Here is a 72,089-nt window from a genome sequence, read left to right on the forward strand (position 1 = left end):
ATGCCATTTCGTGTTACGTACCATCCTTTGAGTATTGTTACTCCTGTACTCGTGTTATTGTTCTTATACCATCATTTGAGTATTGTTACTTGCATATATCGTTTATTGCTACTAATACCATCTCTAGAGTATTGTTACTCCCAGTGCCTTGCTGGCAAGTTCTATTGTCTCCTAGTCTAAGGAGTCCTCGCCTGTGGTTACAGTTAGTATTTCCCCTTGTCCTCCGTTGGCCTTGACGGGCGCATTGTCACAAGTAAGACCTGGTGGCATCGGGGGTGGAGCCTGACTAACGGGCTCTGTCGAACGCGGCTATTATAGGTGAAGCCTTAGCCCTTGCACGCGTCCGTCAATTCTATCCGGAGGCAACGGAGTTAGGGTTGGCGGGGACTCTACGGATCCTAACATCAATTTTATACTTCAAATCAAGAATCAAATGAACTGTTTGAGTTTTTTATGTACCCTTCCTATGTTATTTAGCAGAGAGTATATATCAATGCAAACCCCTGAAAATGGTGTATCCCGTGCCGGATTAATACAGAGGCGAAAGTATCTGCATTTCCAGGCACCCTAATCAAAATAGAAAAAGGGTTTGTGGAGCGCTCGGGATAATGTTTGATTAATCAATGAATAAAGTACTTAAAAAATAAAAAAATGATGATCAGATGGGTATCACATGAAAACACAAGTTAATTTAATTATACACATATATGATGACACAATTAATAAAATAGTAGATAAAAATGATATTGCAATATTATATGGCCCTTATTGGCAAACAGAAAAAAACACTTAGAAAGGACATTGGATACTTAAGTGAGTCCCGCTTGTTCCAAAGATATGCTCTTCTCCCAAAGAATATTGGTGATCCCCACAATTGGAATGGGACAAATGGGGGTGATCCGGATTAGGCTGGTACTGGGGTGTCCATAATTCCTGCTGGAGGCCTTGATTCTTTGATCCACTGTTGGGCAAAAAGATGGAATAGAATACCTCACTTCTCGGATAGGCTCCAATGATTAAGCAGGTGGTGACCAAATTTGTATATCCAGTCTGGGGGTTCCGGAATGGGTACGGGGTAGTCCGTGGGGGGACAGGGAAAGTAGCTGGTTCAAGGGGATAATGTAGAATAGTCCAGTATCCAAGTGATGCTAAAATTTCTGATGCGTTTCGTTGTGCTGAGACAACTTTGATAAAGTTGTCTCAGCACAACGAAACGCGTCAGTTTAGGCATGTCTACCATCATCCATCATTTTAGGCATGTCTACCACTTAGGCATGTCTACCATCATCGATTGGCACTGGCTACAATATCTCTACAATATATCTCAGCCACACCATAATCTGCCTATTTCAGTTTAAATCTTCTAATTACTCTGTGTAACAGTACATGCAAATAAAGTCATAAACATATATGGATTACATGGGTATGTAGTGATATGACAATGGTCTAGTACAAGTAACAATGCAAACACACATTATTGATTAGGTGCTTCTTTTAATGGAATACAGTTCTAAAAAGCAAAAGTCTTTTGCTGTTATTGCTAGTGGCAGAGGTGTTCATAAGGGTGGGAGCAGCATTAGGGGGTACCTGTGCACCCCTAACACTCAATGTGTGCACACCTTTGTGTGTGACTAACAAATGGCTGTGGCCCATTTAAAGGCATCATCACTAGGAGGTGAAGACTTCTCTACCCCTATTACTGTCTCAGGCCATCTGAAGGGCACAGCTAAAGGGGGTGCTATAGCTATGTGGTGCACCTTCCCTGGAACTTGCTTAAATCACTGATAAAGTTTCAAGTACCTGGCCTTTCAGTGTACATGGAAAGATATTAGAACCCTCCCCCTGCCTGATAACTGTTCCCTTATTCCCAACTGTAGTAATTTTACTGTGGGGATCAGTCTAGGGATTATCCATCTCTCACACCTGTCAATGCTTGTAGAAACACATAGCGTTCCTCCTGTCACTCACAGGAGAATGCTATATTCCTGCCCCAGCCATTGCTGATTGGGAGTCAGTCCCCGTCCCCATGACATGCTTAGCATAAGTGAGAGCTTTAGAAAGGCCGTGGCCTCCTATCTGCTCAAGGCAGCATCTCACTGATGGAGGCTGGGCACAACATCGCATCTTCTCATCCCACTAAATCTGGCCCAGACTGCACAGCACCAACAGGGTTAAGCAGAGATGACCACTGACAGCCGTCTCACAAGACACCAGTCTGGCAGATCCAACCAGCAGAAGCTTGTTGTTCAGGTTGTTCAGAAGGCTGTGTAAAAGCAAGGTGAGGCTACAATACTTTGGTCTAGGCATGCCAGGAATGGCACACCAGAAATTACCCCAGATCAGTGCTCACATCCCATTGTCTGTCCATTCTAAATGCCAGTGCCAACCCACCCCCACACCTTTACTGACCCCTCTATACCAATTTTTCCTACTCTGCCATCCCAGTGTCTCCCCCCTTCCCTTCCCAACAAGCTCACTGCCCCCCTATCTCACTTCACCTTGTTCCCACTCCTATCTCATTTACCCTCCTTCCCACACCTATCTTACTGCCCCTTCCTACCACCCCATCTCACTGCCTAACCACTATCTTACTTCCCATCCAGCCTGTTGTCCCACACCATATCACTGACCACCTATATTATCCATTCTTCACTCTTCCTGACCACCCTCTGCCTCCCCCACCACCCTTTGTCTCACCGACTTCCTCGCCCCATAACTCTCTTCTTATCACCCTCTCTCTCATGACCTGCTTTCCTCTGCCTAATGTCACCCACTGCTTCCCATCACCTCTCTATCGCCCACTGTCTCTCCATGTCTCTCTCTCACTCTCTCTGCTTTTCCTAGATTTCACCCATTGCGACTACTCCCCATGATTGCATCTCTGTCACCCTCTGGCACAAACTATCCATGTCACCCATCTTCTCCCCATCACTCTCTCCCAGGGCATCAACACCTGTCTCTCGCCCACTGTCTCTCCTAGTGCCACCCACATAAGGCCACTTCCAGAAAAATTGCAAGAGTCGCTTTTGATTCCAAAACTGCCCCAACACATGGCACTGTATCAGTAGAGCAATATGATGAATAATATGTTGATTGCCATAGACATAACAAACCATCTCCATAGCTATACATACACACACACATAGTAATGCTAGGAGCCAATTTGGTGACTGTGCCTGATGCCAGTCGAACTTGGATTTTTTTAAAGGTGCAAACACTTGTAAGGCATGGTTTTGTAATTGCTTTCTCCTTTAAAAAAACATCCAAGTTTGGCCTGCATCCTGCACTGCTACCAAACTTAGAGGCTATTATATTTGGCCCCTAGTGATTAATAATGCTGTTACACCATTAGCAAGACTGGGCAGATAAAAACTGATGGCTCAATGATGTTTCCCTTTTTTTGTAAGTTAAAAAACAAATTTGACGGTACTTGTTTCCTAGCACGGCGCCCATTGCATACCATCGCATACCTTAATTAGTGGTATGCGATGGGACCTGATTTTCGGGTGCTAAGAGCCACACTGTACAATTTTAATATCACATCGCATGCCATTACAATGGCATGCGATGCGATTTCTAATTGTACCGGCACCCTGATGGGTGATTACTATGTTAAATGCACCCCCATTATTAACGCCACCCCCACTATCAACGCCAACCCGAAGTGTGGTGAGGGCAGCAAGCCCGCGAGGGGCGGCAGTATGCGTCCTCCGACCTTTTTTATACCCCCCACTATCCACGTCGGCGTGGAGTCTATTTTATATAGTGTGGCGAGCCTGAAGCGTGGCGAGTGGACGCGGAATGCATGTGAAGTTATCCGCGTTCCCTCATGGGGCTTGCTGCTCTCGCCACGCTTCGGGCTTGGTGGCTCGCTGCGTTCGCCACACTATATAAAGTCAACTCCACGCCGATATTGGGGGTATGAAAAGGTCGGAGGACCCGAAAATTTTAATGAAAATGAATCTATGAGGGGGGTGGCAGAATTTTTTTTGGCAGGGGGGGGTACAACATTTCTAATCCCTGCTGTAGGGTCTATGGGCAAAACACCCCTGACTCTATACACCACCCTATGGGCTAGATGCACTAATAATCAAGCAGCTCTTTATTGTTATTTTACAAATCCAGCCTGTAACATGACAGGAGCTGAATGGCTAGTTGTTTATCACTCTCCAAGTAATCACTTTTTGAATCTTGGTGCATCTTTCCCTTTCTGTTACGCAACTCTTACTTTTATTAGGGTGGACACATTGTTTTAATATTTGTTTTAACCCATGATGTCTGCAATAAACAGAACTTTTTTATTCATGAAATCTATCTGTTATCCAATATGTAAATACTGCGACTCCTACTTTGCATGGTGAGAAACTGAGTAGAACTGAGGATTTGCAATTTAAAATGATTAGTAGGATTTCAATTAAAACACTGGAAAGCAAAAAGATAGGATCCTAAAGATGCAAAAAAAAAAAAAAACATCAGTGACTGATTGTTTATTGGCCATTGAGTAGGATCTAAAACTATTCAATTTGCATCTTAACCCTACAGGGGTAATAAAATACCCCAATGAAACTTGAAATGACTGCCTTACAAAATTATTTATGTGTTCTAGGGTTAAGAATCCCTGTTGGAAGTGCTGGACTACACTATTTATATTAACATAAGACAAATATATTAAATATAGTGTTCTAAACATGATCATTATAACTTCAGAATGATACAAATTGGTCAGGAGAGCCTATTTCTTCCAATCAAGTTTTTTTTGTTCAAATTTATCCCATTTTTTTCGATAACCACAGTTCACTTTTCCAGCCTAATGGGTATTTTCAATTCTAGCAGGAGGACCCCATGCTCAGTGGTCCTGATTCTGGTTCACTCACAAAAGCAAACTCTCTATAATGGACAAAACCATGGGCCTTATTCTGGTCGGTGCGTCCGGAGCTGAATATGCGGCCAGGACCGTGCGTCCTAAACCCCGCCTTTCGTACGGATCGCTCACTCCGTCCGAATGCGGTAAGCCGCTGACCGCACGGAGCACAAGTGTATTTCTTACGGAAACACCTCCTCCATCTCTTGGAACCTCCCCCATCATTCGATGGTCGCAGAACATCGAATGCGGGACCGAGTGGTCCACCAGCTCCCGCAACCTCAGACCACACGGGCATTTCTCCGTGCAAAAGCAGGGATCTGGGCGGGCAGCTGACATCCGGCAATGTCATATGTCCGCCCCCTACACGTGCGTCACGGCCGCATTACCATACGTACGCCCAGCGTTTTCATGGGAACGCCCATGAAACGCGGGGCGTATGCATATGGTAATGAGCCCAAACAGCCCTTCACGCCCCTCTCCACCCCCTGTTCGTAGTGTACACATTTCATGCGGAATTTGGCCGTGCGTCCCGTTCGCACATGCGCAGAGACGCCTCTGCACATGCGCAGACACAAAACATTGGCGGCACGAACGCACGCGGACATTACCGCACCAACCAGAAATAAGGGCCCATGTGCATTACGGGGGGGGGGGGGGGCAGAATTAGATTTGGGAGGTGTTTGTACTTCAAACTGATATCTATACTGCAGTGTAAATGCCAGTATTTACTCTGCACAGAAACAATATAACACCCAATTTAACTCTCTTTGTACCTGTTACATCAGAACAACCCCCCCCCCCCCACCACCACCACCACCTACAGTGTCCACCTAGAGAGATAATTTGCTTTTGCAAGTGAACCAGAATCAGGTCCACTGTTCCTCTGTTCCAGTGTCAGCAAGCCCTGGCTGCATCAAATCTATTATTTTTTAGGTATGGCACAGTCCATCCAAATAACAGACAATTAAGTCTTGGGATGAATTTGATTACACAATGTGCGGTAAGAGTCCACCTAGCATTTGTAGTTCTACAAGCCAAACAATTTAATGAATTCTGAAACTAACAACATGGTAAAACAAGGCAAAATCCTAACTCATAAACAGCACAGTGAGATGAAATCATGATGTGCCAGATGTCCCTTCATCTGTGCTTGGCCACATTTATATCAAATAAAAATATGTGTTAGTACAATATTGATTAAACAAATACATTCCTTTCATTATTTTCAGCATGAAGTAAAATGTATTTTAAACAATAGCAGCATATTTGAAAGGAAAAACTCAATAAACTGTTTTTTTCCCAGAAAATAAAACATTTTGCTAAATTGTTTTGTTTATAGATTTATTTTCTCTTTTATAATTCTTAACCTCCGCAAAATATAACTCAGAAACTAGCAAGTAAAACAATGTAAAGGCCAGTACACAGGTGTTCCTTTTTTAAAAGATGATACTGATGATTCTTACAGGAGAAGACAATTGATAACATCAAATGACTATGTGCTATGTCAGGATAAATGTTAAACCTAATTACAATGAAATAATATTTAATCATCACATAGACTACAGTATCATGAAGTTAATATTCTATTAAATGGAAATACACCCTGCAGAGAATAACCTTTGAACTTGTATTACATACAAAACTACATAATACTACAAAATACTGTAGATGTGACTTCTGCATTTGAATCTTTTTTAATGTGCAGTCATGTTGATAACAATATGCAGTATTTAAGCTCTTCAAAATATCAAGTTATTCATTATGCTATTGTGCACAATGTAACTAAATCCAGAACATTACAAAAATTAAAAAAATTATCTATCGTATGCTGATAATTATCTATAATTTCACACAGATTCACACTACAGCACAATACAATCAACAAAATATACGCAGAACAAAATATGAATAGGTAAGGGATAAGGAAAACCGTAACATCCAGAAAATCCAATATGAGACAATAGAAATGGTAACTAAGTAGGATATACAACTTGAACAAAAGAAACCAATTTGAGAGTATGTGGAGACATAAAGAAAGAATAGCTATTGTTTTGGGGTGGAGGGGTGTTTAGCATTGAGATCATAGAAATGAATGGAAATGAAAAGATCAAAAGTTGGGAGTAGTTTTAGGATGACGTGGGGTTAAAAAAAAGATCAAGGGGATGGAGCAGTCTAGAACTAGGCAGCATTGGTAAGTTCAGGTGAGGAAAGATTTTAATGGTCTTTGAAAGATTGGAAATCTGGGAGTGAGCAGAGATTGACAAAGGTGTTACAAAGGTAGGACAAGCACCAAAGTATTAAAGGCAAAATGGTGAGGTACTTACAGGAAAGGGTCATGATCCTGTAATGCTTACTACAGCATTTATGATGGGGTGCATTCCAATAGGTCAGGAATAAAGCTACAGTATTTCAATACCTCCTGCACCTCATTAAGCACTCAAACACTGCAATATTTGGCGGGTACCGGACAGTTTCCCGACAGTCTACATCCTGACAGTCATTACCCCGACATCAAGATCCAGACAGTCAAAACCCTGACACTTGGGGTCCCGACGGCCACCGGCTATTCTCCCTCGTAGGGGTCCACGACTTCAATGGAGGGACAATAGAATAGGTGGCGAGTGTAGCGAACCATCGTGCCTGCAGCGTGGCGAGCACAGCAAGCCCGCAAGGGGATTAGTTGTGATCACCATGCTGTCTGAGTCCGGCCAGTCGGGATACCGATGTCGGGCTAATGACTGTCGGGATCCCGACTGTTGGGACCATATAACACACCCATATTTGGCTATGGCCATAAGATTACTGTGAGATCCTTTAACCCAACTAATATGGAGTAGAATCCAGTATGGTTTGATGGTGGATTCCCTAGTATAGACTTACTTGCCTTCAGCCTTAATTACATTTGTCTTGATACAGCCTGTTACTTTTGTTTAGTTTGTTTAGTCTTTCTTCAATATCTTTTCAGCAGTTCTGCCTTTTTCTGCAATGTTTTCAACCTTCATATATGTACTCCATGTACCCTTTCTTGATTATAGATTTTATATTTGTATTTGGCATGTTTTAGAAAGAACTATTTTCTTAAGCTGTTTATAGTCTAAAAACCTCAAAATTTGTTACAACATATAATAAACCGATAAACTAAAAATAAATAAACGAAACACAAGTTTTAGATCACAGTTGTTACTATTATTGGTACTTGTGTATTATCACAGCGCCCAACATTTCCATTGTACGACATCGTATTAGTTGCATCGCATGCGATGTGATTTGACCCGATTTTTAATTGTACAGGCACCCTGATGGGTGATTACTATGTTAAATGCCCCCATTGTTAACACCACCTCCACTATCAACGCCAACCCGAAGCGTAGCGAGCGCAGCGAGCCTGAGAGGGGCGGCAGTACACGTCCTCCAACCTGCCGACCCTCGTGGGCTTGCTGTGCTCGCCATGCTTTGGGTTGGCATTGATAGTGGGGGTGGCGTTAACAATGGGGGTACATTTAACATAGTAATCCCATATCAGGGTACTTGTACAATTTAAAATCGCATCCCATCGCATCACGTGCCATTTTAATGGCATGCGATGCAATGCAATATTTTATTGTACAGTGAGGGTTTTTGTACCCGAAAATCAGGTCCCATCGCATCCCATCGCAAGCTTTTTCTGATGCCAAGTTTCATTGAACTTATTCTGTCAACAACCCTCTACTGTGTCTATTGCAGTGCCAAAAATAGACTCACAAGGAAAATGTCTCTATCTAATCATGAGCATTAGCATATCAAAAATCCAAAATAAAGCTTCCAATGAAAAAGGATTTTGCCATATGTCATGTTACTGGGGGATGCACAAACAACAAATCATTCAAATAATGTTCGATCCCATTGTGACTTGTGCTTACCTGTACACAACACTGAAGGAACAGTTAAACTTCTTAAAAAGAGCACAGGATACTGAACAAGTCATTAGCAAACTAATCCTGAAAATATTTCCCCTTAAATCCCCAAATATCAGGATGAAAAATTCCAGATCAAATGAAAGTCAAACTCTAGCTACCCATCACTTTCCAGGACCACAACTTTAAAATAAAGGCACTGGATAGGTGGTGGAACCCAGTTCTCTCTATCCCAGCTCCTTCCTCTCCCCTAATATGCAAAGCCAGGTCCAGTGTAGGGGTTTTGTCCCCCCTCCCCCTGCAAACTATTATGTTTTTCTGTTAGAATTACTGTGCAGGGCCACAGTGAAAGAGAAACTAGTTCCACCTCACCATTAGAGGTGGTGGATCTCAGTTTCACCATTTTTCTCCTGCCTCTACTAAAGACAGCACATCATCAAAGGACTGATAAATTACACAGTAACAATGTATTTGTTAACTGAAGTAGCTAGTATCACATTCTGGGATTTCTCCCTGTCACCAACATGCCACACTCTCCCTGAGGTCCTTCAAGGCCTGCTGGTCTGGCTCTCCTTCTACAGCATGGCTTTCAGAATCCCACAGTAGTCCCCACTAGCACCACTGCATTGGTGCTGTTATTTTACTAATATTGGGCCTGATTCTGGTTCACTTGCATATGTAAATTTTCTCTCTAATGGACAAAACCAGGTGCACTGCAGGTGGGACATATGTAAAATGTTCAGAGAGTGTTAGATTGGGTGAGTTATTTTGTTTCTGTGCAGGGTAAATACTGGCTGCTTTATTTTTACACTGCAATATAGATATCAGTTTGATGTACAAACCCCACCCAAATCTAACTCTCTCTGCACACGTTACATCTGCCCCACCTGCAGTGCATATGGTTTTGTCCATTAGAGAGAGAATTTGATTTTGCAAGTGAACCAGAATCAGGCCCATTGTCTGATCGCATCTACTCCAAAAGGAGGCTTGCCTGCCTCAGCTGATCCTGGCTACCATAGGAACACTGGAGACAATACTTATGGCCTTCCAGGACAAGTGCCAATGTAATGTAACTTCTACAGATGCCTCTCTGTCTCAACAGATGCCCTGTGCCTTTCAAGTACTGATTTCCTGTTTGTGGTTTCAGCTGCTTATTGCCTGTTCCAGCTTGGGTATTTGTTCTACCTGTTGAAGTTCCAGCCCAAGTTATTGGTTGCACATAATAGCAGTTCCAGTCTGGCTCCTATAGTACATATATTAGCAGTTAGATCCTCAATCCTCTGCTACACATATTACAAGTCACAGTCGAGGTTTAGCTACAGTATTATGTATATTACTGGTTCCTTTGAAAAAGCTACAACAGGTAGTGAAACATGTTAGATATTATTTCCTCAGACTCCAGGATCAAGTTTGTTCATCACAAGAGCTGCTCTTTGACATCTCAGATGCCTAATTTTGAGTGACCCTCATCAGGAACGCTGTGACCCCCCAATCAACACCCACATCTTGGATATCCTCTGGTGATCCCATCCTCCTCCTGTCACCTTGAAAGAGGACAATTCCATTCCATATCATAGTGCCTGCCTACTCCATCCTGCAGTGGCCATTGGGGGTACCACATTACCATAGAGAATTGTGGGCACCATCTGTTGGGTTGTTTCTATCTGTCTTCATAGAAATTCCTCCATCACCTTGGGACACTGTATAAATAGAGAGGATCTGGAACATCAGCCTGGGACTCATTCCCACCATCTACAGCAGTGAAGCAGGAACCAGCAGCCTCAGAAAAGTTTATTATTTTTGTCCGATTACTGTTTTTTAATTTATTGTACCATATGTTTTATAACCAAGAGGCATATAATAACCACATAAAATCAGTAAAATGTTCTACTTTTTTCCTGTTTTTGTCATTTTCTCATTGTAGTACCAGCACTGCTTCTTTTGTGCATTTTTCTCATTACTTTTTTATAGGGATTGACTACCCCTATACCCCAGCAGCTGCTTTCTGGGAATCAGCTCATATCCCAGAATAAAAATATTTTTTCATATTACTGGTTCCAGTCTGGTTCAGTAATTACACATATTACCAATCATAGCCCATTTCAGATGTTATTCATATTACCATTGCCAGCCTGGTCCCTTGATCTTTTCCATAACTTGATCATGTTGCTTCCAGCTCTCAGTAATTATTAGGCCCTCTCTATTTTGTCTTGGCCAATCCTAAATCATATTGTATCTTTCTTTGTGTTTATTTGCCTCTCATCCTCTGTTAATGTGCAGCCCAGAAACTTGCTGTAGTTCTGTCTATAAATAGACACCTACTGTTTTTAAGCCACCTACTGTAGTTTTATACACACAACCTATAGTCCAGCTTCCACCTCTGATTCCAATCTGAGTATAAAAAGCTTTCCTGCTCTGACACATCAGTGTTAAATTAACTTAAATGTACCATCTTTCTTTGTACAAAACCTAAGGTGTGTTGTATTATTTAAATGAGGATTCTAAAAAGGGAATGATTACCTACCCAAATCAGACCCAACATCTAATTTAGCCTTAACCACATCTTTGTAATTCCTGGTGGAGCAAAAATTAAGCAAGACTAAAGCTGCTTACACACAGATAGATTTGGCAAAAGATTTGGGCGTTCCCAAAGGATTGAATCGACCAATCGTTCAAATTGTTCAGTGTATATGAATGATATATCAGACGATGGGCTTACCCGCCGGTCGTTGGTAGAGGTTGATGATCATCTTGCATGCAGAAATATCAGCGATCAATCATTAGCGATTTGTACCAATCGTTTCATCTGTATGTATGATGAACGATTTGGTAAGGCTAATTGACTGGCTCCCTCCCCCACCACCATCGTTAAAGATCAATCGTTTATGTGTAATCATTTGCTCAATCGTTCATCATTTGCCACCAAATCTTTTTTTCAGGAGTTCAGAAGAAATCATTAAAGACATTGAATCGTTGTCCAAATCTATCCGTGTGTACGTAACTTAAGGCAACCACTGGACCGGTAGCAGGAACTTTAAAACTTTCCACAGAAACTTCATGTAGGATTCTATGTCAGCCCATTATGGGTACCATCGGACTATTCTGGTAGAATTCCCCCCCCCCCCACACACACCTGTCACATTGTGATATACTGTATTATATAGAAAGCATGTGCCTTCTTAAAATGTGCACTAATGTATTCTGCCAGCCCTTGCAGATCTTATAGCTGGAAGAGCATGTGATGCGAACCTTCTCTGCTGCATCACTTTCAGCTATACTTCTATTCAGTGGTTGAGGAGGGGGCATGGGAAATTTTAAGGATTTAGTATTCACCCCAGGGTGTAATATTGTGTATGCTATTGTGTCAAGTCACTGAAAAAGAGGAGTATCCTTAAGCCATCTTCATTTTTCATTAGGGTAGGGGAGCCTGATAGGAGAAAAGAGACACACATGGGCTCAAATATGAGAAAAAATGACACAAATAGGGCCCATAGGGAAAAATCATGCAAAGTGAGAGGAAAAAATATCTCCTTGTGGTGATTAATTGCAGTAGACCTAGAGAAGCCAGCACCAACAGGCACTTAGAAAATTTACCCTGAAGGAGGGAACTCTTAAACTATTGGAGAACAATGTAGGTAAAGTACCATGTTAGTTGGCAAAACCTTGCTTTCTAAATTTAGGAAACTTTAGGAGACGAACAAAAATGGTAAATGCACATTTGATGAACCAGCAGCATGCGTGGTGGGTAGTCAAGATAAAATTGAAAATCCAGGTAAAAAATTGAGAGGAGGCAACTGATCCATTAAAGCCAAAGCACACATAACATCTAATGCAGGAGATGCTGCAGAACATGCTGTAAATTGTAAAGAAAAACTATGAGAAGTGAGTAGGTGTTGGTGAAGAAGCTCTCACCAGCACCCAACACTGTCTGATTATAAGCGTGTACAACCATTCACATGCAAATGCAGGGATTAACTGGGGGGGCACAATGGAAATGTCATTCGATGGTCGCTCAACATCAAATGATTCTTCCCCTGTTTGCAATGAACAGTAAGCCAGGACTTACATTTCATTTGAACACTGTCCTCTTAATTAAGGACGGGCACTGACGTAATTTGACGTCAGCCACCCCCACCCCACGCTGGCATCAACACACCTGCGTCAGCGAACCCATGTTGGTTATTACTGATTAAATTGCAAAAATCACATATCTTGCTGATAATGTTACAGAATTAATCTGGCAAGAATGCTCATTTTAGAAAAAGTGTAACTGTTATCAGACACTCTTTTTGGCAGCATATAAAGTCGATAAAGACAAGTCAATGAAAATGAGCAAAACAAGTATTTGAAATGAAAGTTAAATAAACAATGTTAAATTAAACAATGGGGGTGGGGTGTAATAGGATGAGAGATTCAGAAAGTGAGAGATTTTAATAAGAAATCTCCAGTTTTTTTAAAGCAGCAATCATTTACACTGCAAAACCAGTTTGATTTTGTAGTGTAAATGATTGCGGCTTTAAAAAAACCTGGAGATTTCTTACCAAATCTCTCCCTTTCTGATTCTCTCATCCTATTACATTTCAGCCAATAAATTATAAGAAGCAATTAGCTATTTGCAATGGAAAAAGTGCAGCATAAAATATCTTTCTTTATACTTGATTTAAAGGTTTTGCTTTGAAATGTCTGATAAAGAAATTCATGTACTTAGAGATTTTCAAATGATTTAAACAAGTGTAAAACTCTGCCAAATTTGACTGGATGAAAACATTGTATTTTAAGCCCTGTACACACCAGACAATCAATGCAGGCAAGCGTATTGAGAATGCAAACTGTACAATATCAGTACACTATAATCGCTCAGTGACATCACTGAGACCCGCTGAACATTCTGAGGTACATACATGTTAGTTGGGCGCTGTTTGCTTAGTTTTCCGCCTCCGCTCACCACGCTTCGGGCTCGGTGGCTCGCTGCGCTCGCCACACTATATAAAATTAACTCCATGCTAACATGGATAGTGGGGCTATGAGCTTACTTACTATAGTGGGCACCAAACTAACATATAAGTACCCATTCTGATCCTGGTTCCACTGCTGATCTGCTCCATGCATGTGGCATGCCAGACCTGGCACTTGACTGTTTAGATGAGGGCTGGTTTTATTTATTTCCAATACATTTTTTAGACATTTATCACTTGTCTTCATTTTGAGGTGACTAAGATTTAACTGGTCATTATCCATCTACTGTTACATAGTTTCACAATGCCATAAAATCCATAATCTATTGCAAAAAGAAACATTTGTATATCACATTAGTTAATTACAACACTGACAATGAAGGAAGAAAGTTTTAAATAATAAAGTATATGCATGGAGCCTCCTTTTAGATCAGCCATATAAAACTAGTAATAAAGGACAGATTGTTACTGTTTATTCTTGATATTGCCATATGCACTAAAATGTCAATTCCTGCAAATCGGCACAGTGTGACAGGATATATAAAGTGCCATTTGGGGAAATTGCTCTGACTATGTATGAGAATGTCATTAACATGGAATTAGTATTCAGCACATAGTTTAGAAGGTTTCAGTGGATAAATGGCCCAGCAAATGGTGGCAAATGAGGTAAAAAGAATTCTATATTTGAAAAAGAATTTGTGTCTATTATGCTAAGCGTTATATCTAAGTATATGAGAATGTGTAATGAAAGATCCCATTTAAGCACATTTTAAAAATACAGTTGCATTTACAAGGTGCTTTTGTAATCAACAATGTAGAAATAAAATGCACATAATGCCACTGAACATAAAAACAATAAGCAAAATGTAGACAATATATACAGCAGATTTTTTTTTCCATGTCACTATGGCAAACTTATCCAACCTAAAGTTCATTCATTGGATCTCATGTGACAGAGCTAATTGGAATAGGAAATGCATCTATAGAAGTGACTATGTTTTTATCTCTATGCCTGCTTCTGAACTTGTTGCTGTTATCAAGATCCCCATCCAATCTCCTGTCAGGTAGGAAACCTGTTTGCCAACCTTATGTCAAGCTGTTACTTTTGTGACATTTTTACAATACTTTTTAATTTACAGTACTTCTGCTTGTTTAAATAGAGTAAAAAAAATACACAGATCCTCTGCTGTGGATGTGTCCTCACACATCTTGCTTTAAGGCCCATACACAAGGGGCAATTGCAGGGCTATATCTAATACCCCTATCAAACCGCACAAATAACCCAGGTCCAACCGGAGTTGTTGCCAGGTGGAACTGGATTACTGTGCGGTGTGAAAGGGCCTTTTGAAAAATCTCCCTCAACCATGCAATCTTGGTTGAGGGGGAATTTCTGATGGCAACGCTGGCTACATCCCAGAGCTCTGCATATCTGGTACAAGCAATTTACAGTCATCATGCACAGATGGTCCTGTATCCATAATCCATCCCAGCAATCCTGTCTCACTGATACTGCTCAGTGGCTTAAGTATCGCTCCGCAGCCCAAGTGGTGGCGGGGGGAGCAGGCACCACTGGGGCGCAGGGTCACGGTTCCGGTGGCAAGATTCCAGTGCGACTGAGCTGCAGCAGCCTTCTCTGCCTCTGACGCTATGACAGGGAAATTAAGTGTCCTCACACAGACAACCAGAGAGCTCCCCATTCCACGCCCTGCTGTCTCTTCTGGGCTCCCTGTAGCCTGCAGGGCTGTGGCTTTATAGGCTGTTTGAGTGGCACTGCCTGCTAAACGCTGGCAGGCAGTGCTCAAAGTGGCCTCACGACCTTCCACCAAGGGCTCAGTGGCAAGCTGGCCAGGGGAGCAGGGTGCTAAGTTCCCCACTGGCCACTCTATCAACAAGTGTCACGGGCTGCTATTTATAGAGCAAAATGTCCCTGGGGGTCTGAACTGCTGAAGCAACTGCACTCCAATTTTGACTGTCGGTTTGACTCACCGCCACACGCATAGGCGGCCGTATTATTGTGGGAACTGGAAGTGAACTGCAGGGTGGCTTATTTCTGGCTTATGTGTGGCTATGTGTGGAAGGGCAAGATGCAGATGCCTTCTTCCCGGCATCAGAAAAAAGTTCTATGCTGTGACCCAGATCAGTGTGGTCATCTCTGCAAGCATCTTCACCATTTGCTTTGATGCACAGCAGCACTATGATGTAAGTCCCATTGTGTTTTTATTTTTCTTAATTATCATTATAATAAAATTATGATTTTATTTAATATTTATATTTCCCCTAATCCACCCTCTTGACTCCTGCACCCACACTAATGAATCTTTTTTGTGTGGTTGTATAAATGGATTTCTCAACCTTATTAGGAGGCTCCCATAATAATTTATTTTTAAATAATTAAGTGGTACTCCAGCTGTGGGACTACACTTGCCAGCATGCTCTGCCACAAAATTTCTATCAGGGCATGCTGAACATATGTTGTATGAATTTTTTGGTAAAGTAACGTGGCACTTATCAGATAGGGATCAGCCTGGTCTATTCTATAAGAATATCCCCAAATACCCAAAAAGAGCAATGGTATGAGGTTGTTTTTAGTGTAGATAGCTGGGCGCTCCCTTTTATTCGAAACAAGAGGAAAAAAATGAAAATTAACTTTCCTTTTCTTCTTGCTTTATTTCTTCCTTTTTGGGTATTTTTTCTTCCGTCTTAATCGTGGCTCAGAGAATAAAAAAAATGGAGAAAAAATGTGAAGGACAGCCTTATAAAGAATATATTATTCCAATCAAGTTTGCTTCTATATGGGAGTAGATTGGCGTACCAAACTCACACAATATCATGTATGTTAACACACATCAAGGTATCTTTGTATGTATAAACACGATGGTATACCGTTACTCACGATCAAATGTAGATATAAACGCTCATCAAGGTTTCTTTTCCTTCATAAAATTTATTCACTGTACAAACAAGTAAAAAAATGTGTAAAAGGCGGTCCAGAAAGGTGTTTAGGATGACAGCGCTCAAAGTAATTCTAATTCTATTTTTCTCATTCTCGGAGCCACGATCCATTAAGACGGGAGAAAAAATACCCAAAAAGGAAGAAATAAAGCAAGAAGAAAAGGAAAGTTAATTTTCATTCTTTTTTTACCTCTTGTTTCGAATAAAAGGGAGCGCCCAGCTGTCTATACTAAAAACAACCTTATACCATGATGAACATATGTTGTGCCAGTGCTCTGGACTTGCCCCCCGTTCTAAAAGTTGCCAGCCAGCCCCTGCAAGAGATGCCAGGCGGAGGTAGCGCAATGCAGGCAGTGCCACAGTGATGCGGCACCTGTCTGGTATAATTGGTGTCTGCCAGTTTACTGTAATTGAGGTGAGCTGGCAACTAATGGACAGGGTGGGAATGCCTAGATATGAGAGTTGCAGGCTGAAAGCCGGGCCGGTGCTAGGGTGCTGAGCGCCCCCCTGCAAACTTTAAATTTGCGCCATCCCATACTCTACATGGAGACAGTGCGTGCTGAATGTGCAGAGCCAGATTAACCCCTTCCCGACATTTGACGTACATTTACGTCATGGCCGGGATGTACTTCCCGACACATGGCATAAATGTACGTCATGGCTTTAAACTGTCACCGCGTCTATAGACGCGGTGACAGTTTAAACATGTCTGCTGTCCCTGACAGCAGACATGTCCCTGCATGCCCAGGGGGGGGCTGCGATGCCGCCCCCCCCGTCGGCGATCGCTGTGATTGGCTGTTCAAATGTGAACAGCCAATTACAGCGTTTTCTGTGTACCGGCGAATAACGTTCGCCGGTGACACAGGGATCGGTGGTGATTGGTGCTGTAAAGTACAGCACCAATCACCACGGGGTGTAAGGGTGACACTGGTGTCACCCCACCTCACCCCACCCGCCCCCAAAGGCCGTGATTGGTTCGTCGGACCGACGAACCAATCACAGCCATGGAGGGTGATTTAAACTAACGGTGACTGCACTGCAGATGCCATACCGGTCTGGAATTGCGTGCAGTGCGGTCACCGTGCCTATCTGCCGTGATATACTGACCTGATCCTTGCAAATACTTACCTGATCACTGCTTGTAGCGTGCTGGATCTTGTTACTTCTTGTGACTTCCTGTGTTGTGCTGCTGCAGTGTGATCGAGTTATAGATAGAGAGATAGAGAGAGATAGAGAGAGATAGAGAGAGCTAGTGACAGAGAGTGCTATATTTTGTGCTGCTGCAGTGTGATAGAGTTATAGATAGAGAGATAGAGAGAGATAGAGAGAGATAGAGAGAGATAGAGAGAGATAGAGAGATAGTGACAGATTGTGCTATATATTTTTTATATATATACAGCTGTACTGCGTGTGCAACTGACTGCTGCCCCCCCTTTTGTGCTGATCAGTATAAATTAACTGATCAACAACTTTTTGGGGGCGCAGGTTTTTTTTTTTATATATATACCTGTCAGTGCTGCTGCTGCAGTGTCATAGAGTGATAGATAGTGAGAGATAGAGAGATAGAGAGAGATAGTGACAGAGAGTGATAGAGAGTGCTATATTTTGTGTCTGCTGCCCCCCTTTTGTGCACCCCCAGCAAATTTTTGGGGGTGCAGGGGTTATTTTTTATATATATAACTGTCAGTGCTGCTGCTGCAGTGTCATAGAGTGATAGATAGTGAGAGATAGAGAGAGATAGAGATAGTGACAGAGAGTGATAGAGAGTGCTATATTTTTGTGTCTGCTGCCCCCCCCTTTTGTGCTGATCACTATATCTGAGGTGATCAGCAACTTTTTGGGGGTGCAGAGGTTTTTTTTTTATATATATACCTGTCAGTTGCTGCCAGTTGCACTGTCAGTTGCACCAAAGGTTGTGCACCTGCTGCCCCTCACTGGTAATCAGTGTCGCATCAGTAAACACCTTTTTTTTTTTTGAGGGTGCTGTGGGGTCTTTTTTAAAAAAAAATTTTACACACACTGAGATTTTGTGGGTGTCCTGTGGCCACTGTGCGCTGATCAGTGACGTACATCACTGATCAGCTTTTTCGGCACAGGGTTGATTTTTTTTTTTTTATCAAATTCCTGTTGCCTTTGAGCGCTGTTCAGTGACGGACGTTACTGACCAACATCTGTGCTCAATTTTTGGCGCAGGACCTTTTTTTTTTTTTTTTTTTCTGCACTACATACACACTACACACTACATACCCCCCCAGATTGAAATAAAGTTTGTACCTCCCCTACACTATACACGTGTTGAAACATTTCACTACCAGAAACACAAAAATAAAAATGGCATCCCAAATGTCATCCCAAATGTCATCCCAGTCATCCAGAAGAATGTATTCAGCGGAGGAGGCATATGCCATGCTTGCCTCTGACTCTGACACAGCCAGTGAGGCAAGCGGGGAATTTGAAGGATTCATCTTAAGCTCCTCTTCCTCCTCTAGTGATGAGGGACCCCCTCAAAGACGCCCCCGTAGAGCAGCTGAGACCCCCCCCAATAATTGATCTCGTATGGACCCCACCACCAGACAATTTTGAGCCCCAGGTTCCTGAGTTTTTGGCCATCCCAGGAATCCAATTTGATTCCACAGGTCTCAGAGAAATTGACTTTTTCAAATTATTTTTCTCTGATGATTTTATAAATTTAATGGTGGACCAAACTAATTTATATGCCCAGCAGTTTATTGCTCAAAACCCCACGTCATCATTTGCTAGGTGGACCCCTGTAGATACAGTAGAGATGATGACGTTTTGGGGTCTGGTGTTTCATATGGGCATAGTAAAAAAGCCAGAAATTAGGCAATATTGGAGTACAGATGTTCTGTACAGCACCCCACTTTACCGTAAGGCCATGACCCGGACTCGTTTTGAGTTAATCCTTAAATTTTTGCATTACAACGATAATGCACAGTGCCCACCCAGAGATGATCCCACCTTTGACCGGCTATTCAAAGTCAGGCCGGTCATTGATCATTTCAGTGCCAAATTTAAAGAGATGTACATCCCAGATAAATTCATTTGCATAGACGAGTCCCTTATACATTTTAAAGGAAGGGTTAAATTCCGCCAGTACCTTCCCAGTAAGAGGGCAAGGTATGGCATAAAAATGTATAAGCTGTGTGAAAGCACCTCAGGGTACACCCACAGGTTTAGGGTATATGAAGGGAAGGATTAAAGAATTGAACCGCCAGAATGCCTCCCTCGTAGGTGTTAGTGGAAAAATTGTCTGGGATTTAGTGCACCCCTTCCTGGATAAGGGTTATCACCTCTATGTGGATAACTTTTACACCAGCATCCCCCTGTTTAAGGCCCTTGGTTCAAGAGGTACAGCAGCTTGCGGTACTGTGCGCAAGAACCAAAGAGGCCTCCCAAAAACGCACATTGCCCAAGTAATGAGAAGGGGTGAAAGCAGGGGAATATGCACCGAAAATATGTTGTTGGTCAAATATAAGGACAAGAGGGATGTCCTTATACTGACAACAATTCACGGAGACAGTACCACCTCCGTCCCTGTACGAGGTACCAGTACCCACACCTCAAAACCTAATTGTATCCTGGATTACAATAAGTACATGGGCGGAGTGGATCTTTCAGATCAGGTACTGAAGCCGTACAGTGCCCTGCGGAAAACAAAAATCTGGTACAAGAAGCTGGCCGTGTATATCATCCAGATGGCACTGTATAACGCTTACGTGCTATTCCGTTCTACCAGCCAGAGGGGGACATTTATGCACTTTCAAGAGGAAGTCATAAAGGGCCTAATATTTGGGAACCAGCAGGCAGAGGGCCCCAGTACTTCTAGTACTGGCCCCCGTATTGTACCAGGGCAGCATTTTCCTGATGAAATCCCCTCCACTGGAAAAAAGGGCAGGACACAAAAAAGGTGCAAAGTTTGCTATAAAAAGGGAATAAGAAAGCAAACTATTTTCCAGTGTGACACTTGCCCCGACAAACCCGGCCTATGTATAAAGGAGTGTTTTAAAATATACCACACATCTATGGATTATTAGGTTCATCATTTCACCGTGCTTCGGGGGTCTTGCTAATGCCACATAGCACCCACCATTCATTCCACCAGAATCTGAGCCGCAAAATCCAAAAATCACTCCTTCCCTTCTGAGTCCTGCCATGCACCCAACTGGTATTTTTTGGTCACATATGAGGCATTGCCATACTCGGGAGAAATTGGGGCACAGATTTTGGGTTTTTTTTTTCCTTCATACCTTCTGAAAATGTAAAATTTTGAGCCAGAACTGCATTTTTGTGTAAAAAAATTTAATTTTTCATTTTCACTGCCCAGTTGTATCAAAATTGGTGAAACCCCTGGGGGTTTGAAATGTACACTATACCCCTAGATGAATTCCCTGAGGGGTGTAGTTTGCAAAATGGGGTCACTTGTGGGGGGTTCCACTGTATTGGTGCTTTGGGGGTCTTGCTAATGCGACATAGCACCCACCAACATTCCACAAGAATCTGTGCTGCAAAATCCAAATATCACTCCTTCCCTTCTGAGTCCTGCCACTTTTTGGTCACACATGAGGCATTGCCGTACTCGGAAGAAATTGGGGCACAGATTTTGGGGTGCTTTGTCTCCTTCCTTCCTTGGGAAAATGAAAAATTTTGAGCCAGAACTGCATTTTTTGTGTAAAAAAATAAATTTTTCATTTTCACTGCCCAGTTGTACCACAATTGGTGAAACCCCTGGGGGTTTGAAATGTACACTATACCCCTAGATGAATTCCCTGAGGGGTGTAGTTTGCAAAATGGGGTCACTTGTGGGGGGGTTCCACTGTATTGGTGCTTTGGGGGTCTTGCGAATGCGACATAGCACCCACCAACATTCCACCAGAATCTGTGCTGCAAAATCCAAATATCACTCCTTCCCTTCTGAGTCCTGCCACTTTTTGGTCACACATGAGGCATTGCCGTACTCGGGAGAAATTGGGGCACAGATTTTGGGGTGCTTTGTCTCCTTCATTCCTTGTGAAAATGAAAAATTTTGAGCCAGAACTGCATTTTTGTGTAAAAAATGTAATTTTTCATTTGCACAGCCCAGTTGTATCAAAATTGGTGAAACCCCTGGGGGTTTGAAATGTACACTATACCCCTAGATGAATTCCCTGAGGGGTGTAGTTTGCAAAATGGGGTCATTTGTGGGGGGGTTCCACTGTATTGGTGCTTGGGGGGTCTTGCTAATGCGACATAGCACCCACCAACATTCCACCAGAATCTGAGCTGCAAAATCCAAAAATCACTCCTTCCCTTCTGAGTCCTGCCATGCACCCAAATGGTATTTTTTGGTCACATGTGAGGCATTGCCGTACTCGGGAGAAATTGGGGCACAGATTTTGGGGTGCTTTGTCTCCTTCATTCCTTGTGAAAATGAAAAATCTTGAGCCAGAACTGCATTTTTGTGTAAAAAATGTAATTTTTCATTTGCACAGCCCAGTTGTATCAAAATTGGTGAAACCCCTGGGGGTTTGAAATGTACACTATACCCCTAGATGAATTCCCTGAGGGGTGTACTTTGCAAAATGGGGTCACTTGTGGGGGGGTTCCACTGTATTGGTGCTTGGGGGGTCTTGCTAATGCGACATAGCACCCACCAACATTCCACCAGAATCTGAGCTGCAAAATCCAAAAATCACTCCTTCCCTTCTGAGTCCTGCCATGCACCCAAATGGTATTTTTTGGTCACATGTGAGGCATTGCCGTACTCGGGAGAAATTGGGGCACAGATTTTGGGGTGCTTTTTCTCCTTCATACCTTCTGAAAATGAAAAATTTTGAGCCAGAACTGCATTTTTGTGTAAAAAAATGTAATTTTTCATTTTCACTGCCCAGTTGTATCAAAATTGGTGAAACCCCTGGGGGTTTGAAATGTACACTATACCCCTAGATGAATTCCCTGAGGGGTGTAGTTTGCAAAATGGGGTCACTTGTGGGGGGGTTCCACTGTATTGGTGCTTGGCGGGTCTTGCTAATGCGAAATAGCACCCACCAACATTCCACCAGAATCTGAGCTGCAAAATCCAAAAATCACTTCTTCCCTTCTGAGTCCTGCCATGCACCCAAATGGTATTTTTTGGTCACATGTGAGGCATTGCCGTACTCTGTAGAAATTGGGGCACAGATTTTGGGGTGCTTTGTCTCCTTCATTCCTTGTGAAAATGAAAAATTTTGAGCCAGAACTGCATTTTTGTGTAAAAAATGTAATTTTTCATTTGCACAGCCCAGTTGTATCAAAATTGGTGAAACCCCTGTGGGTTTGAAATGTACACTATACCCCTAGATGAATTCCCTGAGGGGTGTAGTTTGCAAAATGGGGTCACTTGTGGGGGGGTTCCACTGTATTGATGCTTGGGGGGTCTTGCTAATGCGACATAGCACCCACCAACATTCCACCAGAATCTGAGCTGCAAAATCCAAAAATCACTCCTTCCCTTCTGAGTCCTGCCATGCACCCAAATGGTATTTTTTGGTCACATGTGAGGCATTGCCGTACTCGGTAGAAATTGGGGCACAGATTTTGGGGTGCTTTGTCTCCTTCATTCCTTGTGAAAATGAAAAATTTTGAGCCAGAACTGCATTTTTGTGTAAAAAATTTAATTTTTCATTTTCACTGCCCAGTTGTACCACAATTGGTGAAACCCCTGGGGGTTTTAAATGTACACCATACCCCTAGATGAATTCCCTGAGGGGTGTAGTTTGCAAAATGGGGTCACTTGTGGGGGGGTTCCTAACTTTTAGCATCTTATGGTGCCTAGAATCCTACATGGTGCCTAAAAAATAATCTCATAAAAAGGAGGCTCCAAAATCAAGTAGGTGCTCCTTCTATTATGAAGCCTGTGGTTTGGTCAACGTGCACACTAGGGCCACATATAGGATATTTATGAAAACAAAAGAATTGGGGGAATCAATTTTTAGTCACATTTCTCTAGTAAAATCTACTGTGTTCCTTAGAAAAATGTATTAAAATTGCAAATCTGCAAAAAAAATGAAATTTTGAAATTTCACCTACACTTTGTTTTAATTCCTGTGAAACACCTAAAGGGTTAACAAACTTCCAAAATGCTGTTTTGAATACTGTGAGGGGTGCAGTTTTTGAAATGGCATCATTTATGGGGGTGTCTCACATACAAGTCCCTCAAAGTCACATCAGAACTGAACTGGTCCCTAAAAAAATCAGTGTTTGAAATTTTCTTGAAAATTTGAGAATTTGCTATTCATATTGTAAGCCTCCTAGTGTCCAAAAAAATTAAAAGGAAGTTGAAATAATGATGGAAACATAAAGTAGACATATGGTCTATGTTAGTTATTAACTATTTTGAGTGGTATGATTATTTGTCTCACAAGCAGAAAATTTAACATTTTGCAAATTGCTAAATTTTCCATTTTTTTACAACATTTTGGTATTTTTCACAAAAAAACACAGACTGTATCGACCCAAATTTACCACTAACTTGAAGTACAATGTGTCACGAGAAAACAGTCTCAAAATCACTGGGATAAGTAAAAGCAAAAAAAAGTTATCCCCACTTAAGTGATACATGTCAGATTTGAAAAAAAGGGCTCTGTCAGGAAGGCAAAAACTGGCTGTGTCAGGAAGGGGTTAAGGTCTAAATGGACCTGGAGCTGAATATGATCAAGGGCCTATTATGCGCAAAAATAGGGGTTGTGGCCAGCACCTAATAATGTGGGTGGCGTGACCAGTGTTCTGTTTGGGTGCTCTGCTCATGGGTGTGTCTGTATTTGTGTAAATACTTTCAACTAATTATATATGCCTGGAAAAGACAGGGTGCTGGTATATGAAAAATGCAGGGAGATACAGATGGGGCAGGCTACATCCTGGCTGGCGGATCGCCAGAACGTCCCCGCTGGTGATCTGCCAGCAGCCTCGCCATCCATCAGACTGAGATGCACGCGCGTCTCAGTCTCTGTCGGTGGGGCGACGGAAACCCTGTCCATCTCCGCCTCAGGGAGACGGACAGGGTTAGGGGGGGTGTGCGGGCAGGCGGCGGGGACCCCGGGTTACCGCTGACAAGCCGGCGGGGACCCGGGGGAGCGGATGGAAGCGCCGTTGGAAGGGGATCGATATGGCGCTGGCGGGGGATGGCGGCTGGCGTCGCCAACGCCATCCCCTGCCAGGATGGGACCTGCTCCATCTGTATATTGGTGGGTGCACTCCAAAGTTGCAACCACAGGATGCCAATGTCCTAAGATACTTGTGGGGTGAGGCGGCTCTCCAGTCATAAAAAAATATACTGAAAGCCGAAACTTGGTAGACAACATTTCAGCACCTTTTATGTGGTCACCTAAGTTTACCATATACCCCTTATACAAATCATGCAACACAATAGTAACATCCTTATACTGTACTTGCCTCTTACACATTATGCCACATGGAATGAGCCAAAATTCACACTGACTGAGCCAAAGTTCACACTATGGCACATGGATTGAGTCAAAATTCATGTTATTCCACACAGATTACGGCAAAATTCACATTTTGCCACATGGATTGAACCAAAATACACACTATACCATGCATGTCCAAACAGTGGCCCTCCAGCTGTTGTGAAACTACATGTCCCAGCATGCCTTGACATCATTTTAGCATTCCCTAATAGCAAAACTGTGGGACTTGTAGTTTCACAACAGCTGGAGGGACATAGTTTGGACATGCCTGCACTATACCAAATAGATTGAGCAATAATGCACAATATGCTTCATAAATAGGGGCATTGCGAGCCAAATTTACACCATAATACCCATTACATGTTAAGCCACACACCCTAATGTCCATTACGTATTATGCCAAACACCATAATGCCTATTAAAAATTATGCTACATAAGTGTTGCTTACATTTTCATTAAATACATGTTCATTGCCAGGGGTTCCATGTTCATTGCCAGGGGTTGGATGCTCATTGCCAGGGGTTCCATGCTTGTTGCCATGTGGGATTACATGCTCATTGCCAGGGGGGAATACATGCTCGTGGTAACTGGGGTACAGCCACCGCCGGCCAGAAATGACAGCCATAGACAGCCGGGCAGAGAGCAGGGGGCTGCCCGGCTGTATTCAGAGCACTGCATGTCCCGGTTATTTGAAATAATACCCCATTCACACCAGAAAATGCAGGGACTTACCCGGGAATATGGTCCCAGGATCATGCAGGGACAATCCCGAACTGGCCCCTTTTACACCAGCCTAGTCCCTGCATTTTCTGGTATGAGGGGGAGAGAAAACCACTGCCTCCCCCTTTAAACAAACAGCTATAGCTTCGGAAGTAACTGACCCATTTACATGTAGGCTTCAAATGATTTTGGTCCCGTGAAACTGGGCCGTTTGGTTCCAGTGAATTCTGTCCTCAAACAACATGAACAGCCATGAAATTACATATCAGAAATGAAAAAATAAAATGGGTTTACCCGCAATATCTCTAGAAACAATGAACCCATATGGGCCAGATATCAGATTGAAGGTTCGACTGAGATCAACCTCGAGCTTCTGTGATGTTGGAGGGGGAACTGGCAGCCGTTGGAACCGGCTGGAGGTCGGAATTAGCGGGTCCCATGTTATTCTATGGGGACAACATTCCAGGTTTGCCTGGCAGTATCTCCGGTTCCCGGGGGGGCTAGGACGGGAACCCTGTCCGTCAAGTGGAGACGGACAGGGTTCCCGTCGCCAAGAAACTGAGACGCGCGTGAGCATGAGAGGCACGTGCGTCTTAGTCAGATGGACGCTGGGCTGCTGGCGGATCGCCAGCAGAGACAGTCTGGTGATTCGCCAGCAAGAGGGAACCCGGCTCCATCTGTACAGTAGGAGCAAGTTTCATCTTTGCTCCTTTGGGCAGGGCTAGCCATGGCTAGCCATGGCTAATCTATTGTTCTCAACTGCAATACAATACGTATTGCAGCTGAGAACAATAGAATAGCCATGGCTAGCCATGGCTAGCCATGGCCAAAGGAGCAAAGATGAAACTTGCTCCTACTGTATGTGCTGTGACATGCACATGCGGGTTACATGCACATTGTCAGATGGTTATATGCTTGTTGTCTGGGGTTTTTGTGCTCATTGACAGGGATTTTGTGCTTCTTGTCAGGGGTTTCATGCTCCTTACCATGGGGTTACATGCTCATTGCCAAGGCTTACATACTCTTTGCTGGAGGGGTGAAATATGCTCATTGCCAAGGGAGCTTGCATGTTTGTTGCCAGGGGAGTTTCATGCTATTCTCCAGTGAGGTTACATGCTCATTGCCAGGGGATTACGGCTTAGAGCACACCACTGCTCCTGAAATCCAAACTACAAGGTACCACTGGGCACACTGCCTTCACATTATAGACGCTAGAGGTCTAGCAGGACCTTTAGCGTCTGTCTCCTAGAAGATGGCAGACATTTTTGGGAGCCCATTTTGCAAATTCCATGTGGTTCTCATGGATCTTGCAAAAAAACTGGCTTCATCTGTGCTGTCCTGTTCCTTTCCCCCCATTGGTGTTGAACAAAATTTTATTTAAGAAAGTATTAAAATATTCAATGTAGAGGCATCCCAGAAGAAGTGGAAATAACCCTCCTAGACGACTACCTCAAAAAATTATTCTCGCACCTCTCTCCATCCACCCCGGAGGATCACCTCCTATTAGACAGAGCTCACCGAGCCCTCCGCCCCTGCTCACAAGAAACCTCTCAGCCCAGAGATGTCATTCTCAGATGCCATTACTTTACAGCAAAGGAAGATATCCTCCGTGAGGCCAGAAAGCTTCCATCAGTCTCTTTTCAAGGCCACACCCTCCAAATATTTCAGGATGTCGCTCCCACCACTCTGCTCAAAAGAAAAGACTTCAGACCCGTCACATCTATACTGAGAGAGAACAAAATCCGTTACAGATGGGGTTTCCCCTTCCGCATATTAGTCTGGCACCAGAACCGCTTCCACGCGGCGAAGAACCTAGAAGAAGCTCACCACCTCTTGGATATCATGGGCCTGAAAGCACCTCCACCACTGGACGATGTGAGCTCCAGACCCCAGGACTCCTCCAACCCAGACCAACTAACTACACCGAGACGTACCCTGAACCGTGACTGGTCTAAGGTACACTCTGCTAGAAAAGCGAACCCAACCAGCCTTCCACCCTGAGGCCCCACTGAGGAACTGTCTTAAGAACACCCTCGACACCCAGGTGATATGTGGACTTGCTTACATAACTAATGTTTTTTTTTCTGTTCTGAGTGTAGACATCCCCACTTAATATCACCACCACACACCCTTGTTCGGTTGAAATTGTACTGTGTACAGATTCTAGATGCTTCCCCCCATGCTGGCCACGTACATCTATCTTCCTTCTTTAAGGACTGCCAGTATGTAATCTGTAACTCTCGAGCGCTTACCCCCCCGCCCCCACTAGCCGGGGGGCGCTGGGATACCCGCCCCTGACCAAACCTACCGCTTTTTTCTAAAAAGTGGAAAGGAAGCTCCTACTGTGCATATTAATCCTATGTAAGTTTGAATATTGTTATGCTGTTCTGTTTTCTGTTTTCTCACAAAACTAGCAGGAGATGTTATTCCCGTCCCCAATACTTATCCACCCCCTACATGTAGACTTAGCTTCCCCCCGTGGACTGGGACTGTCTTATTGACACCATAGGTCCGCCCTGCGCCCGGACCGCGCTCCTATCCTTGGGTTCTATACCCAGATCCGGTCTCTGTCACTTAGTGACGTTTCCCAACCCTCCCCCGACCGGCGACTTCGACCAGACTCCCCATTCTCTGGTCTCCAACTCCCCTATCCTTCCACTCCCCTTCTACTCGTACCTCTCCTACTCTTGTCTCTCCCCCACCCTCAAGGTCGTTGCCCAACAACTATAAATCAAACAAGCCCACACCACCTCCTATTGCCTGTTCTAATCTGCAATCTTCCCAGGAGATCTCCTAGGAGACCCCCCGTAGCGCTTCTTCGCACTCTTCCCCATGGCCCTTAAAATATACTCCCAAAATGTAAAGGGACTGAACTCCCCCACAAAACACACTAAACTTTACCTAACTCTTAAGCAATCCAAGAGCGACTTAGTCTTTCTCCAAGAGACTCACTTTAAAAATCCCTCCCACCCTGAACTAAAATCCAAAGCCTACCCTCTCTCTTTCCATGCATGCGATTCTAAACAAAAAAAACGTGGCGTCGCCATATTACTGGCCTCACACCTAACATTCGACCTCTCAAACTCGCACATGGATAAGAAGGGGAGGTGGCTGATACTAGTAGGCAAACTCAATGGAGCGGAATGTACCTTAGTCAATATATATGCCCCTAACCAACAGCAAGCCTCTTTTTTCAAGAAAATAGACTCCCTTCTCGCCACGATTGCCAAAGGATCAGTTATAGTAGCAGGGGATTTTAATGAAGTGATCGATAGAACGCTGGACCGTACCACCCCCTCCTCACCCTCCAGCCAAAGAACCCCCTCTTCGGCAACCTTAGCTCTACACTCCCTCCTTAAACGCCATCTCCTATTTGACTCCTTCCGCATACTGAATCCCACAACCAAGGACTACACATTCTACTCATCCGTCCATAAAACCTACTCCCATATCGACATGATCTTACTTAGTAGAGACCTGACGCCCAGAATACAAAAAGCTCAAATCCACCCTATGATCTGGTCGGACCACTGCCCCATATCCACAACTATAACATCATTAACCCCCCGCCCCGCCTCATCAACCTGGAGGATAAACGACTCCCTCCTACATAATGCCGAGCTCTCCACCCAAATCAAAGACAGCCTACTTGATTACTTTAAACTTAATGACCTCCCAGATATGTCCCCCCTAACATTATGGGAAGCCCATAAGGCAGTTCTGAGAGGTCACCTTATAAGTATAGCCTCCAGATATCAAAAATCAATAAGGTCCCGCCTTAATGGACTAACTATTAAACTCCAAACTTTAGAGCACCGACACAAATTATCCCCTACTCAAGCCAATCTTGATCTCCTTTCTAAAGCTAGAGCCGATGTCTCACTTCTTCTCTCGGAACGTACGGCCAAAACACTCCAGAAGCTGAAACAAATGTTCTATGAGAAAGGAGATAAGGCGGACAAACTATTAGCTTCAAGACTCAGATCCCAACGCTCGCGAAATAACATCCTAGCTATCAAAACCAAAAATGGCACCTTATCCCACTCCCCCAACACCATCAATCAGGAATTCCAAGATTTTTACCACAACCTTTATAACTTACAAAACGATCCATCCAGCCCAACCCCTACTACAGAGGCAATATCCGAATTCCTCCAAAAAGCTAAACTCCCTAAGCTATCTGAACAAGCTTCAGCACAACTGAATCAGGACATCACAGACGAGGAGATACTGAAGGCACTGGGAGAGCAAAAGCCATCAAAGGCACCCGGCCCAGATGGCTTCTCGGCTGCCTATTACAAAAAATTTGCATATATATTGACCCCCCATATAAAAAAAGTATTCAACGCAGTTCTCCACGGGGCCCACTTCCCCAAAACGATGCTGGAGGCCAGGATTATAGTAATCCACAAAGAAGGAAAAGACCCTTCTGAATGCGCTAGCTATAGGCCTATATCCTTATTAAATATAGATATTAAGATCTACGCTAGGATCCTTGCCTCGCGACTAAGCGCTGTTCTCCCTGGTCTGATACACTACGACCAAGTAGGCTTCATCCCAGGTCGCCAGGCCAGGGACAACACGAGGAGAGCAATAGATCTCGTCCAGATCCTAAATAACCGTCACACCCCCTCTCTTATCCTCTCCCTAGACGCCGAAAAGGCGTTTGATCGCATCTCATGGCCTTATCTGCGCTATACACAGCCCCGTCCGCCCGTATCCTTACCAACGGAACCCTCTCTGACCCCTTCTCGCTCTCCAACGGCACCAGACAGGGGTGCACTCTTTCGCCCCTAGTCTTCGCCATGGTGATCGAACCCCTGGCAGCAAGAATAAGACTCTCCGAGGAGGTAAGGGGGGTTGAGGTGGGCACCCATCAATATAAAATATCACTATTTGCCGACGATGTACTACTATTCCTGACCCAGCCCCAGACCTCACTTCCAGCCCTCTACGACATCATCAACGAATATGGCTCCCTCTCAGGATATAAAATTAACTTCACCAAATCCGAAGCCATGCTTTTACATACCCCCCCCCCCATATAAAAGCCTCCCTATTATCCTCCTACCGTTTTAAATGGCAAGCCGACAAGACTAAATACCTTGGTGTATATATCACCTCGAAATATGAACTCCTATATAAAGAAAACTCCCCCCCCTCTTGAATAAGATAAAACAAGAACTCAAAACGTGGAAATCTTATATTATATCGTGGTTTGGGAGAATATCAGCTACCAAGATGACCATCTTACCGCAAATCCTCTATCTTTTCCAAACCCTACCAATCAAAGTCCCCTCCCAAACCCTCAAAAATATCCAAACCTCGCTATCCAAATTCATATGGAACAATAAGCCACCGAGAATAGCTTTTAGCTCCCTTAAATTGCCCAGATCGAAAGGCGGACGTGGCCTCCCTGATGTTAAATACTATTACCTGGCCTCACACCTGTCCCAAATTACCACCTCTTTTGCTCCATCTGGCTCAATAGCCTGGATCAACCTAGAATCACAACTGCTAGGCATCCGATCGCTAGCCTCCCTTTGGAACCTGCCGAAACCACACAGACCCCTCCCCATCGGCATTCTACCTTCACTTAAATTTCACCTCTCATTGTGGGACAATGCCACCAACAAATTCAAACTCTCCTCCTGCCCCTCCCCCCTTACACCACTCTGGGACAACCGGGCGTTCCCCCCTGGTACCTCCCTCCTATCCTTCGCTCAATGGACTAAATCTAACATACGCTTCGCATCGGACCTATCAAACCAAAATTCATGGCTATCTCTAGACGAAATAAAGAACAAATTCCCCTCACTGACGCCCCCTCTGTTTGAATTCTTTCAAATTCGAAACTACCTCTCATCACTCCCACAAACGGAGACGCTGCGGGACATGACCCCCTTTGAGAAGTTATGCGCATTGAACCCTCTCTCTAGGGGCATGATCTCTCAGATATATCACCTACTAATCGATACTACCGCCCCCACACTCCTCCGCCATGAAGAAGAATGGGAAAGGGACCTGGGCACCCCACCAGATGAGAAATGCTGGGAGGACATCCGCGAGAACATTGCAAAATGCTCAATATCCACCCATATTAAGGAAACTACATTTAAACTATACTATAGATGGTACCTCACTCCAGAAAAACTCTCTAAGATGTTCCCCACAACCACACCAAACTGTTGGCGCAACTGCGGCCAAAGGGGCTCGCTCCTCCATATCTGGTGGACATGCCCAAAGATCGTCCCCTTCTGGGAGGAAGTCCGATCCCTTATGAAATCCCTATCAGGCCTCACTCTCCCCCTAGATCCATGGTCCTTCTTACTTGCTCGCCCATTCCAAGACATTGACCCTCTCCTGAATAAGCTACTGTCTCACATCCTAGCCGCAGCAAAACTAGTAATAGCTAAACAGTGGAAATCCCCGATCGCACCCCCTCAAACACTCCTAACCAACTACATATGGCTTATAGCTCACATGGAGAAAATAACATGTTATCTCCACGACAGCCCCCACAAATTTGACGCAGTGTGGAACCCATGGACAGACATGATGTCCCATCCCCCTATACTCCCCTCAACAACTGGCAACTAGACCCCCCCTCAAGCGAACCCCTCCCCTTCCGATAACTAGAGACCTTGAGTCCCGTCCCCCCCATCCCTAGGCCCATCCTCCTTCTTATCCACTCTGTCCTCCTCCATTCCCCACCCCCCCCCCCCTATTTTCGTCCTCCCTATCCCTCCCCCCATCCCCCCCCCTCCCTATAACACAAATTAACCTGTTATATGTTTTTTTTTTTTTTTCTTGAAATATGTAAATGCAAAAAAATATGTGAAGGCACCTTTAACCATTCTTTTTGCATGTATAATTATGCTTACTATGTACCTTCACTATGTTGAAAATAAAAAGTTTAAAAAAAAAAAATCTACGTTTCGGGGACCGTGTCCCCTTCATCCTGATGAAGGGGACACGGTCCCCGAAACGTAGATTTTTGATGGAATAAACATCACCGTTTACACCTTATGAAGTTCAGCGCGTCAGTCTCTGGGTGCCGGTACCTACTGCTACCTACATATTGGGGATGATCTCCCTTGTTCCAGGCACCAGAGCAAGTTAACCCCGAGGGGGACCGGAGTGCCGGGATACGAGGACTGTATATATATATATATATATATATATATATATATATATATATATATATATATATATATCAGTCCAATGAAAAGAGGCACACAGACGTTTTTGTAATAGAAGAAAGATCTAATTAGGCATGATCATGCCTAATTAGATCTTTCTTCTATTACAAAAACGTCTGTGTGCCTCTTTTCATTGGACTAATATTGGATTATTTTTGGAGTGCACCAGGCTGGATGTCCAGTTTTATTGGGAGTGCCGGCATAAAAGAACTGTATGTGTATATATATATATATATATATATATATATATATATATATATATATATATATATATATATATATATTCCTTGTAGTTGGCAGCACTCAGGGACTGGATACATCTCATAACTGGGATCTCATCTCATTTATTCTATAATAAAATGTTCACCCAGTTATGAGAGTCATCCATTCCCTGAGTGCTGCCAACTACAAGGAATATATACAGTGGGTATTAGCCCCGCACAGGAAGGCACCAGGGTGAGACATCCCGTGATCGGGGCAACAGGGTGCCGGGGACAAGTTTTGCCATATATATATGGGAGAGAGACAGAATGTTAGGGCCAGATGTACTAAGCTTGAAAAGTGAGAAAATGAAGAGTGATAAACCACCTGCCAATCAGCTCTTAACTGTTATGTTACAAGCTGTGTTTGAAAAATGACAGGTAGGGGCTGACTGGCTGGCTGTTTATCACTCTCCATTTAATCAATTTTTAAGCTTAGTGCATGAGAGAGGGAGAGAGATTGTGGAAGAACCGGCACTCCCATTAATTGTATTGCATCTGCCCAGGTGCCTCCAGAGAATGGTTGATAGACATAGAAGAAAGACTCCGGCACTCAAAGGGTCTTTTTGAAAAAAATTCTTTAGTGAATATCAGAGTACAGAGTACACTGATAGTGTCCAACAGGCACTGATAGTCTCCAACAGGCATTGAAACAATGCCTGTGTAGCATTTTTGTCAAGGAGCATTTTGTAACGTGTGGATGGATATTATCTATCCACACGGTACAAAATGGACTGTTTGACACAAAAGATTTGAAGTTACACCATATTTTATATATATATATATATATATATATATATATATATATATATATATATATATATATATTATAATTCCTTCAATATTATATGACGGAATCATTAAAGTATTATCTTTACATGAACTGTTTCATAATATGTCACCAGGAAAAAAAAATATTGAAAGAAATAATTATTCTCTTATTACAGCAAGTGTTATTGTTGTTGTTCTTGTGTTTTTTTTATAATTTACTTATCTATTGCCAGAATATTCTGTTGCATTTAGCAATTGGGAATAAAACAGTAATAGAACAGTAATAAAACAAGTCTGGGTAGCAACAGAGCAACAAAGAGTTAAGAGGTCTTGCTTGCAAGCTTACAATCTAGAAATTTATTTACTATACCAAGTGGTGCAAATTTGTTATGAATTCAGGAAAAGAAAAGCAGTGAAGATGGCTAAAATTACAGAATTTTTACTTCTGCAATTTGATCATTACCAAAACACAGAAAAAATATATGAAAAATAGAAATATAAAAAAGATGCTCTTTTCATTTGTTCCCCAAAGTTGCAATATATAATACAGTAAATGGAAGCTATTTTTTTTTTCAAAGTCTGCATCAAAGTACTCCGAATATGCTTTTCAAGATAGTAAATCAGAAATTAATCAATTGCCTTGGTATAAATGCAATGTTTACTGCACATAATCACTGTCATGTTGATAAATATTGTCATAATTTACATATTTTACTGGTAGTTGGTCCTTCATACATTGTGATTCTAGTAAAACCGCATGCCTCTGACATTACTATTGACCCTTCAAGCAGTTTCTGGCATCAGCATTTTATAGTAACTTACTTAATTATAACTTACTTGACCTTATTTTACCTTATTGAGTTGAATAAATATATGTATATATAACATTTAGATATTTTCAAATGTGCTTCAATAGGTCATGTTCAGATGCTAAGGTTCCAACTAGAGGAAAATCAGATTGCATATTTTGTGTCTAATCTACATAAGATTAATAGATTTATGGAGCAATTTTTCAACAAAGGTTAAAAAAAATATTTATCAAGAACAACACATATCCGGCTACAGTAAATGTACAATTTATTGCATTAGAAGCATATTATTTTCTTAAGTAAGTGATGCAACAGCAAACCATAGCTCTTACCAAAATGGGAATAGACATTCATATTTTGAGTAGAAACATAAATATGTTCTGTTGGCAATAGGGTGACCAACTCATCCCTTTAATCCGGGACACATATTAATTACACAGGTTCTGTGGCAGTTTAAAACCAGGTGAAATGGAGTCTTGAGATGTGGCAGTTTAAAACCAGGTGAAAGCCAGCCACAGAACCTGTGTAATTAATATGTGTCCCAGATTAAAGGGATGAGTTGGTCACCCTAGTTGGCAAAAGGGTAAAGTGATTTTTTTTTCTTGATTGTACTATGTGCATTTGCAGTTAATGTCAGTATATACTGTATATGCAGAGATGTAGCGTGGCGAGGGATCCAGCGATTTCTCCCCAGTGTCTCTGGGTCTCATGGGTACATTTTATAAAACACCATTCTGAAACTGATGAATTAACACTGTAACTTATCTGTCCTTTACAGGTGGATGTTGATGACAGCAAATACTGGTACATACTGTAAGTTGAGGCCTGAGAAATGTCTATTTTCTCCAGCATTAACTTTTAATAATTTAGAGAAAGTGTTGCATTATCCATTCTCTAAAGAAAACTGATGTTTTTTCTTGAGTTTTATCACAAATTAATAAGTGGACCCCAGTCTCTGCCTCAATTCCTTTAAGGGGCCAGAAAAGGAGCGTTTGGAGACATTTAGGGCCAGATGTATCAAGCTTCAAAAAGTGATGATGTGGAGAGTGTTAAACAACCAGCCAATCAGCTCCTACCTGTCATTTTTCAAACCCAGCCTGTAACATGGCAGGTAGGACCTGATTGGCTGGTTGTTTGTCACTTTCCATTTTATCACTTTTTGGAGCTTGATACATCTGGCCACCAGACTCTCATGTGTCGCTTATATGTTTGGCACATATTTCAGGGTCTTTCCTAGGATAATGGCAGTGAACTGTCAAGCACAAAAAGTAAGTGATCTTTAGGTAAAAATAGGAGCTTGTATGATTTATTTATTTATTTGAGTTTAGCCAATTTTTTTAATACAAAATAGTTTTCCTTTGCTTCATACCCTAATGCAAAGTTGGAAGACTTTCAGAATTTGTGTAGGCATGACTAAAATCAATCTTAATGTAACTATGGGGGTTATTCAGACCTGATTGCTGGGTTGCTCATTTGCATAGCTCTGCGATCAGGTATACAATGCCCAGCCAGAGTTAAATTCTGCCCTGTGCAACCCTGCAAATCACAGTGCAAGGCTTGCAAAAATAATGCAGAATGGAGATTAGCAACAAATGCACACTCAAGCCGTTCACCATCGAATGATTATCCAATGTGTGCAGTCTGTGCATAACCCAGGATTTACTCAGCAACTGGGATAGAAACAGACTGATTGGGGCTGACGTCACATGACTTTCCTTCAAATGCATAAGCACACTGCATTTCCCCTGACTTTCCCAGAAAATGGACGGTAACCACCCACAGATACCGTGGGATCAGGTCTGATAACCTCCTTTATTGTTTGTCTAATATGACTAACTTCTTTATGTTTGGATTTAGTTACAGGAAGAGAAAAAACATTCAACTTCACTGATATTTTTTATGCACAGTGCATTATGGGTTTTCTTTCTTTTTTCCCCGCTTCAATAATATGTTTGAGGTTCCTGTTATGTCATTTGATGATGCACCTGTTTATTGTTTTGCTAAATGAACTGCCGCAGCTGCATTTTTCTTTGTAACTACAATTTCAGTGATGCCTTCTGAGCATGATGAATTATAATTATGCTTTTGCCTTTTGATCTGGAGCTGACAGAACATTCTCACTTCTCTCAACACTGCAGGCAACACAGGACTTTTGTAATTCTTTGAAGTTTAGTGTGCCTTTGATGAAGAAGCTAATTAGTTTAAGTTGCACTTCCTCATAAAGGTGTTTAAAAACTGCCTTCTCTTTCCCTCATGGTCCTTTCTGAGGCGCAGATATCAGAATGATCTTTGGTAGCTACTTAGTACACTATTGTTTAATGTAAATGTTAATGTAAATGGAATGCCAGGGGAATCTGAGCCATGGGGACCCTAGATAGAGACAAGTTCCTTCCTGCTGGCTGGACATCTGGGAATCCCGCTGAATACTTTCAACATGTTAATGCGGCATCGCTGAGGAACATATGCCTTGAAGACTTTTATGATCTACCAATTAGCCCTTATGTGAACTTAATTTGAACTGTAGTTCATTTTACTTTACCAATGACCACAAATAATAATCATATAGTATATAAAAATGGATTCCTTAATATGTATTAAAATACATGCATACCTGCACACTTATGCCTATTTCTAATAGGGAAACAATACATTCTGGAAAAGTTTTGTGTATCCTTTGATTTCCCATATACAATATGTTGCTAGTACTGTAGGTCTCTCCCTTTTGTTAAGTTACATAAAAAGTGTTTGTAGTACTGTAGATCAAAAATAGGGAAAGGAGATGAACAGGCCATTTTGAAAGTGTATGCATTTTACTAGTGATATATAATCAACTAGACAACTGCTAAAGTACCCTGCAGCCTGATTAGTGCATATGCATTAATGCATATTCTTAATCAGCATTCAAAGTACAGCAATTTATGGGGTAAAAGAATATGACAAAGGACGTTCACTTTTTTTGGACTTTACTGCCCCAAGCCTTGAGTATAATAGCTCTATCCAGCAAGGTTCATGCCCTCCTCAATTTAGTCTTAAAACTACCATTTATTTACCTTATTTACTGTTTGTTATAATCACTGAATTGCAGCTCTTTTTCCCACAAGATTTGGAGCAGACTTTGCATAGAATACAGCAATAAACTCTAGCATGATATGGCTTACTAGCTAAGTCCCTTCCATCGGTTGGCACGAAGCGTCGAATGGCGATCATATCCCCAGTTCCAGCTCTATTGAGAGCTGCTCCATCTGTATATAAGATGAGTGTATTTGTATCTGGGCTAGTTACTGTACTTTCTGTATATACAGTATGTCTACCTTAGCTACATGTGCGCAAATCTGTATGCACACATATATTTATAATCTCTTTTATGGGCATTTAAAGAACTATTTGTTACATATTATACTGCACAATTATTATTATTATTATTATTATTATTATTATTATTATTATTATTATTATTATTATTATTATTATTATTATTTATTAGTATTATTATTACTACTACCAGGTATTTATATAGTACACACATATTCCACAGCAGCTTACTTAGAAAATTTGCCCAGTCACATTAGTCCCTGCCCTAGTAGAGCTTACAATCTATATACTCTACAACATGAACATATACACACACACACAGATTGTAGGGTTAACTTTTGTTGGGAGCCATACATACGAGTATATATTTGGAGTGTGGAAGGAAAGCAGAGTACCAGAAGGAAACCCACGTAAGTACGGGGAGAATATAAGAACTCCACAAAGTTAGGGCCATGGTGGGAATCAAACCCCTCAGTACTGTGAGGCAGTAATGCTAACCATTACACCATTCATGCTGCCTCAAAAGCTAATGTAACGTCAACCTTGCATCAGCCCTTTTGAGAGCAGTGCTTGTGAGGGTTTCCTCAGGGTACTCCGGTTTACCCCCACAATCCCAAAAATATATTGGTAGATTAATTGGCTCCAAACACAATAAACCATAGACTAAATGTGTGTGCATGTACATGTGGTAGGTAATTCAGACTGTAAGCTCCACTGGGGCAGGGACTGATGTGAATGTTGAAATATTCTGAATGCAGAATATGTGTGTGCTATATAAATAACTGGTAATAAATAAATAATAAGTAGTGCTAGGAATAGCCCTGGGCTTTAGCCATGGACATTTGGTGCCCTGGAGGGGGGACCCTTTTATTGGACTGACTAGCTAGTGGAAATGTCATAGCCATAGGGACCACTGTAAACATGTCCCCCCAGATGTGGCATTACCTTAATGACTAATGGAGCCCAGTGCCAGCTTTAAAAAGTGGGTCCCCTACATCATTTTTTCAAACCAGGACCAGCTCAAGAGCCTGGCTTTCCTGGAGAGTAGTAAAAACAAATGTTGGTAAATTACTGTGTTTTAGTGGTACCTATGGAAAGGCTTGCTGATTATGGTGATGATTTATTGATTCGTACATGTGTGTTCTGCCATGATTTTTATTCATAACTGAGCAAATTCTGTAAACATGTCCCCCGAGATGTGGCATTACCTTATTCTGTAAACATGTCCCCCCAGATGTGGCATTACCTTAATGACTAATGGAGCCCAGTGCCAGCTTTAAAAAGTGGGTCCCCTACATAATTTTTTTTTAAACCAGGACCAGCTCAAGAGCCTGGCTTTCCTGGAGAGTAGTAAAAACAAATGTTGGTAAATTACTGTGTTTTAGTGGTACCTATGGAAAGGCTTGCTGATTATGGTGATGATTTATTGATTCGTACATGTGTGTTCTGCCATGATTTTTATTCATAACTGAGCAAATTCTGCCAGATTTTGTGATTGTATTAACCCCTTCAGTTGCAATCCTGAGAATTTTCCGGGCTGTGCCTCAGTGCCCAGTCTGGCAAGCCTGGAAAATTCTCGGGATTGCCACTGTTTGGAGCCGGGCAGCGCTGCTGAGTTCACTCACTGATCTCAGGCAGCTTCGCACTACCCGGCTCCCTCCCCTCTGTGGCGCCGCCTCCTCCCCCCTCCCCTCCAGGTTTCTTATTGAAGTCCCCAGTGCCGGCTTATGACAAGCCGGCTGCCGGGGACAGGGACGCATCGCGGGGGGCGCAGGTCCGGGCAGCCGCTGATTGACAGTGCAGCAGTGCTGCCTGTACCCAGGGAGGTAGTGGTTTTTTTTTTATATATATATATATATATGGAGAGAGATTTGATAAACTGCGCCCGTAATGTCAGTTAGAACACCAGTATACAACGTCCACTGTTATATGAAGCAGGGAATAATGGCACCAAAGTTCACATGAAAACTTGCAGCTACTTCTTTCTCTGTATGGAGATCCCTGGAATCCACAGGGCAAAAGGATCTAGAAGGAGGCAGAAAGAAGGCGCTTCATGGTGCAGTATTTTGATAGGGAAAAATTTATTAAGAATAAAATTTCCAAGGTACAATTAAGCATAGACTCGTACCATGTGTAAAAACACTGTGGACTGGGTACCACAAGGCTTAGGTAATTAAAACCAAAGGCAAACTGCTCACACTGTACCGGGACCTTGGTATCACTCGAAACGCTGCAGAGCTGGCTTGCACGGAAGCGTGTGAAGGAAAACCACGTCCAGGAGACCAGTGATCAGAGTAGTAGGAGCGTCGTAGGCCACGCCCTGACGCGTTTCATCACTGGGGACTTCGTCAGAGGGCGTGGCTACTACGTACGCTCATCTAGAATATAAGGAACTATCCCTGTCACTCAAGACTAGGTAATTGTGCCGTATTGGACAGCTAAACAGAGAGGGCGGGTGGGCGTTGCTGGCATAAACAAATCGCATGGTGAGATTAGGCACCGCTAGTAAGCGGGCGGGTACCAGCGTGACGCGGCAAACGAGTGACGCGAACTGCTGGGTGTGTCTTACCTCGTCAACGTGACGCGGACGGGGAGTATGTAGATATCACGGGTAAGCGGGCGAATACCCTCGTGATGCGTCAACTACGTGACGCGGGCCGCTGGGAGTGTATTACAACGTCACCATGACGCGGACGGGGCATGTTCAAAATATTATTGGACATGATTTGTATAGGGGCGGATAGATGTAGAGCGCGTCATCTGAATGACGCGAACGAAAGGAATACAACACAGTATTGGACCCCGCGAATAGAGGGGATGGTTTAAGGATGTCACGTCACTACAATGACAGGCGGGCATATCAGCCATTAGCCGCCGAATGTGGTTATAACTATACCCAAACCAGGGCGGTGCTTAACCACGCTACCATGGCAACAGATATAAACAGGGTTGCGTATTACATATCAGCAACACGCCAATCAAGTATCTCTGATCCATTTCAGAACTTAATCTAAGCAAAAGGGGGGTGTGTGACAACAGGAACACCAGCGTCTACTTTGGCTGTCACAAACAATAAAACAGGGAATATTATAAGTTCACGTAGAAAAGTAACCGTTGACACACAACTGAGTGCTGTGCTAAATAAACAGCTACATATGCTCAGATATAAAAAGCAAAAATATCTCTTATAAAAAATAATTATGTACCACTGGTACAGATACATTGTGTGAGCAGCCTACCTATTGGATTAAAGCATAAAAAACAACAATCAATTTACATAAAAATGTACATAAAAACCATCACAAAAAAACGTTACAACAATCCATATCAGCTAGTTGACAGACGTCAATCTAGCTATAGATATCTCATATTGGTTATTTCCAAAGAACAGGGAAATAAAGTTTCTGAACCAAACCACATATGAAACATAATTAATGTGAAACATGTCATAAAAACCATATCATAAAAGACATTATAAAAATAGCCCAATTAGATTGCAGGCTACATAATTCATTAGTATAGCGTACAAAGTTCAGCCACAATAATCATACACATGATAGAGATCAACAAAATCATATTACAAATCAGCCTATGGCATAAATGGTATAAGACTGATGAATAGAGAATGTCGGACTTATAATTCATTTGGTATTAGCCAATAAGACGGACCTAGTTTATAAACGGGGTTATCTCATACCCTTCGTTGAGTCCCCTCGGGACCAGTGTGTCCAATCTCAAGATCCAGGTGGTCTCACGCTTAAGAAGAAACTTGTCGTGATCACCACCTCTCTTACTAGGTTGTACCAGTTCAATTCCCCTGCAAGTCAGGGTTTTAGGGTCACACTTGTGGACCTCCTTGAAATGTCTGGATACACTGTGGTTGGTAACCCCATGTTTGATGTTACGTAGGTGCTCCAGGATTCTAACCTTGAAGCACCGTTTGGTCTTGCCAACATATCTCAAACCACATCCACAGGTCAGAAGGTACACAACCGAGGTGGAATTACAGTTAATGAAGCTATTCACTTTAATGTCGGTGCCTTCAATCAGAGGACCCTTTTTCATAAAGGGGCAGATCTTACAATGATTACAAGGGTAGCTAGCCTTTATGCTCAAGAATTTTTCAGAGGGATTGTTAATGCCCTCCAATTGACTTTTTGAAATCATGGTTTTAAGAGTTTTGGCTCGGCGGAACACCATTTTGGGGACCTCAGGTATGTGGCCCGCCAAGACTGGGTCCAACTTAAGGACACCCCAATGCCTCTGAAAGATGCCCTTCAGTTCCTTCTCATGTGAGCTGTATTGGGTCACAAACATAATGTCGCTGCCATCGATGGTATTTGGCAACGATAACTGGCCCGCAGTTTTTGGTTGAAAGAGTTTATTTCTTTCCAGTGACCGAGCTCTTTGAAGGGCCCCTTCAATCACACTATTCGGATAGCCTTTTTCGTTGAACCTGTCAACATAAACTGCCGCTTGTTCATCAAAACGTTTCAGACTCGAACAGTTCCTCCTCAAACGCAAAAATTGCGAATAAGGGATGTTATTCTTCCAAGCTCCTAAATGGCAGCTGGAGTATTCAAGGTAACTGTTCGCGTCCACACGTTTGAAGAATGTGGATGTCTGAATGGCTCTTTCAGTAGGAAAGTCGCCCACGTCAAGCACAATATCAAGGAATTCAATTTTAGTTCGATGAAATGATGATGTAAACCTCAGGTTGTAGGTGTTGGTGTTAAGACACTCCACAAACCTGTTAAATGAATCCTCATCACCCTCCCATATGATTATAATATCATCGATATATCTTTTAAGGAAGATGATGTTAGTACTTAATTCATCCTTGATAGTGGTGGTTTCCCACTCTGCCATATACAAATTGGCAAGGCTAGGGGCACAAATAGTGCCCATAGCCGTGCCACACGTTTGCAGAAACCACTCCCCCAAAAATTCAAAATAATTGAACTGAAGAACAAACCTCAAACAATCACAGATAAATGTCTGCCTTTGCACAGAGATATCAGGGTCAAGACATAGGCGATTAGCTACGGCCTGGATTCCCCTTTCATGTGGAATGCTCGTGTACAGAGCCTGTACATCAATGGTGGCTAAAGCAAAGTTTTCCTTCCATTCAATATTTGCAAGCATTTCCAATAAATGTGAGGAATCACGCACATATGTCTCGATCATTGGAACATATTTTTTGATATAGGTATCAACATATTCAGATACACGCGAGGTCAGTGACCCTACCCCTGCGACAATAGGCCTGCCCGGGGGGGGCACTACCCCCTTGTGTATCTTAGGCAAATGATAGAATGTTGCCAAGTTAGGTGTTTTGTTGTACAAATATTTGTATTCATTTGAGCAAAGTATCTTATCAGTGAGGCCTTTCCTGAGGATTAACTCAAGATGGACCAGGTATTCATCAGTTGGGTCACCTGTAAGCTTCACATATGATTTCTCATCCAACAGTAACTTATATGCTTCTGATACATACACATCTCTGTCGAGCACAACTACAACACCACCTTTATCCGCACTCTTTATTATAATGGAGCTATCGGTTTGTAGGCTCTTAATTGCCATATTTTCTTTAAAGCTTACATTTGGTTTAGCCTGAATTTTAGTATTCAATTTTGATAGGTCTTTTTTAACCAACTCGGCAAATAAATCAATATAAGGGCCTCGTGACTCTAACGGGTAATAGGTGGATTTAAGCTTGAGGTTTGAATTAAGTGAATCAAGAGGGGGATCTAGAGGGGCATCAGAACGTGGTTTTTTGAGAAAATGGCGTTTAAGTGTGAGGCGTCTTGCAAACAGATTGAGGTCAACCTGTACATCAACCTTATTCAGGCCTTTAGTAGGTGCAAATGACAGGCCTCTTTGGAGAACAGACATTTCTGTGTCATTTAACACCCGCTTGGAAAGATTAAATACCCCTTTAAGATTGTGTTGGGAATCCTCAGTAGCTACCTCTGTGACAGAGGGGGCGGGACTATCTGTTGTTGTAACAGTCTCTGTTTGGGTTCCCTTCTTGGTATTTCCCTTTCCTCGGCTTCCCCTAACCTTCTTTTTATTCTTAGGGGGGTACGGTTCGGTGTCGACATACGTAGATCGTCGTGTCGACCCGCATCTAAAAAACGAGCATGGTCATATTCAGGCCGAAGAACCTCAAATCTGTTACCATTGGGTCCTCTTTCCTGTGTATTACGTGAAAACACTGGCTCATCCCAATAGTGTCGGGGATTTTTATTATTATTAGAGCGGTAGTTATTTTTACCACGGGACCTAAAAGGCACTTTCTGCCATCTCTCATAACGTCTGTCTCTCGATCTTGCCTGATATCTATCAGGACGATTATCAGATCTATAGTTATCGTTAGAGGGCATTCTATAGGACCCCCGTCTCTGCAGAGACCTTTGTCTGTTAGGTCTAGATGGATATTGTATATCAGGTATATTTGAATCAGCAACATCTCTATTTTTAGCTACTTGCCATGATCTGACTCTATTATTTTCATAGTCACATCGATCCCTTGAGAATTTTTTCTGTTTTGTATCAATGATTTTTGACTCAATACTAGAGACTTTTTTGTCTATTTCAATCTTAGCTTCAGCAAGGACTTCAGCTGAATAAGCGGCTTCCAAAGTGGGTACTAGGGTGGAGATTTGTTGTTCTATATCAGCAAATAATTTCTTTTTCTCATTAATTAATAATCGCATTAATGACATGGAACACTCATCCAGAGCATTATTCCAGTCTTTGATAAACTGTTCATTATCAATATTCACTGTAGGATGTTTGACCAACCTTAAACCCCTTGGAATCCTCCCGCAAGAAACATAACTATCCAGACTCTTAATGTCCCACCATATATATATATATATACCAGGTAATGGATGTCACTTGGAAAACAAAACAACTAAATGAATTGACAAGAAGACAAAAAGCTTGCGGCCAACATTTCAGGGAGTTACCCCTTTTATCAAGACCTGATGCAGTGATACAAGGACAGAAATATATACATTTGACAAGACTTACAATTGTGCACCCGACACCAGCCACGCTCGCCGTCCGGGGTCCGGTGACGTCATAGGGATGCGACCATTCTGACTGCCGGACACCCCCAGGGGGCGCGGCTAACACCTGATGCCTGCGCTGCTAAGGTTACCTAATGCACTGTGTGGCGATTATCGCACTTACTCTCTGGGAATTGTCCAAAAGGCTGACAAAGCTGAAGCTGACGGCCAGACTCCTGGGGTTGCATGGAACCATAAGTGACATGAGGCATCTGTGAAAAAACAGTGAAAATACGGTGAATGATAAAACATGACCTGGGAGAGAGATAAAGAAGGGAGAGACAACATATCATGTACAGGCTCAGATGAATAATGAATGGAAATGAGTAAGAGAGACACAGACCTGAATATACTGCAGTACAGTTCTTGTCTTGATAAAGGAGTGACTTCCGAAACGTCGACTATCCCACCGGCTTGTTGGTGTCGTCTTTTTTAAAATCCGTGAGAGTGCCGCCCGTATGCCCCCCCCCCCTATATATAGCTTTTCAGCTATTCTGACTCCGATTATGAACGTTTATTGTTCAAGGAGGACCTACAATCTGCCACAGGCTCCCCGGACAACATCCAACTGTATCATGAGTGGCTCAATCTCAGAAGAAAAGAGATGGACTACTTTTATCACGGGGTCACCTTATCGGACTACATCCGAGACAAAAAGATACCCCGGGGGTTTAGGGTAAAGAACGTGCCCACCATCGGACGTTACAATATACCTTTTTGCAAGTTTTGGACGGCCATCCTCAACAAGTGTTCGTTCGACTTAATGGTGGCGGTTATAGAGGAGGTGACAAAGGAATTGGCTTCTATTCGTTCCAGACTTGCTGAATTTGACCTCTCACACCGTCAAACTCTGATAAATGATACAGAAGTCAATTGGTTAGAAAAACTCACCACGCAGGTGGATAAGTATAAAAAAGATCTCATTGCATACAAGCGGAATAAGAAAGACCGGGTGAATTTAGATTATGACAAGCACATGGTCTACCCATGGCTGACAGGAGGCGAAGCCCCCAACCGCCCCTTCAGAAAGCGATCTTATCGGCGGCCCAACAGACGAGGAGGGGATACTGAATCTTCAAGAGATGACAACTCCTCCAACAGCGAGATCGAACAGCAAAATTCACACCAGGACCTTCCCCCTTTAGGGGCACGCCAGGCATCACACCTAAATCCAGAACCCGGAAATACACACGCAGGGGGCAGCAGAACAAGAGGTCGGGGTGCCAAGACCCGGTTCCAGCCCCTCCGCCATCAAAAGAAATAACATTCAACTTATCCTCCCGCACCTTGACCGACATAGAAACAAAGGTACTATCTATGGGACTTAAATTCGTTCCAACCACCAAAATTGACCCCTTCATGGTTAAAGTAGAACAGTTTAAGCTCAATCGCCAGTTAAAGCTGAGGGAATTCTTTCAGTCCAAACCAGTGGAACCGCCAACTCCCGCAACGCTCCCTTTATTCCCTGAAGCGTTGAAAAAGAAATCCAAGTTTGAGCCACAAACCTTCAATCCATCTTTAAAAACTTTTGCACGACTAGTTGAGCAGGACATTGGGACTACACTCGACCATCCTCCTCCTGCCAGGTCAAATCTTTCTAAGAACGAATGGTCAGCCTTAAAAAATCTGAGCAACGACCACTCCATTGTCATTCGCCCCGCCGACAAAGGCGGGGGCACAGTCATCATGGATACATCAGATTATGTCCAAGAATTGAACACTCAGTTACAGGACACTGCGACTTACAGTCCGCTACCCAATGACCCGACTGCCGGGTACAAAAGGGAATTGGACACTATACTCAACACGGCAGTGGCCGATGGCATCATTGATGCCGACACCAGGGAAGCCCTTACCGTCAGGTTCCCCATTGTGCCCATCATGTACTCTATTCCCAAGGTGCAAAAGAATGCACAGAAACCCCCGGGCAGACCCATCATCTCTGCCCGGGGTTCTCTGTATCAGGCCATTTCTATTTATTTAGATTATTTTCTTCAACCGTGTGTCCAAAATGACAGCGCTTTTTGAAAGGATACCAACATGCATTTGCAGAGGTTGTTGGCTATCCCTGAAGTACCACCCGACTGTATAATGGCTACAGTGGATGTATCTAGCCTGTATACCATCATTCCCCATCAGGCAGGCTTAGATGCAGTGGAATTCCTGATTTCCAACAGTGAAAAATATAGAGGTCCTTCCATCCCGTTTTTTATGCAACTGTTGGAACTTACGCTAAAGCGGAATTATTTCCGGTTCAATGGGAAATTTTTCCTGCAGTTAAGAGGGTGTGCGATGGGGTCCTCAGTGGCCCCATCGCTCGCTAACTCTTACATGTTTGGAGTAGAGCAGCATCTGTTCACAAAAAATGAACAAGTTAAAGATCATCTAATTGTTTACCTTAGGTACATAGATGATCTCCTGATATTCTGGTCAGGTGATCAGTGTATTTTGGAGAACCTCATCTTGGACCACAATGCGTCTGACTCCCTAGTAAAATTAACATACGTACTGAGCAAGGAGTCAGTGCAATATCTTGATGTTGACATCAGCATTCAAGCCGGGGCCATTGTGACTACCCTCTACACCAAACCAACAGACAGGAACAACACTCTCTTGGCCAACAGCTTTCACCCCATACCCCTCAAAAAAGGACTCCCTTTTTCACAGATGCTGCGGGCCCGCCGCATCTGTAGTAAACAAGAAGATCTAGCGGATTCCCTCACTAAAATGTGCAGCAAATTTGCAGATAGGGGATACATCATTAGTGAATTAGAAGCCACTAAAAAGAGGGTGTTAGACATGACCAGGAATGAGGCCCTGGCCCCCAGAACTGAAGAACGCCAAATGGATGACAAAATCATTTGGGTTAACAAATTCAATCCAGCCAGCCAACAAATCAAAAAGGTGGTGAATTCACATTGGCCCATTTTGACATCAGATGCCAGCCTACCAGCGTTGCGCAACAAAAGGGTCATGAATTCGTACACACAAGGGAAGAATTTGAAGATTATTTGGTGCGCAACGATGTTGTATTCCCCCTGCCCAAAGCCCCCACCTTTTTGGGTATCCCCAAACTAGGTTGCTACAGGTGCTGTGGATGCATCACCTGTGGCCACATGATCCCTGGGGATTCGTTCCATCACCCCTATTCAGGGAAAAAGTTTAAAATTAAACAGAGTGGGATGCAACACAAAATTTGTCACCTACCTTATCAGTTGCCCCTGTGGCCTCCATTATGTGGGGAAGACTGATCGCACTTTTAAGGAGAGGGCCACAGCCCACCGCTCGGCCATTAAAGCCGCCATTTCCTCGGGCCATAGCGACCAACCAGTCGCAAGGCACTTTGCAGAAGCCCGACATAATTTGAACACCTTAAGGTACCGCATTATTGATCATGTCCCCCCACTGTCCAGAGGGGGTGACAGATCTTTGCGGCTGCTTCAGTTGGAAAGCCGTTGGATTTTTCGGTTGGACACCCTGGCACCCAGGGGTCTAAACGAACAAACCGGCTTATCCCATTTTTTTGTAAAGACAGCACAAATACCAGAGGAGGTCAATTGCTGTACAAACATCTACGGCACTGTCCTTGTTGGCCTGATAGGTCCCAGTAGGCATTTAGATAGTTCCTACATATGGAAGGATGCCTAACATTTAGTTTTCGCATAGTGGATCTGCCTCCACCCCGTGGATAGAATTGTTTAGACTTGCTATTTGTTTTTAACCGTTTGTTACATGTATTTTGTACTTTTTCACTGTGTAGTTTTTTCATGTTTTTTGCAAATATGCACTGTCACTTTAATTGCGTCGCCATATTGGTTATGCCAGAAATAATTGTGCAATGCACATTCAGCACTTTATTGTGTTTTTATAACACTTCCATTACAGCACAGCACCAGTACAATTGACAGATCGTGTCACTGTTTAGTAGATTTATGCATTTTTTCTTGTACAGATGGGTCTTCTCCCATCTTGGCAGGGGATGGCGCTGGCGTCGCCAGCCGCCATCCCCCGCCAGCGCCATGGCGATGGTGAGAAGGGGACGCGTGCGCACGAGAGGCGCGCGCGTCCCCTTCCGACGGCGCTTCCATACGTTTCCCCTCCCTGAGGCGGAGACGGACAGGGTTTCCGTCGCGCTAGCGCCGGAGACATAGACGCGCGTGCGCGTGAGACGCACGCGCGTCTCAGTCTCCTCGCTGGCGTGGCTGCTGGCGGGTCGCCAGCGCGTACGTTCTGGCGACCCGCCAGCAAGGATGGGACCTGCCCCATCTGTATGTTTGTTTTTAGATGTGGTATCCGCCCCTCGGGCTCCCGGCCGGGACGCAACTCACGTGACGTCACCATTAGACGCCGGAGACGCTGGACCGCGCCGTGAGCACCGACAGGACCGGATCAGGTATTTAAACTGTTTGCTTTGCACTTGTGTATTTGTTTGAAGTTTTTTGAGCACCTTGATAAAGAGGCAACCAGCCTCGAAACGTTGGTGAAGTTATCCGCCTGGTGTGGTTTCTTTTTGTTTGCGAGTGCCGCCGCATCCCCCCCCCGTGTATATATATATATATATATATATATATATATATGTATCTCAAGGGGCCAAACACATGTACTCCTTAATGGTTAGGCAAACCAATATGGTGGCTGGCCACACCCCTAAGCATGGGCCCTACCACTGCGATTCCCCAGGTGAGCCCTTCACGCCCTGACACTGGAGGACAGACACACGGGTGTATGTTCCCACCTGTTGCACACCACCTATGCTCCTAACTACATTCTTAGATCTGGTGCATTACTGTACATGAGCACTGCGTATCTCTTAAACATACCTGCTGCATTAACCCTGTATCATTCTGTAAATTTGTTATCTACTTTATCAACCAAAGACCTGTTTATAATAAGTTAACTAGCATGTGGGCAAATCTCCATCACACTGCTGCCACCTATTTCATATATAGGGTCTGCTAATACCACCACCAAACAAAGCCGGAATGGCCACTAGCATATTGGGTGTTTAGATTACTAATTTCCTGGCTCCTGAAATACAGGAATACAAGGAAAAACTCCCAACTAAAGCCATTAATATGAATTTGTTCATGATAGGACCCTTTTTATTACTTTAATCTACATATTTTTAAAATTCCAAGGGAAGAAGTAATTACGAGCAAACAAATCTAATGCATGTATTGTTGCCCAGTTTTTGTTGGCCAGTTAAACAAATGCATGTTGCATCTATAGACTATACAGACTGATACCTTTTCATATTTAGATTTATTAACCCTTTGTGTGCCAACATCTCTATAAGCGATATGCACAATATCCACTACAACATGCCACATTTGTGATATAAATTCAATTAAAAAATGTTATGTACATAAAGATTATATTTCCTATATGAGGTAAACGCTACAGGCCCTTATAATTGCTTAAAATGTTTATTTTGCAATTTTCACACCAATTTTGACAAATTCACTTGACACTCAAAGGGTTAAAAATGCTGAAACGTTAATTACTTAATAAAAGCTAAGACAAATCCAACAAAAGGCTTGTACTGTATATACTAAGTTTCATGGGTAACCGTTTTGTTAGTCATTCATTTAACAATACAAAGCTTAATAAAGTCTCAATAGGCAAAAGAAAAAGAAAAAAACAATCTTGTTTTTTAAACTGTGCTATCTGGCTGTTTTCTGAATCTAACAATAAATCATGCAAATATCTCTGAAATCTATTTTGCATTTGTACGCAGGGCAGGTTCAATTCCAAACTTTACATTGTGATTATCATCTACTATTAGAATTAAAAGATTAAACGTGTTTATAGAATATTGTTGACTAGAAACTCATCTGTACTGATGGCAGCATCTTTAGTAGTCTCTAACCTATTTCTGTGCTTGTTTGTATGTACACACTCATCTTTTTATTTTATTTTTACAATGAAGAAACTAAATAAACTCTTAAATGTTCATTTTTTCGTTAAACTGGTAATATTGATGCAGCTGGCATCCAGCAGCATTGGGCTGAATTATGTTTGTAGAGGCACTGTTATATATTTCTTCCAGATAGAAAAACAAAGCTCAGAGCCAATTTATTTTAAAATCTGTGGTCGAACTTTATTCATATGCTCCATTGGGAAGCATACTGGATATGCTCATGCATTTAAATATCCTTATTTTCATAAGCATTGTTGTCATTATGAAGTATTAAAATGCTTTTAAGGTATGATCTTTTGAAACACTAGAAGAGTTATCGAAGAGTAAATTTGGGCTTTATTGAGCATAAGTAGGCAGAGCAATAATTTATTAACATGTAAACTAAATTTTTATTGCTATTTCACACAAAATAGCATCTATTAAAAAGATGCACACAGTTTTAAGAGCAATTATTTTACCACTTTATCAAGCCTTTTGAAAAACAAATTTACAATAACTTTAAAGATTTAAAGAAGAGCTGTATGATCATGAGGACAATGAGGTCAAAGTACAGTCAAGCAGGATCTCTTTTAATTTTAAGCACTCTTTTGACAGATGTCAGATTGAATGATCTCCAGTACAGTAACACACTTAACATTAACAAATCTAAAACGCTGCATGTTGCACACATCCACACGGGACGTACGTTTGAACTACACTGAGGGACGTCTACAGGGTTAAAAGCCGGAAGGTATCAGGTAAGTGTGTCAGTGCACCACCGGGGGTGCTAGGGACGCCAGCCCCTGGTGCCACGGCAGCACTTGCCAAGACCTATAAGACTTTTGTGCTGAATTCCATCTCCGCCCCCCTTACGCCACCTCCACTGTGCAACGAACAACTGAAGTGCATGTTTGGACATTTGTGCGGGACCACATCCATATACAATCTGGGGAATAGACCGCAGACACCACTGGGTGAAGCGGTAGTACCCTGAGCTCTCGACATTACCCCGATCACAGTGACGTTAACTGTGATCACCCCCCATCCTGCCAGACTCATTGTATATTTTTATCAATAAATTTCTTTTTTTACACCCACAATTGTATCCATCCATTTGATGTTAGCGCAGGTTTCCTTACCTTTTTTCCTTGCATATCACTAGGAGGGGGCCTCCCTCCATTTGGGTTACCAGCAGCTGCACTAGTACACATAAATCAGAGCGCCAGTCCCACTTTCTTGTTCTGCAAATCTAAAATAATGACTCAGACAATGATGTGGTATTTAAAAAATCAGTCAGTGTTTAATTAAATACCAAAATGAACTCCTTGTGGTGAGGAACTTGTAAATGGCAAGTAATACAGTACTAGGTTCTCCACATCTCCTACCAATACAAAAATTGTAATAGCAATGAAATAGTCACTGTCATGATATTATATTCCACTGGCAAGTAGCAGTGCAATTTGAACTTCAGCTATTGACTAGTCAAAATCTTAAGAAAAGTTTCCACAGATCAATCTGTGGTGGTCATTGTAGTTCACTCGCAAAGGCACAATCACTCTCTAATGGACAAAACCACTGCAGGTGGGGCTGATGTAACATGTGCAGAGAGAGTTACATTTGGGTGAGGTTTGTACTTTAAACTGATATCTATGTTGCAGTATAAAAATAAAGCAGCCAGTATTTACGCTGCACAGAAACAATACCCAAATCAAACTCTCTCTGCATATGTTACATCAGCCTCACCTGCAGTGCATATGGTTTTGTCCATTAGAGAGTGATTGTGCCTTTGCGAGTGAACCGGAAAAAAAACCCTGTGTGTAGTGTTCATTCTAGCAACCGCCATATTTGAAAACCCATGCAGTTTCTCTTCCCTGCCTGGGGGTGTCACTGTCTGCTGTAGTGCTTCTAGCACAGTGTGGTCTGTATATCAGCACTGATATGCAAACCAGACCTGTGCTAGAAACACCACAGCAGACAGTGACACCCCAGGCAGGGAAGAGGAACTGCATAGGTTTAAAATATAGTGGGTGCTAGAATGAACACTATGTGTGTATACAGCTTGCGATGCCAATGCATTGCAATAAAAACTTAAATTGGGCAGGCAAGCCAATTTTGCCTATATTGTGTAGAATCCAATGTTCTAGTAAAGTCAACATCTTCTATAGTCAAAATCTTAAGTAAATGTGGTCAAAATTGTATAGTTCTGGAGATCAAGGGAAGTCGCAAAGTCAAAATTGTACATAGCCAAATTCTCACTGTGTGTATGTACCTATAAGCTGAGCTTGTGGTATTATGTGATGTCATTAACAATTTATCTTGAACTACAAGACAAATCATATATTGCATACAAACCATGTGATTTTACAAACAAAATATTATGCGTAGTTCCAGTCAGGTATATATTTAGGTAGTCCATACACAATGTGCAAAGTGCTAAAATTGCTGTGATATCATCAGATTGAGCTGTATGCATGATCAACCTGAAGATTAAAATTGACTCATAGGAGTGCACAATAGTGCATACACTGAACGATGTGAATTTTAAAGTTCTTGTCTATTGGAAATGGCCACAACATTCAAAATATTGTCTGATGTGTACTTAGTTTAAAAAGAGAGTGATGACTTTTAGTAGTAAATAATTTACCACATTCTCTGTGGAATGTTTTGTCAATGAGTCGACAGAAGTGGGTCCCAAAGTTGTGTGAGTCAATAAAGTATGTGAGGCAGTTCTCTAAAATAGCTTGGAGGGATTAAAGAGAGAGTGGTTCCCAAACTGTGTGCCCTGGCACCCTGGGGTTCCACAAGGCTCTTACAGGGTTGCCTTGGGTTGATGGTCCAGGACTAAAAATAATAATTTATGGTCAGTGATAGGCAAAACCAGTGCTGGTGGCTGGTAATCATAACACCAAGGTTGAACTGGATGGACGTGAGTCTTTATTCAGCCTTAAATACTATCTAACTATGTAATAACATATATATGTACAACTGAATAGAGGAAAGTACAGATAGTGGAGAGTTTTTAAGTCCTCCCACTAGCTTTTGTAAATTTGTAAATGAGTTAAATCAAACTAATTCCCAGCTAAAGCAGGTGTTTAGGGTGAGTCTGCTAGAACTCACACAAAAAGTGAAAACAGGGAACAAAGAAATAAACACTTTGCGCTGCTGGGTATATATTATTGGTAGTTGTGTGAAGCCCACCAGGTAAAATGAACACTGGACACACTGTGGATAAAAATATATTTTATATATAAGAAGAAAGCATGTGGTATAAATAACACAAATTACATATAAGACGTTGACAAAGACATAAAAACATGCATATAAAACTATCAGGTTAGATCGATCCAAAAATATCTATTGAAATATGCCAAAAGGCAATAATAAAGCACTTTGAAATAGTGGTTGCTGTGGGAGTCTCCGTATCTGTCACTATATGGGTTAATGAGGGGTTAATTCTGGTATAATTAATAGAAAGTGAATGTCAAGCAAGCCAATGGTTAGTATAGCGCAAAAACAGTCAATTAGGGCACAGTAAGCTTGGTTAGCGAGTCAGCAATAAACGCCAGATAGTCTGTTATTAACAAGCATGTGCAGTCCAGTATAATATCTCACCCTCCGCTCGAGTATGTAGTCAGGAGGATGCGGGCAGCCGGATTATTCCAACGGCTCGACCCGACAGGGCAGATTAATGGTAGCCCCAGGTGAGAGTCCACCGCATGAAGCGGGTCCTGTGAGGACGGCGGTGGTTAGAGCAATATGTGCGCTTCAGCTGGCTTGAGACACTTCGTTTGGGCTAGCTGGTAGCGGCTCCAATTGGGGAGAGAAGGAGCGCAGCTGTCCGGTTTTGCAGTGTGACCACGGAGGTTTCCCACAGGCGGAAATGACAGGCGGAAGTGACGTCGATGCATTTCGTTTCCACAGTAACCGGAAACTTTTTCAAGACAAGTTGGTATCTCCCACCAGTGCTCTTTTTAAAGGCTTAATTGCACTCGATAATTCATCAGGCTCCTTGTCAGTCAATTAATCATTAGTATACAATTCATTGTTTAAGCAGTGTGTCCAGTGTTAATATACATTATTCTATTCTATACAAAACGTAGTTACCTATATCTTGTCTGTACATTTTTAATTCATATTTATAGTGATGATGAGAGTCCTACGGGTAACCAATAGCAATTCAGGGTAGATAATTTGTGATGTCCACTTCTAAAGTGGAGATAATTGTTTGTGCCCACCGGTTTGATATAATTAGTGGAAATCAGAAGATTGTTCTGGATCGAGAATGCAATATCCAGGAAGTTAACGGACGTAAAACTAAAATTGTGTGTGAACGTGAGGTTAAAATCATTTGAATTGAGGTACTCAACAAATTCAAGCGCCAATTCCTGACCACCCCTCCATATAATGAAGAGGTTGTCAATGAAACGGCCATAGAGGACCAGATTCTCTCTATACGGGCCGCCCCATATAAGTTGTTCCTCGAGGCGGCCCATATAGAGGTTAGCAAAAATGTTTTACTCTAAAACAATTTATAAATTGTGATACAGTGTTTTGTGTGTATGTCTAATGAATTGTATACTAATGATTAATGGACTGACAAGGAGCCTGGTGAATCATTCAAATATCGACTGCAATTAAGCCTTTAAAAAGAGCACTGGTGGGAGATACCAAAGTTTCCGGTTACTGTGGAAACGAAACGCATCGACGTCACTTCCGCCTGTCATTTCCGCCTGTGGGAAACCTCCGTGGTCACACTGCAAAGCCGGACAGCTGCGCTCCTTCTCTCCCCAATTGGAGCCGCTACCAGCTAGCCCAAACGAAGTGTCTCAAGCCAGCTGAAGCGCACATATTGCTCTAACCACCGCCGTCCTCACAGGACCCGCTTCATGCGGCGGACTCTCACCTGGGGCTACCATTAATCTACCCTGTCGGGTCGAGCCATTGGAATAATCCGGCTGCCCGCATCCTGCTGACTACATACTCGAGCGGAGGGTGAGATATTATACTGGACTGCACATGCTTGTTAATAACAGACTATCTGGCGTTTATTGCTGACTCGCTAACCAAGCTTACTGTGCCCTAATTGACTGTTTTTGCGCTATACTAACCATTGGCTTGCTTGACATTCACTTTCTATTAATTATACCGGAATTAACCCCTCATTAACCCATATAGTGACAGATACGGAGACTCCCACAGCAACCACTATTTTAAAGTGCTTTATTATTGCCTTTTGGCATATTTCAATAGATATTTTTGGATCGATCTAACCTGATAGTTTTATATGCATGTTTTTATGTCTTTGTTAACGTCTTATATGTAATTTGTGTTATTTATACCACATGCTTTCTTCTTATATATAAAATATATTTTTATCCACAGTGTGTCCAGTGTTCATTTTACCTGGTGGGCTTCACACAACTACCAATAATATGTACAACTGAAAGCACATCTATGGGGGGTTATTAAGACTTGATCATTGAGCTGCTAATTTGCAAAGACCTGCAATTAGATAATTACCACCCAACCAGAGTGAAATACCACCCCATAGAAGACTGTGAATTGCTGTGCAAGGCTTGTGAAAATTACATTGATTGGCGATTAACAGCAAATTCATACGAAAGACTCTTACCATTGAATGATTTTTACAGTTTGTGCAATCTGTGCGTACCCCAGGACTTACATAGCAGGTGTGATAGAAACAGGCTGATTGGGGCCATAGCTGACATCACCTGACTTCCTGTCAAAGTTATGGGAAGGACTGTGTTTTTCTGGCACTACCAGATAATTGTCAGTTACCAGCCCCAAATGCTGGCTTAATGTCAATCAACTTGCATGTAGCCAGTGATTAAAAAGTAGCAGAATTTTATTACAGGATGGCCTTGCACATGCGTACTACGAGCCATATTGTATGCATGTGAACTAATTTGATTATCACCAGGCCTGGGAATTTGTGATCTGGACTAAAAAAAAAAAAACACATCCCATTACTGAACCTAAGGGTGACAGATAAGCACAATTTAATTAATTTAATCGGTACTCTTTACCTAGAACGGCGCCCATCGCGGTCGTCGCGGGTACATCGCGGGTACATTATTGGCCACCCGCGATGCGAACGACGCGATCAATCATCGCGTCGGTCGCGATGTCGCTAGCATCGCGGGTGGCAAACAATGTGCCCGCGACGACCGCGATGACCGCGATTGATCAATCATCGCGGTAATCGCGATGTCGCTCGCATCGCGGGCGCACAATAATGTACCCGCGATGACCGCGATGACCGCGATTTCTGGCTGTGGAAAAAAGACAAGTGAAAAAAAGGAAAAACACAGCAAATGACATGGCATCCCTCAATTGAAAAAGTGTGAAAAATACAAAAATACATGAAGATTCCACCTAACACTTAAATGTCATAGATAACAATCAAACCGCGCACCTGTTGCGGTGATTTTACAGTAAAACCGCACACATATCGCGGTGATTTAACATTAAAACCGCGCAGATATCGCGGTGATTGCGGGCACATGGCGGCTGGTTGCATCATGGGTGACCATGGCCGTCATGTGCCTGCAATCACCGCGATAGTTGCGCAAAAAGCAACAAAATACAATAAAAAAACACATCAAATTACATGGCAAACCGCGCACATATCGCCGTGATTGCGGGCACATGGCGGCTGGTTGCATCATGGGTGACCACGGCCGTCATGTGCCTGCAATCACCGCGATGGGTGCTCAAAAAATTAACAAAATACAATAAAAAAACACATCAAATTACATGGCAAACCGCGCACATATCGCCGTGATTGCGGGGACATGGCGGCCGGTTGCATCACGGGTCACCACGGCCGTCATGTGCCTGCAATCACCGCGATGGGTGCGCAAAAAAGCAACAAAATACAATAAAAAAACACATCAAATTACTTGGCATCCCTTAATTATAAGACAATGAAATAAGACACGACACAGGTTATGAATTTCAAATAATGACTTATTTTTTTATTTTTTAATAAAATATCTTATTTTTTTAATTTTGTATAAAATAACTTTTTTTTTTTTTTTAAAGAATGGGGGGGGGGGGAAGGTCTGGGCGAAGGTCATTGAAAGTATAGGAGAATAGATGCCTCTTGGGAGGAACTGGATTACAACAAGGCAAATCGGAATGAGGCATACAAAAAATGGGGCTCAATACACAAAAAGGCACCCTGATGCAAACATGCACTGGGTATAGAAGAAAATGCAAATATGCGGAACAGTCCATGGTGAAGGTGCAAAACAAGTACGGACAGCTCAAAGTCCAGGAGTCCGATACTGCGACCATCAGTAACCGAAATTATGGCCTACGAGCAACAAAGTTCATCATGGAGCAAATAACAAACAGAGTGGAACAAGGGCATTGCTGCAAGGCACAATAATTTGAAACCAATTAAAACCAAATCACTAATTAATGGCGCTCTTCACCTGGGTGGGGACTTTGTGTGCTCAACAGAGCACTTGAAATAGTCCCAGGCAAAGACGAAGGGTCTGTGACTGGTGGCAAAGGGGGCCTCGGCGCGTACATAAAAGGGGCAGGAGGAGGCGGAGCATAACCCGACGCACTGTACGAAGGGTAGTGATAGGGGTAATTGGGCACTTGGGCTGCTTGCCATACGATGTTGGCAGATGGCTCTATATTGCATGCACTAGAGAGACTTCTCTCTGATGCACGCATTATAATGCTATATACCAACCTCTTACACTCATGGAGCTGGTCTGGCTACATGCCCCGCATTTCCACGGCAAGGTTGTTACTAAAAATTTGGCAATCGTCAAGGGGAATTTGAGGTGCCTCCGGTGCCGATGTGCTAAAATGCCCTTGGACATTACGAGCAGTGCTGGACAGCTGTCTTCTGGGACGCCTCCTCGGGATAGCAGGTGCAGTGCTCTCCGTCATTGGAGTACTGTCCCCCTCTGCAACTGCCGCAAACTCCTGCTCTGTCTCAGGGGGAACTTCCTAGAAAGGAAAAAAAAAGGGAAAATGGTTATAACATGACATTTCACAGTCACTTACATGCAAGACATTTTTCAGGAAATACTTACAACGTCCACACTCTCCGCTGCACCGGACGAAGAGGTGTCCTCCGTATCAGTTCCCCCTGTTCCACTCTGTTCTCTCTGCTCCAAGATAAACTTCATCCGCTCGTAGTACCATAATTTCGGCACGTAGACGTCATCAGCATCGGCTCCGGAACTCTGAGACTGCCGTACTCGCTTCAACTCCTTCACCATAACTGTCCGCATATTCGTCATCCTCTTCTGTACCCAGGCGACGTCTGCATTAGGTACCCGTTTGCGTAGAAGAGCCACCATTTTCTGATACGCCTCATTCCTCTTCGCCTTGTTGTAGTAATCCTTGTGTTTCATCTCCCCGAGGCACCTATTCTCCTTATACAAATCAATGACCTTCGCCATGAAGCCATTTGTCAATTCTCGCTTCTGAGACATTGCTGTAAAAAAAAAACACAAACAAAACCATCTATAAGTAATTGATGTCTATACGGTATGTCAAAATGGTATCGCATCACATCAGATGGCACAACTCCCATGGCATCTGATGTGAGGCGATACCATTTTCACCAAAAATCATTCACATTTGCTAGTATACCACCCCCACTATCCACGCGCACCCGAAGCGTGGCGAGCGCAGCGAGCCCTGCGAGGGGGCGGCGGTACGCGTCCTTCGACCTTTTCATGCCCTACTATCCACGTCGGCGTGGAGTTGAGAATAGAATAGTGTGGCGAGCGCTGCGAGCCACCGAGGCCCGAAGCGTGGCGAGCGCAGCGAGCCCCGCGAGGGGATGCGGATACCTTCACAGGTAAGCGCGTCCCTTCACGGGCTTCACTGGTATCTGTGCTCATATTGCAGTGAAGCCCGCGAAGGGACGCGCATAACTGTGAAGGTATCCGCGTCCGCTCGCCACGCTTCGGGCCTCGGTGGCTCGCTGCGCTCGCCACACTATTATATTCTCAACTCCACGCCGACGTGGATAGTAGGGCATGAAAAGGTCGGAGGACGCGTACCGCCGCCCCTCGCGGGGCTCGCTGCGCTCGCCACGCTTCGGCTGCGCGTGGATAGTGGGGGTGGTACACTGGGAAAAAAAGGCATTTGGGTTACATTTACAAATTAATTAGAAGAACAATTTAAGCACGACTTACCTTATTAGGGGGAAAACAGAGGAATATCCAATTATTTTTCAAGTGTTATAAAATCACCGATAACAGCAAATGCAATTCCCCCCAAAAAATAAAAAAAACATCATTAATCAAAATCCAAAGACATAGAAATCCACCCCCACTATCCACGCGCACCCGAAGCGTGGCGAGCGGCGGCGGTACGCGTCCTTCGACCTTTTCATGCCCTTCTATCCACGTCGGCGTGGAGTTGAGAATATAATAGTGTGGCGAGCGCAGCGAGCCACCGAGGCCCGAAGCGTGGCGAGCGCACGCGGATACCTTCACAGTTATGCGCGTCCCTTCGCGGGCTTCACTGCAATATGAGCACAGATACCAGTGAAGCCCGTGAAGGGACGCGCTTACCTGTGAAGGTATCCGCGTCCCCTCGCGGGGCTCGCTGCGCTCGCCACGCTTCGGGCCTCGGTGGCTCGCTGCGCTCGCCACACTATTCTATTCTCAACTCCACGCCGACGTGGATAGTAGGGCATGAAAAGGTCGGAGGACGCGTACCGCCGCCCCTCGCGGGGCTCGCTGCGCTCGCCACGCTTCGGGTGCGCGTGGATAGTGGGGGTGGTACACTGGGAAAAAAGGCATTTGGGTTACATTTACAAATTAATTAGAACAATTTAAGCACGACTTACCTTATTAGGGGGAAAACAGAGGAATATCCAATTATTTTTCAAGTGTTATAAAATCACCGATAACAGCAACTGCAATTCCCCCCAAAAAATAAAAAAAACATCATTAATCAAAATCCAAAGACATAGAAATCCACCCCACTATCCACGCGCACCCGAAGCGTGGCGAGCGGCGGCGGTACGCGTCCTCCGACCTTTTCATGCCCTACTATCCACATCGGCGTGGAGTTGAGAATATAATAGTGTGGCGAGCGCAGCGAGCCACCGAGGCCTGAAGCGTGGCGAGCGCAGCGAGCCCCGCGAGGGGACGCGGATACCTTCACAGGTAAGCGCGTCCCTTCACGGGCTTCACTGGTATCTGTGCTCATATTGCAGTGAAGCCCGCGAAGGGACGCGCATAACTGTGAAGGTATCCGCGTCCCCTCGCGGGGCTCGCTGCGCTCGCCACGCTTCGGGCCTCGGTGGCTCGCTGCGCTCGCCACACTATTATATTCTCAACTCCACGCCGACGTGGATAGTAGGGCATGAAAAGGTCGGAGGACGCGTACCGCTGCGCTCGCCATGCTTCGGGTGCGCGTGAATAGTGGGGGTGGTACACTGGGAAAAAAAAGGCATTTGGGTTACATTTACAAATTAATTAGAAGAACAATTTAAGCACGACTTACCTTATTAGGTGAAAAAAGGCAAATATTTTTCTTTTTTTTCTGCAAGTCGCAAATCACGGATAACAGCAACTGCAATTCCCCAAAAAAATAAAAAAAACATCATTAATCAAAATCCAATGACATAGAAATCCACTGATTATCAGTCGGTGACATATGTTGCTATGCCTTTTTACACATAGCAACCACCGTTTCAATGTTAATTTACAGTGTAATATGCTGGTTGCTATGTGCAAGAGTGCATAGCAACACTTGTCACAAACATAATATATGCATGTGACGTATGTTGCTATGCGCTATTTCACATAGCAACCAGTGTTAGCCACTGTAATTGGTTGCTATGTGCAATACCATATAGCAACATAAGTCACTCACTGATAATATGGTGACGTACATTGCTATGTGTTAGTGCACATAGCAAGCGGTGTTAAAAACGGTGGTTGCTATGTGTAAAAAGGCATAGCAACATATATCACCGACTGATAATCAGTCGGTGACATATGTTGCTATGCCTTTTTACACATAACAACCACCGTTTCAATGTTAATTTACAGTGTAAAATGCTGGTTGCTATGTGCAAGAGTGCATAGCAACACTTGTCAGAAACATAATATATGCAGGTGACGTATGTTGCTATGTGCTATTTCGCATAGCAACCAGTGTTATCCACTGTAATTTTAACAGACTTACATTGGTTGCTATGTGCAATACCATATAGCAACATAAGTCACTCACTGATAATATGGTGACGTACATTGCCATGTGCTAGTGCACATAGCAAGCAGTGTTAAAAACGGTGGTTGCTATGTGTAAAAAGGCATAGCAACATATGTCACCAACTGATAATCAGTCGGTGACATATGTTGCTATGCCTTTTTACACATAGCAACCACCGTTTCAATGTTATTTTACAGTGTAAAATGCTGGTTGCTATGTGCAAGAGTGCATAGCAACACTTGTCACAAACATAATATATGCATGTGACGTATGTTGCTATGCGCTATTTCACATAGCAACCAGTGTTAGCCACTGTAATTGGTTGCTATGTGCAATACCATATAGCAACATAAGTCACTCACTGATAATATGGTGACGTACATTGCTATGTGTTAGTGCACATAGCAAGCGGTGTTAAAAACGGTGGTTGCTATGTGTAAAAAGGCATAGCAACATATATCACCGACTGATAATCAGTCGGTGACATATGTTGCTATGCCTTTTTACACATAGCAACCACCGTTTCAATGTTAATTTACAGTGTAAAATGCTGGTTGCTATGTGCAAGAGTGCATAGCAACACTTGTCAGAAACATAATATATGCAGGTGACGTATGTTGCTATGTGCTATTTCGCATAGCAACCAGTGTTATCCACTGTAATTTTAACAGACTTACATTGGTTGCTATGTGCAATACCATATAGCAACATAAGTCACTCACTGATAATATGGTGACGTACATTGCCATGTGCTAGTGCACATAGCAAGCAGTGTTAAAAACGGTGGTTGCTATGTGTAAAAAGGCATAGCAACATATGTCACCAACTGATAATCAGTCGGTGACATATGTTGCTATGCCTTTTTACACATAGCAACCACCGTTTCAATGTTATTTTACAGTGTAAAATGCTGGTTGCTATGTGCAAGAGTGCATAGCAACACTTGTCACAAACATAATATATGCATGTGACGTATGTTGCTATGCGCTATTTCACATAGCAACCAGTGTTATCCACTGTAATTTTAACTGACTTACATTGTTTGCTATGTGCAATACCATATAGCAACATACATCACTCACTGATAATATGGTGACGTACATTGCCATGTGCTAGTGCACATAACAAGCAGTGTTATGTGCAATTTTTGTTTTACTGACATTGATTACCCCTGGCCATCTCACCTACTCCTCTGGCCTACTCCAACTGCCCCTGGGACCCCCTCCTACCCTTGTTCCCCACAAACCAAATGCCCCCCTCCCCCCTCCCCCCCCCCTCTCCCCCTCCCCCCTTCTCCCTTCTCCCCCTCACCCCCTCCCCCCTCTCCCCCTTCCCCTCTGTGCCCCTCTACCCCTCCACCCCCCCCCCCCTCCTCAAATTTATTTAGAAACGCTTGAAGGCACTTACCAGATATGCAGGGGCAGGGTGTGTCTGCTACTCCGCGCTTTCTGCAGTGAAATGCATGCTGGGACACTTCCTGTGTTCCCTGCATGCAGTTTGCCAGTTTGAGTGACATTAGTGAATGAAATCGCGGTGATCGCGGTGATCGCGGGCATTGAGGTGTACATTAAACAGCTCAATGCCCGCGATGACCGCGATCACCGTGATGTCAATGTTAGCTTTTAGTGCTAAAAGTGCATCAAATCACGGTCATCGCAGGCATCGCGGGCATTGTTGTGTACATTACACAGCTCAATGCCCGAGATGACTGCGATGACCGCGATTTGAATGTTAGCTTGACTAAAATGATTAGGGCACCCCATTGCTGTGAACCTCTGTCACACAGAAGCAGTGTGAGAGGTGACAGCAGGTGATTTGGTGCTAAATTTCAAGGGAGACAATAATAACAGGGGCACTATATTATAATAAGATTGCTGTGATCCTCTGTCACACAACCAGTGTGAGAGGTGACAGAAGATGACTTGGGCCAAATTTACAGGGAGGCAAAAATTACAGGGACACAATACGGGCAGGGGTGATATTTTAATAATTAGAGGGACCCAATACAGCTAGGGGTGATACATGATTAATTACAGGGACACAATACGGCTAAGGGGTGATACATGATGGGTGGACACTGCTTAAGATGACCAGGGAATGTTACTACTTATTTTGGGGTAAGAGCAGGAAATGGGCCTAATTCAGGTGTGTATGCAAATTCACTCACACATGCACAATCACTCAACTGACTCAGTAAAGACAAGTTTGGTTAAAAAAAACAGTAATTTACTTTTCAAAGAAAGGATATTAAAGAAACATACATAACATTGAATTTGACACATGAAGTAACATAGATTTTCAACGAATAAACTTTACAGTCCATGGGTTTTAATCTTCCTTATCTAATAGAGTCAATGCATACATTATGCGTAAAAAGGTGTTGTCCATTCCCAGGCTCTTCCTCCACATGAATTCCTGGAGGTAGCTTTCCAGCATATGTCTGGCCGTCCCCCGGTGGCGTTTATTGCGCCATTTCGCCGCCCCCCACATGCGCTCAATGTTTTGTGTGTGGACCCCTGTTGTGGGGTCCACAAAGTTATATCTGTGATTAACTTGAGCGTGCTCTAAGCCTGCCGCCTTCAGCTGTTCTGTGTTATAGGCCCTCCAGCAATCGCTGTAGATGGTGGAGCCCGGCTCCACATGCTCCACAATGGCAGCCAATAAAGTGGGGGCGTCCCGGGTGGCCACTTTTGTGGCAAAGCACTGCCCAGTTTCCCGGCAGATGCCCCCAAACACCCACTGTTGGGGTAGCACACGGCCGACATGGGACTTGCGGCGGACAAACAGAGTCTCGTCCACCTCGACTATTTTGTCGGGCCCTCCAATGCGGCGCTGGGGCTGAGCCATCAAGTCCATGAGGCACGCCTCCCTCATGTACTTATTGTACAGTACCGTTGTCTTGGGGGAGATGCCAAGGTGCCGCTCACAGTAGTCGCCGGAAGTCAACTCCTCGGACCAGTTAAAGATGAACCTGATGATGTTCACATACGACATCCGGCACCCAGGAATGAAGAGGCCAGCGCGGAGACTGATCTTCTGGCGGCAGGCTCTCACGTGGCAGCGCCACATCCCCTCCTTCTCACTGAGCTTCATGGCATGCCCATTGCCGCAGGTAGCTTCCTTGGGCAACAGATTATGCTCCTGGAGGAATCGGATAGCCTCCGCCTCCGTCTGAGGCAAGGAGTACATGGTCACTCCAGATCCAGATGCCATGGCCATTACAGGAACAGCAGAAACAGCAGAAGGCCGAATTAGCAGCAGGGCCTCAGTCACCAATAGAAACAGCAGCACAGTCTCTGGAATCACGGTGACTCAGCAGCAGAATGAACAGCAGCAGCGACACAGGAATCAGCAGCAGGCTCTCAGGAATCAGTAATAATCAATCAAAACGCAGAAACGGACGCGCATACCTGTGAAGGTATCCGCGTCCCCTCGCGGGGCTCGCTGCGCTCGCCGCGCTTCGGGCCTCGGTGGCTCGCTGCGCTCGCCACACTATTATATTCTCAACTCCACGCCGACGTGGATAGTAGGGCATGAAAAGGTCGGAGGACGCGTACCGCCGCCCCTCGCGGGGCTCGCTGCGCTCGCCGCGCTTCGGGTGCGCGTGGATAGTGGGGGTGGTACACTGGGAAAAAAAGGCATTTGGGTTACATTTACAAATTAATTAGAAGAACAATTTAAGCACGACTTACCTTATTAGGTGAAAAAAGGCAAATATTTTTCTTTTTTTTCTGCAAGTCGCAAATCACGGATAACAGCAACTGCAATTCCCCCAAAAAAAAAAAAAAAACATCATTAATCAAAATCCAATGACATAGAAATCCACTGATTATCAGTCGGTGACATATGTTGCTATGCCTTTTTACACATAACAACCACCGTTTCAATGTTAATTTACAGTGTAAAATGCTGGTTGCTATGTGCAAGAGTGCATAGCAACACTTGTCACAAACATAATATATGCATGTGACGTATGTTGCTATGCGCTATTTCACATAGCAACCAGTGTTAGCCACTGTAATTTTAAGTGACTTACATTGGTTGCTATGTGCAATACCATATAGCAACATAAGTCACTCACTGATAATATGGTGACGTACATTGCTATGTGTTAGTGCACATAGCAAGCGGTGTTAAAAACAGTGGTTGCTATGTGTAAAAAGGCATAGCAACATATATCACCGACTGATAATCAGTCGGTGACATATGTTGCTAAGCCTTTTTACACATAGCAACCACCGTTTCAATGTTATTTTACAGTGTAAAATGCTGGTTGCTATGTGCAAGAGTGCATAGCAACACTTGTCACAAACATAATATATGCATGTGACGTATGTTGCTATGCGCTATTTCACATAGCAACCAGTGTTATCCACTGTAATTTTAACTGACTTACATTGTTTGCTATGTGCAATACCATATAGCAACATACGTCACTCACTGATAATATGGTGACGTACATTGCCATGTGCTAGTGCACATAACAAGCAGTGTTATGTGCAATTTTTGTTTTACTGACATTGATTACCCCTGGCCATCTCACCTACTCCTCTGGCCCACTCCAACTGCCCCTGGGACCCCCTCCTACCCTTGTTCCCCACAAAACAAATGCCCCCCTCCCCCCCCCCTCCCCTCTCCCCCTCCCCCCCCCTCCCCTCTCTCCCTCCCCCCCCCTCCCTTCTCCCCCTCACCCCCTCCCCCTCCCCCCCTCTCCCCCTTCCCCTCTGTGCCCCTCTACCCCTCCCCCCCCCCTTCTCAAATTTATTTAGAAACGCTTGAAGGCACTTACCAGATATGCAGGGGCAGGGTGTGTCTGCTACTCCGCGCTTTCTGCAGTGAAATGCATGCTGGGACACTTCCTGTGTTCCCTGCATGCAGTTTGCCAGTTTGAGTGACATTAGTGAATGAAATCGCGGTGATCGCGGTGATCGCGGGCATTGAAGTGTACATTAAACAGCTCAATGCCCGCGATGACCGCGATCACCGCGATGTCAATGTTAGCTTTTAGTGCTAAAAGTGCATCAAATCACGGTCATCTCGGGCATCACGGGCATTGTTGTGTACATTACACAGCTCAATGCCCGAGATGACTGCGATGACCGCGATTTTAATGTTAGCTTGACTAAAATGATTAGGGCACCCCATTGCTGTGAACCTCTGTCACACAGAAGCAGTGTGAGAGGTGACAGCAGGTGATTTGGTGCTGAATTTCAAGGGAGACAATAATAACAGGGGCACTATAAGGCAAGGGGCACTATATTATAATAAGATTGCTGTGATCCTCTGTCACACAACCAGTGTGAGAGGTGACAGAAGATGACTTGGGCCAAATTTACAGGGAGGCAAAAATTACAGGGACACAATACGGGCAGGGGTGATATTTTAATAATTAGAGGGACCCAATACAGCTAGGGGTGATACATGATTAATTACAGGGACACAATACGGCTAAGGGGTGATACATGATGGGTGGACACTGCTTAAGATGACCAGGGAATGTTACTACTTATTTTGGGGTAAGAGCAGGAAATGGGCCTAATTCAGGTGTGTATGCAAATTCACTCACACATGCACAATCACTCAACTGACTCAGTAAAGACAAGTTTGGTTAAAAAAAACAGTAATTTACTTTTCAAAGAAAGGATATTAAAGAAACATACATAACATTGAATTTGACACATGAAGTAACATAGATTTTCAACGAATAAACTTTACAGTCCATGGGTTTTAATCTTCCTTATCTAATAGAGTCAATGCATACATTATGCGTAAAAAGGTGTTGTCCATTCCCAGGCTCTTCCTCCACATGAATTCCTGGAGGTAGCTTTCCAGCATATGTCTGGCCGTCCCCCGGTGGCGTTTATTGCGCCATTTCGCCGCCCCCCACATGCGCTCAATGTTTTGTGTGTGGACCCCTGTTGTGGGGTCCACAAAGTTATATCTGTGATTAACTTGAGCGTGCTCTAAGCCTGCCGCCTTCAGCTGTTCTGTGTTATAGGCCCTCCAGCAATCGCTGTAGATGGTGGAGCCCGGCTCCACATGCTCCACAATGGCAGCCAATAAAGTGGGGGCGTCCCGGGTGGCCACTTTTGTGGCAAAGCACTGCCCAGTTTCCCGGCAGATGCCCCCAAACACCCACTGTTGGGGTAGCACACGGCCGACATGGGACTTGCGGCGGACAAACAGAGTCTCGTCCACCTCGACTATTTTGTCGGGCCCTCCAATGCGGCGCTGGGGCTGAGCCATCAAGTCCATGAGGCACGCCTCCCTCATGTACTTATTGTACAGTACCGTTGTCTTGGGGGAGATGCCAAGGTGCCGCTCACAGTAGTCGCCGGAAGTCAACTCCTCGGACCAGTTAAAGATGAACCTGATGATGTTCACATACGACATCCGGCACCCAGGAATGAAGAGGCCAGCGCGGAGACTGATCTTCTGGCGGCAGGCTCTCACGTGGCAGCGCCACATCCCCTCCTTCTCACTGAGCTTCATGGCATGCCCATTGCCGCAGGTAGCTTCCTTGGGCAACAGCTTATGCTCCTGGAGGAATCGGATAGCCTCCGCCTCCGTCTGAGGCAAGGAGTACATGGTCACTCCAGATCCAGATGCCATGGCCATTACAGGAACAGCAGAAACAGCAGAAGGCCGAATTAGCAGCAGGGCCTCAGTCACCAATAGAAACAGCAGCAAAGTCTCTGGAATCACGGTGACTCAGCAGCAGAATGAACAGCAGCAGCGACACAGGAATCAGCAGCAGGCTCTCAGGAATCAGTAATAATCAATCAAAACGCAGTAATCTCTCTCTCTCAAACCACAGCTCCTCTCAACCAACAAAATTACCCACAAAATGAAGCTCTTTTAAACTGTCACAGGGGGGCGGTCTGAGGCAGTGGGATGTACCCTTTGTTGTTATTGTCCTATAAACATCTGTCACTATGCAGACACAGGGGGTCGGTCTCAGACAGGAGGATGGTGTCAACATGAGTAACTAGGCAGACGGACCTAGGGCAGATGTAGCTAGGCAGACTAAGGGCCATTCCACCTATTACAGATGTTACCATGCAGAATTAGGGTCATGAAAGGGTCATTTGAACCCATTACAGATGTGAGTGTGGCGGGAAATCGCGAAATCGCGGTCATCGCGGGCATCGCGGGCATCTTGTGCACCAAAATAACACCCGCGATGCCTCAATCACCGCGATTTTCAATGGGGCCGACGAAAAAGTTGAGGAATCACTGCCATTGCGGTGATCGCGGGCATCGCGGGCATCTTGTCCACCAAAATAACACCCGCGATGCCTCAATCACCGCGATTTTACATGCTGCCGATGACAAAGTTGAGGCATCGCGGTGATCTTGGCCCGCAAATAGTACCCGCGATGCCTCAATCACCGCGATGAGCGCAATTTTCCGCCCGACAATCGCGATGAGCATCGTGGGCGCCCTTCTAGGTAAAGAGTACAATTTAATCTTTATTAATAAAACTTTTGGACATGGGTTGCCATGAAAGAAAATGTTTATATTCTAAGGTACGGTGATTCAAGAAAGTTTGGAAACCACTGGTTTAAAGGCTAAACAGGATATTGTACCTATTTTTGTTTTCATCTCAGAGACAATTGCTCACACCATAACAGTCCAGGTTTTAATGATATTCATACTTAAGCACAGGTGACTTATTTAGTAACTTAGTGAGTTTGATTATACCATCTGTGCAAAAACATGGATATCATTAAATCTTGGATTTTTATAGTGCTTTAATGACTGCAAACACTGCCATAACCAGTACTTTACTTTATTGTACAGCACTCTAGTTATACAACTGTACACACATATACATACACCATAATATCTGTATGATGGAGCACAGATTGAGCAGAGTGTATGTCTGGGGCTATATGTGTATAGCGATGGAAATAAAACCAGTAATAGTAGGCGGCATTAGCAGGTATTTCTCTGATATCCCAGGGTCTCACCAGAGCTAAGTGGAGCACAAACAGGTCCTAATGGTGTGCTCATAAACAGTAACAAGATGGGGTAGTGTATGTGTTAAACTCATTTTGGGACTAATGCTTCCAGGTTTGGCATCATAAAGTACTGTAGGTTTAGTAGAGCTTTCCACATCTCACCATCCCTCCTCACTACAAACTTCACCATGTTAAATAAACATTTCTTTTTTTTAGCTTCATTGTAGATATCTGTAAAAAAAAAAAAAAACTGAATGTTAGACAAGCAGTAATACTGTATATCAAGACTGTAAAATTCTAGTCCACTAAGGATACCAGTCAGTCGCAGTATGTCCAAATTTTGTTAATTCCCAATTAGAGTTCACGTGTTTGAAAAAGTCATAAAAATGGAAAGACTGTAGACTTACAGTATCAACAAGATAACTATCGATGGCACCAGGTTTGATTACTATATCACCGTCCCTTTTCTGATCTGTACACTGCACTTTCTTTTAGCAACAAAGGGTCTGTTTGTCTACTTTGCTCTAGAGCACTGATGGATATGGAATTTGTTACCATTATTAATGTAATGGACAACTCTGGTATCAACTGAATTAATATACTAACAATATATTCTGCAGCAGTGATTTAAGTGGAACATGAGCAAGCAGGGCCTGACAGGCGCCGAAGGGTAAAGAGTAAACCCCCAGTGGGTCCCAATGCCTGAGGGGGCCACTTCTTCTAGAGATCAAGTTCTAAGCTGTACACTTTTATTTTAAACTGCACAGGTATCTATGTGTTTTACAACAGTGCATGAATAAAATGAATTTGGCACATTGGGCCTAATTCAGTTTAGATTGCTAATCCACTAATACGATTACTGAATTCCTGCAAATGCATACTGTATGCATCGCACAAGCGTGAGGATGGTTACCAAAGGAAACTGCATATGCATTGTTAACGCAATGTGGCTGGTCTTTGACTGACAAGAAGCCAGCATTTGGTGGTGGAAACTTTCTGTTTTCAGGGTGAGTCTGAAAAAATGTAAGCATGCCCAAGCATTTAAAGGGAGGGTCTGTGACATCAGCGCTGGCCTTGTTCAGCCTGTCTCAATTGCAGATTAGTGGAAGGGTCAGAGCTACTCACATTTGCACAGACTGCAATTGCCTTTTGATGGTTCGGGATTTGCATATGAATTGCCGATTAGCGATTTATTCCCAATTCTCTCACAAATTTAAACAGGATGGATTTTTTGTCCGTCTGGGTGACAGTTTACTACTTGCAGCCAACTGCAACTTTGCACATTAGCAATCCAAGCTGAATTAGCCAAATTATCATGATTAACTAGCAGTATGTGTTTTATATATTTAACAAGGGGTCCAGCCCATGCACTCTCTAATGGTTAGGGAAACCAATTTGGTGGCTGGCTAAATACACACCCTCTGGTGACTGGCAAAACCCCTAAGCATTTCCATGGTGGACTATTCATGCCCCAGTCTGCCACTGCATACAAGTCTCCTTGTGGTGCTCCATCACTGAAATTAAATGGTGCCATGCATGTGCAGAAGCCCAAACAGTGGTCATCTTGGTTAGGTGCTGATGCTTCCCAGATGGAGCAATAGGGAGACTCTGCAGTAACACTTTGTAAATGCAACAGATTTATTGTACCAATAACGTCACAATTATTTTTCCGTAAAATTCTATTGCAAGTAAGATTGCAACAGTGTAATGTAATGAG

This window comes from Crinia signifera, chromosome 1 (assembly GCF_055691185.1).
Source record: "Crinia signifera chromosome 1, ASM5569118v1, whole genome shotgun sequence".
In the NCBI taxonomy this organism is placed as follows: domain Eukaryota; kingdom Metazoa; phylum Chordata; class Amphibia; order Anura; family Myobatrachidae; genus Crinia; species Crinia signifera.